Below are 70,013 nucleotides of genomic sequence, written 5' to 3' on the forward strand. Positions count from 1 at the left end.
TACAAGACTTGGGCCCTTGGTCTGGGCTTGCCATTTTAATAAGTGGCCGACACCTTGCATGCAGACTTCTTGCTTTCTTGAAACAAAAACACTCTTGCCTGTTGTATATGTGAGTGTTGGTCTCAGTGCAGCGACTTTGGGCCTCACACAGTGATTCTAGCATTTTTATCTGAGAGTTGTTAACACTTTGGAGGATGCAGGGCCTGATTATGATAAGCAGTACAAACAATACCAGAGGGCCAATTGAGAAAATGCCTCCATACACTCCAGCTGTAAAGCATTCTCTTAAATGCTGATTGATGGGGGAGAAACCAGCCATTTGTGGGTGAGGCCATCCCTGGGCTGGTGGTCCTTGGCTCTATAAGACACTAGGTTGAATAAGACATGGGGCACTAGGGGGTGGGGCAGTGGGACAAGAAACTAGGGACACCTCTTCATTGCCTCTGCATCAGCTCCTGCTTCCAGGTCCCTGCCCTGTTTGGGTTCCTGTGCTGACTTCCTTTTGGTGATCAACAGCAATGTGGAAGTGTAAATAAAATACAACCTTTCCTCCCAGACCTCAATGTTATTTATCTCAATGTTTCTAATGTAAACCAGCATCAAGCAAGGCTTCACTTTTGGGTTTCAGATCCAGGACAAGCAGCTGAGGTGCCTATTTAACATATCAGAACAGACATGGCCTCCATGTTCTTCCAGCCCTGCTCAGTCCCTAGGCCTTGCAAGGTGTGGCTAGCATGCCCCCACTGCACGACTGCCCTGAACTTTGCAGCCCAGAGACTGAGCTTCCCCTCCCCCAGAGTCTCTTTTTATAATCTAGGCATTTTGTGATCTCTCTCTCTCCATCTTCCTCTCCCTCTCTTCTCTGCCTCTCCATCTCCCTCTCCCTCTGTCTGCTAATCTCTCTTCCTGTATTTGCGCCCCACCCCAGCCCTTTCAGCCCCCACCCCACCCCAGCCTGTCTCCCCAGTGATTTCCCTCCCTCGCCTCAATCCTTAGGACAGGTGAACCTGCCTGAGAATTGCCCCCAAATAAACCTGCTATTTTATTTCTTTTAATTTGGCTTGCATTGGTTTCTTTCACAGGCAGAGAAAACCTATTAGTCACCCACACAGTTTTAAACATCCCTCCAGAAACTGTAGTGAAGGTTTGAAATGACTGACATTTGTGACCATTTGGATTAACTGTCCCATAAGCTAACGTATTTAAATATTTCATATCAGATGGGTGGTACTACTCAGGGATGTTATGGAACCTGTAGGCTATTCAGCCTGGAAACTGAGAGGTGTTCATGAGAAGTTGCTTAAAGATTTTTGTGTTTGGACTGGAGAGATGGCTCAGTGGTTAAGAATACTGACTGCTCTTCTGAAGGTCCCGAGTTCAAATCCTAGCAACCACATGGTGGCTCACAACCATCTGTAATAAGATCTGATGCCCTCTTCTGGAGTGTCTGAAAACAGATACAGTGTACTTAAATATAATAAATAAATAAATAAATAAATAAATAAATAAATCTTTTTTTTAAAAAATCTTGTATTTTGTAAGATGCTTGCTAATAGTTTCCAGGGAATCAGCCAGACTTTTAGCCTCCTAAGAAACTGAAGCAAAGCCCATGGCGATATCAACTTCCTGAACTCACAGGCTGTAAAATCTCCTTTGTAGTGTGGTCAGTATTACAAAGCAGATTTGACAGAGTTCTGCCCAAAGCTTAAGAGGTGATTTATTTGACCACATTGTCAGATCAGGATTTTCAGAACTGATTGGCCCAGTTATAGGAAAATTAATTCTGGTAGATTATTACACATGTAGAAAGCATGGTCACAATGGCCTGGTCTGTCCACAACAGAAAAAATAAACTGGGGTTTCAGATAAAGAAGAAGGAGCAGGAGTAGAGGGAAAGTTATCAAAATGGAGAGTCAGAAATCACAAATTTGTCTAGGTGCAGTGACACAGGCCTTTAATCCCAGCACTCCAGAGGCACAGGCAGGTGTTAGGTCTCTGTAAATTCAAAGGTAGCCTGGTATACGGAATGAGTTCTAGGACAGTGAGACCCTGTCTCAAAGATATCAAAGAACAATAAGGAAAACATTTTGTTAAGTTTTATCTAAGCACTCTATAACAGCTACATTTTCAACCATTTTGTTGAATATTTGACCCCCACATGCTGGTAATTTCTACAGAAGAAACACTCTCTGCCTTTGCACCCTATTTGAGTCTGGGGTCTCCCTTCAGCGATCCTTAGACCCTAACATATATGGTGTGTCTGCTTGCTTAAGCTCACCTGCAATAAAACAGCTCTCTGAAACCCCTCCTTCTGCTCACTAAATGAGACAATGAACATAAAGTGAGAAATCGACCTGAGCAAACACGTAAACATGCCTGGGCTTATTTCTCTGTTTCTGTCCTTCCTTCCCTGGGATGTCAGACTACTAACTCTTAGGGGAGAGAGCACTGGCTAGCCTGGTCTATAGAGCGAGTTCCAAAATAGCCAGGACTACACTGAGAAACCCTGTCTTGAAAAAACAAGAGGTGGTGGGAGAGAGGTTAAATACACATAATAAGAAGCTCTGCTTCACCTGAAGAGACAGCTTTCCTAAAGTGGGCCTAAGCAAAGCCCTTACCCCTGCCCTCCTTCCTGTACTTGGTATTTTAAATTTTAAGGATGGGCAACTCCTAGCAGAAAGCAGCTATCATCTCTGCAGCCATCTCAGGTTATTTACTTACAGGTTGGTACTTTTCCACTGTGTCGAGAGACTTGCTTTCCTAGCATGGTGTTTTTGCAAGCAGCCCATCACAAGTGAACACACTCTGAAAACATCTTGTTTTTCTCCTATACATCCTGGACTTGTGGTTAAGTATCTCCAGATGCACTCCCCAGCGTGTGCATATATACCCATAGTTGCCTTCCAATAAACGAGACTTGAGACTTGATCAGATAGCCTGTCTCATCTCCATTCTTCATGTCTCTTGCCCCTCCATCCCCATTCTCTCCCTTGCAGACCCCATTGACTAACCTGCGGACCAGGTTAGTCTTTTTCCTTTTGGGAAATTAGGGTATTGCCAGGGAAACAGAAGGTGTGGTCCAGAATTGATCAAAAGAGTGGGGGTATCCCTAGAGGCTTCTTAGCCTGCTAATATCATTTCTAATATTTAAAGAGGGGAGGGGGGTTGACATAGCCAGAGGAACTGAGTAGAATCCTCTGTCAGGCAAGAGATTCCTTAATGCCAGCAGGCAGCACAGAACAAGTTACAAGTTTTGGTTTTCTAAGACAAAGTGCCTTTGTACTCTTAAGGGTTTTGTTTTGTTTTGGGGGTGGAGGGAATCCCAAGCCAAATGAAGGATGGTAGAGCATTGCCCATAAGTCAAGCAACTCTCAGAGAACACCACTCCAATGCCTCTCCATGTTTCTTTAGTGTCTCCTTTCTGCACCCCCCCCCCCACAGTGGAATATTCTAACGCTACCTTGCATGGTTCCTCCTCAGACCCGGGTCTCTCTTTTAACCAACCCTTACAGGAGATTCCCACTTATTGAGGGTCTTCATACCTCTATGCTGCTGTTATAATTATTCTTCAGGTACAATTGACCACCTTTGCTGGACTTGTACTACAAAATAGAAAGGTTTGGTGTTAGCAGTCAGGCATCTTCACCGCCTGCCCCAGGGATCCGCCAATCTCCCCAGTCAACCTCTCATGTGAGATCTGTCACATGCTGTGACTTTATGATATCCATATCTTAGATCAGAACATTTCAGACCTCCTAACAGAGGAACTGGAGGGGAGGGGAGAGGAGGGGAGGGACAGGATCAGATCTTGGGTCACCCTTGGGGAGGGATGTTGTTTTTATGTAATGAATCGGGATTGGTTGCTAGAGGCCAAATCTTTTAAGGTCAAACTCCATTTTAGAGAACCTGATCTAAGGTTGAGCTCAGGTAAACTAACAGGCTGGTACCTAGCATTAGTTTCCAAGTTGTCCACAACAAAGCTCAAGCCTAGCTCCAGTCTCTAGGCTAATCTCCAACAAAACCTGCTTTTCCAGGTTACACCCTTAACAAGGCAAGTTTCTCCAAGTTATTCCCCCAACTGACCTGCACCCCCAGGTTACAAGCCCACCCCCCACCTAATAACCACCAATGCAGAGGGGAGCAGAAACTGAGTTTATGATATGACCCCCAGCACCAGCCAGTTATGTTAAAGGCCACAGTAGCTTTCCAATTCGATGCTTGCACATGTACTCCCTGCTTACTTTATAAAGCCTTGCGCCATAGATATTTGGGGCTCTGCCACCACCAAAACCATCCTGCATGACAGTGGTGAGATGGGGGTGGCCTGGGCTAGCTCGGAGAGAATAAAGACTCTGTTGTGAGTTGCATCAGATCTGCTTCTGTCTGTTTTCTTGGGGGATCACTGACATTTCCCTGGTATGACAATTGAACAAAATATTAAGGCCCTTCACAAACTCTGCGGCAATTTGAGGTCCCAATATGTCTTCCAAGATCCTGCCTTCTGGTACTCCAAGCCCCTCATTGCCTGGCTCTTGCCCTTGATGGGAAACCATCGGAGCCCCCCTCCTTCTCGCCCTATGTATTATACAGTTTCTCAAAAAACAACGTGCATATAAGTCACAAAAAAAACACTTCCTGGTACAATGACAAGCTATTCCTAGAGACTAGGCTAACACTTATGACACAGCCCCACTCTTGTGTGTTCCCAAGACAGATGAGGGACAGTAGAGCATTGACTGTTGTGTTTAGAAAAGGAAAAGAAGCCCGGAATGTGTTTGGTGGAGGCAGCTATGATGAGGGGAAAGGGCGTGCCTCTGAGGCCCATGCTGAGGCATTCCTTTCCCCTGAGGTAACAGACATATGATGGGTATAGTATAAAATAGAGTTTACTTAGGGCATGGGGAGGGGATTTGAGGTCCTTAGTGGAGATAGAGAAAGGTGGTGGTGGAGGCGGGGGCGGGGAGATAGAGGCCATGTGGAGAGAGAGAGAAAAGAGAATGGGGAGAAAAAGAACAGGGGGGAAGAAAGGAAAAAAGCAAGAGAAGACAGTGAGGGCCCAAGCAGCCCATTTTACAGTGAGTCAGGCATCCTGGGATGTTGCTAGGTAACTACAGGGCAGAGCCTAGAAGAAATGCTAATACTGCCTATACCCCTGGACAGCTCTCCTAGAGCACTGCAGGAATGGGAATGTTCATGACCCAAATCAGGCTTGGGCCTACTCAACTCCACAGAGACAAAAGCCAAGTCATGATAAAGCCAGTTAGGTTTCTGTTTCCCCACCAGAGAACTGTCTCCTTAGACATCATGTGACTGGCAGTTTAACAATCTACCTGATACCCTTGGAATCCCCCTAACCCAATGCGGCACTTTCTAAATTACCCCTTTCCTCCCTGCCCCTGATTCAAGCTATATAATCTAGCCCCTTTTGTTTCAATAAAGGAGGTGACCTCCAACACAGTCTTCTGAATCATTTATGCCCACCATCCCTGCAACACCCTGCTCCCAGCTGCTCTGCATCCTGAGACCACAGCCCATGGGGGAGAGGCAAGTGGCATTGGGAGGAAGTGCACTTAATTAAAATGAAACCTTCGCTGTATGACTCTTGGTAGTGAGGACAAAAAATATGTGACCCTGGCTACTTAACACAGGTCATTCATTCTCTGAAGAGGGGCATGGACTTGGCTAAGGTTTGATCTATTGAGTGTGAGAGTAGTCAGGCTTCAAGATGAACTGGAAGGCAGGAGAGAGGGCTGGGTATGTTTTTGTCTTGCATAAAGACTTCTCTGCAGAGGGCCTGGCTTCTCTAGCACAAGCCTGGCAACATCTGGTATCTCTAACTCTAAGATTATTCAAGTACACTGTAGCCCTCTCCCAGAAGAGTTAACGTAAGTGGTCTGTCAGTAATTTGGGCAGGAGTCCACCACTAAGAGAAGCTAGCTCCCCATCAGTGGTGCTGGGTAGAAACTGGAGGACTCATCAGAACCCCTAGTTTAAGACTTTTAGAGAAACAGTGCACTGCACTGTGGTTATATGGCCTTTACCTCCAAAGAGAAGGTGATGACCCCATTGTCATCCTGGAGTGGGGGTAATGTTGGCCCAGGAGCCCTGGCAATGGAGTCAGAAGAGCAAAACAGCAACAGGTCTGTGATAATGGGCAGAACTCTCTATACTCAGAAGGGAGGACTGTCACCTGAGGTTCCAGCCACGACTCCCTCCTGTTCTCCTCCAAGCACAAATGGTCTCGGAAGATGCTAGAATATAGAGGATACAGAGGATTTACTGAAAGAGGGACTCCATGTACTGCTTTTATGATGGGGTGAGATTTGGTGGTGACTAAGCTGTTCAGAAATTATGCATATTCCTGTAAGTGACCTCACCCATCCTCTGGGGGAAAAAAAAGCCTCATCAAATCATTGGGTGGTGACATTGGGAGGGATTATCACTTGGATCTTTCCTTGCCGCTTTCTCTTTGTTTGCAGAGGCTGGCTGTTTCCTGCTCTTTCTTTCACATACACTTGTTCAAACATGAGCCAGTGCCTAGCACAGCAAGTGAAGGAATTACAGAGACGACTTTTCATGCTGGCTCTCTTCCTCCTACCACTGTGCTGGGTTACGCAGTGTTGGAGGCAAACTGTTTGCTTATATGATATATTATAGGGTAAGAAGGAAGGGGTTTTTAGTGGTGCTCTGGCAGAGGCCGTGGAGTGGAAGCAGCCTTCCCTGCTTAAGTGGGTGCGTTCGGCTTCACTGATGCTGTGGTCCATTTGGGGACTCAGTTGTCCTGTGAGCATAGCTGTTCATTTGCTGTGGTATCATCTCAGGATGATTTCCAGCTCAGGTCTCTATCTCTGTCCAGCACCCACAGCCCCATACATCCCCCTAACACATCAGACACTGCTTGGTAACTTCCATCCCAGTTACCAGTTAGTTCTTGCCTCAGGACTCTCACTTTGTGGATGCAAGAGCCTACTGGGGGCTTGCTCACCAGAGCCAGTCTTTAGGTATTTGTCAATTGTTTGCCTGCTTATAGGAAGTAGGGCCATTGGCTCTGAGCCACTGCAAACCATACCTTCTATTTAGAAACAGGAAAAAGCCAGGTAGTGGAGGCAGAAGTATCAGTGGCTGTTGTGCAACCCTTTGATAGCTGTGTGTTGGAGCCAGCCTGGTCTACTGAGCAAGTCCTAGGACAGCCAAAGCTACACAGAGAAACTTTGTCTCAAAAAACAAAAACAAAAGACAAAAAACAAAACAAACAAACAAAAACACGAAGCTAAACAAAACAAAAACTAGGAAAGGGTAGAGCAACTTGACTTCTTCCCTTGCTTTCTAATTAGCAAGCACAAGTCAACTGTGGCCTCTGCCCTCTCAGTTCTCCTGCACCATGGTCCCTCCCCAACTGAGTGGTCCTCACTCACCAACTGATCAATCTGGCTTGATCAGGTTACAAACAAACCTTGCTACCTCTTAACCAATAAACATGATGGCCTGGAGAAGGTTAAGTATTGAAACCCCTCCCTCTTCAGGATGCCAGCTGGGAGGAGCTGACGGAAATTAAAGTACTCCAGTCCACATCTAACAGAACTTTCCACTGTGCCTGCAGCCTGGACAGAGAGGAAGTAAGGACTGGTGTCAGGAGGGAGCTGTGAGGTGACAAAGGGAAGAGCCCTCAGGATAGGGCTGGGGTTGGGAGTGTGGGATTAGGAAGGAAACACTGGGTGGGTGGTGGATGAGAGAAGTAGGCAGACATGTATTCCTTGGGGAAAGCTGGGGGGCGTGGGGGTTGGAAGGAGGGAAGATTGGATGGCTGAGCTGTGTGAGAGCCCAGAGATGTGATTGGGGGTCTATTAACTGGCTCCAACTTCCAAGGTTTTATCTGTGCAGCCCTTCTCTGAGGATGGACACTTCTCACACTACAAAGTCCTGTGTGCTGATTCTTCTTGTGGCCCTACTGTGTGCAGAAAGAGGTGAGGTAGAAAATGAGAGAGGGGCAGGAGGGTACAATGGGTATGGAAATGGGCCTCAGGGTTGTGGGTACACCTGCACCTCCATTGTGTGCCTGGTGACTGAGGTGTGCTGGTGTCATGGGGTTGGGAATTGGTTTGTGGTGGGTGAAGCCTCCTGTGCTGGGGTGCTTTACTGGGTCTGTAATCCTGCTAGTGTCTGCCTTGCAACCATCACCACATACCAGAAGGACGCTTGGAGCTCAGTATCTCTGCCACAGACCCTGGCCAGCCTGTCCTTAGACTCTACCCTTCTGCCCTGGCCTCCCAATCAGGACACTGGCCTGTGTGCACACAAACTGGTAGAGCCTTCTTTTTCTCCCCAGATGCCAAGTCAATGGATTTGGGATCCTTATTGCCTGGACTTTGACTTTTCCTTATGTCCCAGCCCATGCCACATAAGACCCAAATGCTATGCCTTCTGTACTCTGAGCTCTAAGATACACTTATACTTGCAGTTACATGTGTATTGCAGGAAGCCTCATGGTGAGCCTCAGCTTTAAGCTGACTCTGGGAAGTTCAGTGCTCTGTCATGTTCCAATACCCAGGGGCCAGCTCTGCAGGTGTAGGGTGGGACAGATCAGAAGAGCCCTCTCTATTTGGTGGCCCCAGCATCTTACACACCCACTCACTGCTTCAGCGGACATTTGGTATCTATATCTTTCCAATATGGTGACTATCTCTTTAATATCTCTTGGGGTGCACGTGTCTCCTGTGGGGCTGTGTAGCTGAGACAGCAGCGCCGAGCATCTTTGAACAACCGTGATTCTTGGTTCCCTCTTGGTTTTGGTGGAGGTGACTGAACAGTAATGTCCTTGCTCTGACCTAGCAGCCAGCAGCTGTGTGGAAGACATTGGAGAGGAGGGGTCTGGGCTAGGAGTTGCATGTCCTAGCCCTCATGTATTGATTGGCTTGTCTCTCAGCTCAGGGACTACAGTGCTACGAGTGCTATGGAGTCCCATCTGAGACTTCTTGCCCATCAATTACCTGCACCTACTCTGATGGATTCTGTGTTACTCAGGAGGCAGCAGTTATTGTGGGTAAGATCTTTGTGGTCTATATAAAGATGGCTGAGGGTGGCTTTGGAGAAAATGTCGAGTCTGGGCACTTGTTGTGGACCATGGTTCCCCTCCCTCCCAGTAAACTTTCCTTGTGTTGGAGGAGAACTCTTGCAAAGTGGGGGCTGTTGGGGTCCAGGGATGTGCTGGGATGTGGATCATCAAGCAGGGCTGCCCACTGGCATGCTCGGTGTTTATCATCCCATTTTGTTGCCAGTGTAGCCATGTGATGCTCCTGCCTGTACATTATGTCTAGGGTCTCACTGGCTCACTGACAGACCAGGAGAGCTGGAAGCCTCTATTGAGTCTTTGCATATAATGAAGGAATCTGGAGTTTAGGCTAAAGGAATAACTTATGAATGTTGATAAAAAGAGATATTAGTACATATCAGATCCTCCAAGGTTTCTTCAGTTTCTAGGCATATCCTCAGATATACAAGGCAGGAGCAGTCCCGCCCCGCTATCCAGTTTCCCGTTCCTGACCATATTCTGCCTATCTCCTGTCTCCTAGGAAATAATTGCCTGGAGAACTGAAAGAGTCTGAGATGCTGGTTGCCCTTTCTGCTGTGCCACTGGGCGATCTTACACTGGGCTGTGTCTTTGTGGTGTGTGCATGTGTATGTGTGTCCATAAATGTGGGTACACATGTATGAACGTATGTGATGTAATGTATACAAAAGTCAGAGGACATCCTTAACTATTGATCCTCAGGCATTGTTTGCTGTTTTGTGCAAACGAGTCTTGGATCTCCAGAAACTGGAATTAGGAATGGTTGTAAACCAGGATGTGTGTCTCAGAACCAAACCCTGGGCTTCTGTAAGAGCAACAAGTACTGTTAACTGCTGAGTCATGTCTCCACCTCGTTTACTGAGACAAGATCTTTCACCAGGACCTAGGATTTGCCAACTATGCTGGGTGGGCCAGAGTTTGGGAAGCTCTGTTGTCCCTGCATAAGAAGTGAGTCACTCCCTGATTTCTTGCAGATTCTCAAACAAGGAAAGTAAAGAACAGTCTTTGCTTACCCATCTGCCCTCCTAATATTGAAAGTATGGAGATCCTGGGTTCTAAGGTCAAGGTGAAGACTTCCTGTTGTAAGGAAGACCTCTGCAATGCAGCAATTCCCACTGGAGGCAGCACCTGGACCATGGCAGGGGTGCTTCTGTTCAGCCTGAGCTCAGTCCTCCTGCAGACCTTGCTCTGATGGTCCTTCCAACGACCCCCACCCTTTTCCTTTTATCCACATGTGCCACAACTTTCCTGGAGCTCTCTAGTGATGAATTATGAGTTATAGAAGCTCCATGGTGGGAGTAGTGTGTGAAATACCATGTTTTGCCTTTATGGCCCTTGTTGGGTAGGTAGGTGCCCTATTCCTCTCTAGGGCTTTCAAATCTGTACTTCCTAGAATGTCATTTTGTTGTGGATTGCTGCTCATGACCCTGAAGGCACATGGCCAGCACAGGGAAGAGGCAGAAGTCCAAGGTATTATGCTATCACCATCCACACATAAGTATCTGGGGTCTTGCAATATCCCCACATGTATCCCGAATGTCTCCCTGTTGAGTCCAATAAACCCTTTGTTCTCCCAGCCAAGTTCTCCATTTTTCTTTTGTCACACTGAGTCCGCCAAGTCCTGCCTGCCAGTTCACATCTCTGCCCTTTCAGCCACGCACACTACCTCTCCCATGTTAGCCAGCTCAGAGTGGTGGACTGTGGGGCAATGGACTATGTACAGACAGTCTGGTCTCCAGTTGAGTTGAGAAGTAGAACCCCGGTAGGGCCCGCTGGTGATAATTTTCACCTACAAGAGATGGAAGGCATTGCCTCATGTCTCCTGGACCCCGGCTCCTGTCGAAGTTACTGCCCCCACACCCCCCAAAAGAGAGGCTTGTAGCTTTTAGTCACTTACACAATGTCCCAAGCTGCTTGCCTTCAGCCTAGACTCCTCCCCAGTTACCTAGCAACAACAAGGTAACAGCCCACTATAAGAGGGGCTGCTTGGCCCCTCCTCACTCTCTTAAGCTTTTACTTTTCTTACTCTCCCTCTTACTCTAGCCTTTCTTCTCTCTCTCCTTTTCCCCCTCTCTTTCTACCATTTCTCTTTCCCCCCTGCCTTTCTACAATAAAGCTCTAAAACCATAGACTGTCTTCTGTTCATCAAGGCACACTGTGCTTGGATGATGGGATAGGCTTTCTCCTAATGAGCAGTGCCTAATCTCCCATCAGAAGATCTTACTGTGCTCCAGCCACAGACCAGACTTAAGACTCTCGCCTGCATGGGACCTCTCTCCCTCTGCCCTCCCTCCTGTATCTCTGGGACCAAGAGTGTTGCCATGGGGCTCCTATTATGGGGGCTGCCCCTTGTCCACTCCCCCCTCCGTGTGGGGTCAGTGACTTCAGAGCCAGATGCCCACCCTGAGCCAAGTCTAAAGCTTCAAGCAGTCATCCTGCATCAGCCTGCCCAGAGCACAGGAACTCTGTCTGGATGTGGGCTTTCTCCCTCCCCTCTCTTCCCCTACACTCACAGCCCAACAGTGGACCTCTTGGTTTGGGTGGGCTTCCGATAGGGCTGATACTGGGGAAAGAGAGAGGGAGATAAAGAGCACTGTGCTTCATCTGCAGAGGCAAGGTGTCTTGCTGAACGCACAGTTTGTGTTGTGGCTGGTTTAGACTTCTGTTCTCTGCCTGGTGAGCAATGGTTGCACTGTGCCTTCTTTATGTAACCATCTCCCTTCACATCCCCATTGGAGGAGATAGAATCCAGGGTCTCGTGCATGTGAAGAAGCATCATCAAGCCACACATCAGCACAGGGCACTTCCAAAGAGCACTTGCTTGTGGTGGGGAAGCCCAGGAGATGAGCAATCAATGGTGGGTAGGGGCTGCCCTGTCAGATTCTTTTAGTCCAGAGGTAGAAACCATTTCCTGTGAGGGGCTTTTGGCTTACCTCTCCTGGAATGCCAGGACTCCATGTAGTCCATGTAGATCACAACCTGATGATCTTTTCCTGTCTGATGAGCCAGGCTTGGCCTGCATCTTCAAGTATTTCTGTTTTACTTTTCCCAGGACATTAAACCTTAACCATTGCCTCTAGCCTATAAAATTCATCCTTGTGAGAGATATCATTTGTATTTTCCAACAGCCTAAGTGAGTATCTAATCTTTGGGCCAGGCCAACCCTGACACCTCAATCCACTCTCTTCCTAGATCTTTATCTTGTGCATTGTTGCTAAGTCAACAAGAAACCATCTTATGGATGAAGCTAAGATCTAAGATGAAGTAAAGATCTTCAATGGAAACATGTCTTAAGCTTTGCTGTACTCACAGGGCTGCGTTGATTGTTATCTGTATACTTCTTCCAAATGTGTGCTGTGCTTAATTAAATATGGATAAGATACAATGATCTGCGTCAGACTCTAGAAGTCTTAGCCCAGCACTGGTACTAAAATCAGGCTCATCGTAGTTTTATTCATACCTCCTCCTTATCATGATTTCCCCTGCCTATTCTAAAGTCTACGGAAACACATGCACACAAAGAGCGGGAGGAGATGCTTAATTTTCAGTCTTAGTACTTGTGTGTTTCAGATAACGCTCTTCTAAGGCAACCACATACAACCAGCCCAAATGACCTGTCTTCAGGCATCCAGACCATAACCTTGCTGGTTGTCATGCTACATTTGGCCTCTAGGGGCGCTCCCCTCTGCAGTTGAATTGAGACTGGGCCTCCTTCTGCCCTGACACAGAGCTCAGCTTCCAAAGTCTCTCCCTTATCCTCCAGCTTTGATTAGAAAGATGATCTTTGGGACTCTCTTTTCCTGGCATACGTAAGCAGTTTCTATGGTGCAAACCCACCGTATTCAGTTACAAAACAGGAAATTCAGTTGTTACAAAACAGGAAAACACCAAGGACCTAGATGTGGTGATGGTGTCTTACACCAGAATCCAAGCAATGACAGAGACCCCGGACTTAAGAAAAAAGCCTTAAGCTGGCTGTGGTTGTGCTGACCTGATCCCAGCACTGGGGACAGGCGAGCAGGAAGAACATGAGTGTGAGCCCAACCTGGGCTGGAGAAGTGGCTCCTGAAGAAGAGCACTTACTGTTCAAACAGGAGGACGCATGACCATAATCCCTGTGCCCAGGTAGCCTAGCACATTAGTAATGGCCTTAAGTAGTGGCAATCCAGATGTTTACCAGGAAATGGAGGTGGGGACTTCAAAGGAAAGTCGCAGCAAAGGAGCCTCACCTTGCACTGAATCATCTCCAAAGCTGGTAATAGAACAGAACGGCTGAGACTGTGCAGTGGTTACAATGTTGCAGGTTCAGGGTTATTGTAATTTATCTTAGGGTTTCTTTACCACCCTTAATGGTCGGCCATTCCTTGGCCACTTCTCTTCTGTGACTAACAGAATCTTTAGGAATGCATTTTAACACCCTAGCTTCCTCCTACTAGAAGCCCATGAGTCATCAGATGCCACCTGGAGCCTATAGCAGAGGTGTCCTGAATTCTCTGTAACCCCTTTACCTGATGTTTTCTCTAGTGTGCTTGAAAAGTACCTGGATTGAGGACTTTCTTTTTTGTTACTATAAAAACTTCATCTTATTGATACATGGAACTTGGGGTTGTTTGGATTTAGACACTGGGTACTATGGACTGAGGTGCATATTTTACATGACAAAGCAGATCTGGCCTCTAGGTTCTCCTAGCATCCCTCACTCCTTACCTAGCATACCCTGTCCCCCAACCCAGAACTTTCCAATCTAGAGGCTAGGCTGCCCTTCCCCAGAGGCTCTTCCCTATATATATAAAATCCCTACATTTTGGCCTCTCCTTCAGCCCCTGTTTATCTCTCTCCTCCTCCTCCTCCTCCTCCTCCTCCTCCTCCTCCTCCTCCTCCTTCTTCTTCTTCTTCTTCTTCTTCTTCTTCTTCTTCTTCTCTCTCTCTCCCTCTCTCTCTCTCTCTCTCTCTCCCTCTCTCTCTCTCTTTCTCTCTCTTTCTCTCCACTTATTTTGAATTTTCTTGCTCTCTCTCTCTCTCTCTCTCTCTCTCTCTCTCTCTCTCTCTATCCCTCCCCTCAGAAACTTCTCTTGCCTTGGTCCTTGGGGCCAGTGAACCTGCCTGAGAGAACCTTTCCAATAAACATGCATGTACATATTTCAAAATCTGGCTTGAATTGGCCTATTTCACTGGCAGAAAAATAACTTATCAGATTTAACCGAAGGCTTTCCTCCGGATCACCCTCATTTATATTTGGCTTCAGAATGAACTGTCTTTTATCCCCTTTGAGGTGAGAGCTGAATTTTTGTGTGAACAGGTCCAAAAATTTCATAGTCTTCAAGGCCACTGTAACAGAAATTGTTGGAAACTCACCAGAGATGGCCACCCACACATTCACACTGAGTGTAAAGCCAATTGAAAGTCTTTATTCCAGACATGTGGAACCACACTCAAGTGTTGGGTACTTAGCTGTGGCACTGAGTGTCTAGAAAATGGAGTTTTTAAAGGGTGAAACTACATCCTGGCATCTCAGGCACAGGGAGCTTTGAAGAAGTAAAGAGTTTGAAGCAAGAGATTTTATCAAATACAGAAGTGGATGCTCACAGTCAGCTATTGGATGGAACACAGGGCCCCCAATGGAGGAGCTAGAGAAAGTACCCAAGGAGTTGAAGGGGTCTGCAACCCTATAGATTGAACAACAATATGAACTAACCAGTACCCCCAGAGCTCGTGTCTCTAGCTGCATATGTATCAGAAGATGGCCTAGTTGGCCATCATTGGGAAGAGAGGTCCTTTGGTCTTGCAAACTTTATATGCCCCAGTACAGGGGAACGCCAGGGCCAAGAAGTGGGAGTGGGTGGGTAGGGGAGCAGGGCGGGGGGGAAGGTACAGGGAACTTTCGGGATATCATTTGAAATGTAAATAAAAAAAATATCTAATAAAAGAGAGAGGGGGAGAGAGAGAGAGAGAGAGAGAGAGATTTTATCAGAAGCTACCAAGATCCATTAGTCAGTGGGGAGGTGGGGTTGGGAGGGAGAGGAAGGGGGGGGTTGTTTCACACAAACCAGCTGTTTTACTAAAGGCTAGGACAAGCTGACTTTTGATTTCTAGAATTAAATCAAGGTAGCTTTCAATGGATTCTCCATGAAGGAGATCAGATTTTAGTTAAACCTGGAAATGGCCTTACCAATTGTACAAGATGGGGGGACCTCAGCACTGTCTTGCCTGATCACACAGATGGATAGAGATACAGAGCAAGGGTTTTCAGAACTAAAATGGACTGACATTTGTTTTTTTTTGTTGTTGTTGTTAAGATTTGTTTATTTATTTATTTATTTATTTATTTATTTATTTATTATATGTAAATACACTGTAGCTGTCTTCAGACACACCAGAAGAGGGAGTCAGATCTTGTTACGGATGGTTGTGAGCCACCAGTGGTTGCTGGGATTTGAACTAAGGACCTTTGGAAGAGCAGTCGGGTGCTCTTACCTGCTGAGCCATCTCACCAGCCCCTGGACTGACATTTGTAATGCTCTAACTCACATAAATAACAAGATAAAGAGTATATGAGAATGGCCATGAGGCTGTGGAGGGAAGGATCTAGTGCTTGTGACTGGCCAGGACCCACACCAAGCACCAGCACATTATTCACATAAAAGGCTCCCGCAAAGATGCTTCCCCATGGCTGCTGAACCTCAGACTGATACACACTGTCAGGGAACTTGGGAGAGGAAGTTCACTACCACAATTTGGAGCCAAATTTGAAACAAGCTTGATTTTTCTTGGGTGCATATGAGAACTGGGTAGTGACTCTTATGTTTTATAAAAAGAAAGAAAAACCCAGGCATATGTTTGATAGAGGCTCTGTATGGTTGGGGGGAAAGATGTGTCTCTGCAAGCCCATGATGAGGCATCCTTTCCCCTGAGGTACCAATCACAGGACTGTATAGCACAGAATAAAGTTTATTTAGCATGGGGAGGGAAATTGGGAGAGTAGAGACATAGAAAGGCAGAGAGAAACAGAAGGAGTAGGGGGAAAGAGAGGAGTGTAGGCCAGCTGTGAGCACATAGAGGGGGGGAGGAATGGGGAAAGAAGGGACAGTGAGGAAGAGAGGAAGAGAAGAGAATGAGAAGGGGATAAAGCAGCCCCTTTTATAGTGAGTCAGGCAACCCTGGCTATAGCCAGATAACTGTGGGGCAGAGCTTAGAGAAGAAATGCTAATACTGCCCATACCCCTGAACAGCTCTCCTAGAGCACTGCAGGAGTGGGGATGTTCAGGACCCAAATCAGGCTTGGGCCTACTCAACTCCACAGAGACAAAAGCCAAGTCATGATAAAGCCAGTTAGGTTTCTGTTTCCCCACCAGAGAACTGTCTCCTTAGACATCATGTGACTGGCAGTCTAACAATCTACCTGATAACACTTGGAAGACCCCTGACCCAATGCAGGACATCCTAAAATGTCCCTTACATCCCCTACCCCTGACTCAAGCAAAATAATCTAGCCCCTCTATTTCAATAAAGGAGCTGTCCTTTTAAAAAGTCTTGTGAATCATTCATACACTGCCCTGGACCACCCTGCTCCTCAGCTCCTCTGCTCTGAGACCAGAGCCCAAGGGAGCTGTGGGAAACTGACATTTGGAGGAAGTACACTCAGTTAACATGAAACCTGTGCTGTATTACTCAAGGGGATGTTGAGGCATATGTGGCCTTGGTTGCTTCACAGAGGTCGTTTATTCTCTGAGGAGAGGAATGGGCTTGACTAAGGTTTGACCTATTCAGCATGACAGTCAGTAGTCAGGCTTTTGGCTGAGTAGGAAGGCAGGAGAGAGGGCTCAGTGTGTTTTTGTCATGCATGTAGCCCTCTCTGCAGAGGGCCTGGCTTCTCTAACAGAAGCCTAGCAACCTCTGGTACCTCTAACTCTAAGATTATTCAAATACACTGTAGCCGTACCCCTTAAGGGTTAGTGTAGACACTGGCTCTGGGGACAGAAGGTTAACTCTTGCCAAGTCTCCCGCCTCTGAGGCTCCCTGGCCTTGGGCTTCCTCCCTGAAGCATGAGCCTTTCCTCCAGCAGCCGTCAATGCTGCGCGGGTCTCAGACAGTGTGCGCCGGAGCTCCAGGTGCGCGCCCTTGATCAAGATCCCTTGCGCCCGGAGCCCGGAAGCTTGCGGCGGGCGACCTGTGGGTGACTGTGTCTGCGAGAGACTTTGCCACACCATTCTGCCGGAATTTGGAGAAAAACAACCAGCCGCTTCCAGTCCCCTCCCCCTCCGCCACCTTTTCGGACACTCTGCACACTCTCCTTTTGGGGTACACTGTGACTTCCAGGCAGCACGCGAGGTCCACTGGCCCCAGCTCGGGCGACCACCTGTCTCCGACATGTTGACTCATCTCCCATGACCCTGCGGTGCCTGGAGCCCTCCCTGAATAGAGCGGACAGGACGCAGAGCCAGTGGGGGACCGAGGGGTCGCTTGAGGAACTCTCCCCCCCCCCCCCCCCAGGCTGCGCATCTGGTGAAGGCCCTGCGCAAGCTCAGTCAAACAGCCAATATGTCTGTCATATTGCAAAAGTTCTTTTGGCTCATTAGAAGAAAACCTTAACAAAATTGAAAGAAAAGCTACAGAAAATCATTTGAAAAGAAAAAAAAAATTGGTTTACAGTTGTGCCTGGAATGAACTTAAGTTTTTATTAAATATTTACCCAGAGATTTATGGTAGGCCTTGGTAAACTTTAACTCACCAGCTTTAAAAAAAAAAAAGGTATTACAAGAGAAATTAGTTCAGCACCATGGTACAGGTTTATAAATTCCAGGACTTGGGAGGTGAAGAATGAAGAACAAGTAGTTCAAGGTTATCCTTGGCTACAAAGTAAAATTGAGAATTGAGGCCAGCCTGTGCTACAGGAGGCCCTGTCTCAAACAAAGCAAGACAACTAGAAAAAGGACTGCCAAGTACAGACCATACTCTAAAAATTCTTAATAATAACTATTTCGAATTTATGAAATTCTTGGGCAAATGGATATATCTGGAGGATATCATCCTTAATGAGGTAACCCAATCACAAAAGAAGTCATTAGATATGCACTCACTGATAAGTGGATATTAGTCCAGAAACATAGAATACCCAAGATACAATTAGCAAAACACAAGAAAATCAAGAAGAGGGAAGACCAATGGGTGGATACTTCATTCCTCCTTAGAATAGGGAACAAAATACCCATGAAAGGAGTTACAGAGACAAAGTTTGGAGCTAAGATGAAAGGATGGACTATCCGGAGACTGCCCCACCCGGGGATCCATCCCATAATCAGCCACCAAACCCAGACACTATTGCATATGCCAGAAAGATTTTGCTGAAGGGACCCTGGTATAGCTGTCTTATGTGAGGCTATGCCAGTGCCTGGAAAATACAGAAGTGGATGCTCACAGTCATCTATAGGATGGAACACAGGGCCCCCAAGGGAGAATCTAGAGAAAGCACCCAAGGAGTTGAAGGGGTCTGAAACCCTATAGGTGGAACAGCAATATGAACTAACCAGTACCCCCAGAGCTCATATCTCTAGCTGCATATGTAGCAGAAGATGGCCTAGTCGGCCATCACTGGGAAGAGTGACCCCTTGGTACTGAAAACTTTATATGCCCCAGTACAGGGGAATACCAGGGCCAAGAAGTGAGAGTGGGTGGGTAGGGGAGCAGGGCGGGGGGAGGGTATAGGAAACTTTCGGGATAGCATTTGAAATGTAAATAAAGAAAATATCTAAGAAAAAAAGAAAAAAATAATTATTTCACTTTCTTTTCTTTTTCTTTCTGAATGAAAAACCCCAGGATGGTACTGGGGAAGTATGACTGTTAATAAGGCCAAAGAGAAATTAAAAGAGTCTCCAGAGGAACTTTCTTGATTAGAGATAGTTCGAATTCAGACTACCTACTAACTATATCCGTTGAGACATCAGCTGGACCGAATAACCCGCGGATTGAGTACCAAGATGGGAAATTCAGGTTGGATTCTATCATATGTGTCAAGTCCAAGCTTAAACAGTTTGACAGTGTGGTTCATCTGATTGACTACTATGTACACCTGTGCAAGGAAAAACGGACAAGCCCAGAAGCCCCACGGCATGGGACCGTTCACCTGTACCTGACCAAACCTCTGTATACATCAGCACCCACTCTGCAGCATTTCTGTCGACTCGCCATTAACAAATGTACCAGTACCATCTGGGGACTGCCTTTACCAACAAGACTAAAAGATTACTTGGAAGAATATAAATTCCAGGTATAAGTATCTCTCTTAAAAAAAAAAACCACACACACACATGCCTCATATAAACTATCTCCGAATGCAGCTATGTGAAAGAGAACGTGGAGGTCCTCCTCTGGATAACTGCGCAGAATTCTCTCTTAAGGACAGTAGGGCTCAGTCTAACTTAAAGGTGTGAAGATGTAGCTAGGTATTTTAAAGTTCCCTTTAGGTAGTCTTAGCTGAATGATGCTTTCTTTCCTATGGCTGCTCAAGACCAAATGGCCCTTTTAAATGGAAAAAAAAATGTCCCAAGGAAAGGCAAGAGAAAATTGCTTTCAGAACGACTGTCCTTTGTTTTTCAGTTCCTATGCACTGGGTCAAAAGTCCAAGCACCATAGGAGAGAAAGGCTTCCATTTCCAGGAGGACAGCTGAAGGAGGAAAAGACCCTGGCTGACCCAGGCTTCAGCTCCACTTCTAGACACCCGGTGATCAGTCTGTGTTAGAACCTGTTATAGTTTGCATCCTGATGTATCTAGTAGGAGTTCCGTTAAGCTGACCATGCTTGTATTTATCCCTGATTTTATGCAACTAATCAAATAAACCAAAAAGAGAGAAGAGAAAAGAAAAGAAAAGAAAAGAAAGGAAAAGAAAAGAAAGGAAAAGAAAGGAAAAGAAGAGAAAAGAGAACCGTCACCATGAGATCCTGTATTTGTCTTCTTTACCACATGTATGACCTCCCCTGTGAGTGAGGACTGTAGTACTCCGTCTCAAGGCAGCCTTACTTCAGAAACATTTCAAACAGGGTGCAAACAGAAAAGACTTCTCTCTCTTCCTTGGAGGGTAAAGACAAGAATGTCACGCTACACACGTGCAACTCAATCCTTGAAAACAGAAACCAATGCAGAGACATTTTAACCCTTGATGTAGCTGTGAGTCCCAACCTAGTGCCATTGTTATATACTTTATTTTATTTTATTTTATTTTATTTGGAAATGGCTTTAGAACTTTCCAAGTTATCCTTGAATTGTCTGACCACAGACATCAACAGCTGCCTCCCTTCTACCATGTACAATACTATGACTTAACTTTTCTTCTAGATATAGGGGGTACCTGCCTGTTTTTCAAAGCATTTATTTGCTGCTGTTACTATTTGATTAGAATGTATTAAATTAAAAAACATACTTTTACAAAAAAAAAAAAAGAGTTAATGTAAGTGGTCTGTCAGTAATTTGGTCAGGAGTCTACCACTAAGGGAAGCTAGCTCCCCAACAGTGGTGCTGGGTGGAAACTGGAGGACTCATGAGAACCCCTAGTTTAAGACTTTTAGAGAAACAGTGCTCTGCACTGTGGCCTTTTCCTCCTAAGAGAAGGTGATGGCCCCGTTGTCATCCTGGAATAGGGATAATGTTGGCCCAGGAGCCCTGGCAATGGAGTCAGAAGAGCAAAACAGCAACAGGTCTGTGATAATGGGCAGAACTCTCTATACTCAGAAGGGAGGACTGTCACCTGGGGCTCCAACCATTAACCCTCCTGCTCTTCTCCAACCACAAGTGGTCTCACAAGATGCTAGAATATAGAGGAAACAGACGATTAACTAAAGGAGGGACTTGACACTGATTCCATGATGGGGTGAGACTTGGTGGTGACTTAGCTGCTCAGAAATGATGCATGTTCCTGTAAGTGACCTCGCCCATCCTCTGTAAAAAAGTCCCATACACTCTGTGGAAGGTGACATTGGGAAGGATTGTCACTTAATTCTTTCTTTGATGCCCTATGTTTCTTTGCAGAGGCTTGCTGTCTGCTGTTCTTTACTTCACATACACTTGTTCATGCATGAGCCAATACCTACTTACAGCATGTGAAGGAATTACAGAGACAACATTTATTGCTTGCTCTCTTCCTCCTACCACTGTGCTGGGTTATGCGGTGTTGGTAGTGAACATGGTCTCCTTCCATGATAGATTATAGGGTAACAAGGTAAGGATTTTTTTTTAATATTTTTTATTAGGTATTTTCCTCAATTACATTTCCAATGCTATCCCAAAAGTCCCCCATACCCTCCCCCCCACTTCCCTACCCATCCATTCCCATTTTTTTGACCCTGGCATTCCCCTGTATTGGGGCATATAAAGTTTGCATGTCCAATGGGCCTCTCTTTCCAGTGATGGCCGACTAGGCCATCTTTTGATACATATGCAGCTAGAGTCAAGAGCTCTGGGGTACTGGTTAATTCATAATGTTGTTGCACTTACAGGGTTGCAGATCTCTTTAGCTCCTTGGATACTTTCTCTAGCTCCTCCATTGGGGCCCTGTGATCCATCCAATAGCTGACTGTGAGCATCCACTTCTGTGTTTGCTAGGCCCCGGCATAGTCTCACAAGAGAGAGCTATATCAGGGTCCTTTCAGCAAACACTTGCTAGTGTATGCAATGGTGTCCCTGGATATGGCAGTCTCTAGATGGTCCATCCTTTTGTCTCAGCTCCAAACTTTGTCTCTGTAACTCCTTACATGGGTGATTGTTTCCAATTCTAAGAAGGGGCAAAGTGTCCACACTTTGGTCTTCGTTCTTCTTCAGTTTCATGTGTTTTGCAAATTGTACCTTATATCTCAGGTATACTAAGTTTCTGGGCTAATATCCACTTATCAGTGAGTACATATCATTTGAGTTCTTTTGTGATTGGGTTACCTCACTCAGGATGATGCCCTCCAGGTCCAACCATTTGCCTAGGAATTTCATAAATTCGTTCTTTTTAATAGCTGAGTAGTACTCCATTTTGTAAATGCACCACATTTTCTGTATCCATTCCTCTGTTGAGGGGCATCTGGGTTCTTTCCAGCTTCTGGCTATTAAGGCAGGGATTTTTAATGGTGCTAGGGTAAAGGTCCGGGAATGTAACAGAATTTAAACAGAACCATTGTGTCTTGCATGAATCCCGGAGGGTTGGCAACAAGCACTTGATCAGTCTTTGGGTTTGGTTTTCAGTCCTGGAAAGGCTGATTCCCCACTGCTCCTTGAGAATCCTGATTTGAGCCTACACTGTGTCTCTTTCTTCAATCCATCATCCTGCATAACCCAGAACATTGACACCGGAGTTGGATGTACATGCGGATCCAACCAGAGATGACACAAAGACCGAGACTCTATGTTCAGCCCTGTGACTTCCATCAGGAGAATCTGACTAACGGTCTCTGAGCCTCTGGCTTCCTTCCCTTTGCAACCTTGCCTGCTTAAGTGGATGCGCTCAGCTTCACTGATGCTGTGGTCCATTTGGGGACTCAGTTGTCCTGTGAGCATAGCTGTTCATTTGCTGTGGTATCATCTCAGGTTGATTTCCAGCTCAGGTCTCTATCTCTGCCACCCACAGCCCCATACATCACCTAACACAGCAGACACTGCTTAGTAACTTCCATCCCAGTTGTCAGTCAGTTCTTGGCTCAGGATTCTCACTTTGTGGATGCAAGAGCCTTTTGGGGGCTTCCTCACCAGAGCCAGTCTTTAAGTATTTGTCAGTTGTTTGCCTGCTTATAGGAAGGAGGGCCATTGGCTCTGAGCCACTGCAACCCATACCTTCTATTTAGAAACAAGAAAAAGCCAAGTGGAGGTCACAGAAGCAGCAGCTGCAGCACACACCTTTGATGGCTATGTGTTGGAGCCTGCCTCATCTACAGAGCAAGTCCCATGACAACCAAAGCTACACAGAGAAACTGTCTCAAAATGACGACAACAACAACAAACTTGAACCAAACCAAAACAAAACAAAAAACATGAAAAGGCTGAGCAAGCTATCTCCTTCCCTGGCTTTCTGAATGATAAGCACAAGTCACCCATGGTCCCTGCCCCTCTGCCCTCTTAGTCCTCCAGTACCATGGTCGCTTCCCAACTGTAGGGTCCTTCTTCTCCAACTGCTATACAAATCTGGCTAAGTCTTACACAATAAACATGTTGGCCTGAAGGAAGTAAGAACCAAAAATCCCCGTTTTCAAGATGCCAGCTGGGAGGAGCTGAGAGAAAGTAAAGTATTTATTTCAGTCCACTTCTGACAGACCTTGCCACTGTGCCTGCAGCCTGGTCAGAGCAGAAGTAAGGATTGGTGTCAGGAGGGAGCTGCTAGGTGACAAAGGGAAGAGCCCTCAGGATAGGGCTGGGGTTGGGAGTGTGGGATTAGGAAGGAAACGCTGGGTGGGGGGGAGGGGGGGAGGAGAGAAGTAGGCAGACATGAATTCCTTGGGGAAAACTGGTTGGAGGGTTGGAGGGAGGGAAGATTGGATGCCTGAGCGGTGTGAGAGCCCAGGGATGTGATTGGTGGTTTATTAACTGGCTTCAACTTCCAAGGTTTTATCTTGCGCAGCCCTTCTCCAAGGATGGACCCTTCTCACGCTATAAAATCCTGTGTGCTGATCCTTCTTGTGACCCTACTGTGTGCAGAAAGAGGTAAGATGGGAAATGAGAGAGGGGCAGGAGGGTACAATGGGTATGGAAAAGGGCCTCAGGGTTGTGGGTACACCTGCATCTCCATTGTGTGCATGGTGACTGAGGTGTGATGGTGTCATGGGGTTGGGAATTGGCTTGTGGTGGGTGAAGCCTCCTGTGCTGGGTGCTTTACTGGGTCTGTAATCCTGCCAGTGCCTGCCTTGCAACCATCACCACATGCCAAAAGAACACTTGGAGCTCAGTATCTCTGCCACAGACCCTGGCCACCAGAGCAGCCTGTCCTTAGACTCTATACTGCTGCCCTTGTCTCCCAGACATGACACTGGCCTGTGTGCACACAAAGTGGCAGAGGCTTATTTTCCTGATCCAGCTGCCAAGTCAAGGGGTTTGCAATCCTTAATTCTTGGCATTTGACTTTTTCTTATGCCCAGCCCATGCCACATGAGGCCCCAGTGCTAGAACTTCCCTATTCAAAGAGGTCTGAGCTCTCAGATACCCCTATACTTCTAGTTACATCTGTGTTGTGGGAAACCACATGGAGAGCTTCAGCTTTGAGCTGGACTCTGAGAAGTTCATTGCTCTGTCATGTATCATTTCCCAGGGGTCAGCTCTGCAGGTTTGGGGTGGGACAGGTCAGAACAGTCCTCCCCATCTCGTAACCCCAGTACCTACTTACACACCCACTCATCGCTTCAGCAGACATTTGGTATCTATGTCTTCTCTATATGGTGACTGCCTCTCTAATACATCTTGGGTGCAGGTCTCTCCTGTGGGGCTGGCTAGTTGAGACAGCAGTAGCAAGCATATTCAAACAATGGTGGCTCTTGGTTCACTTTTGCTTTTGGTTGAAGTGACTGCTTTTGGTCAATAATGTCCTTGCTCTGACATAGCAGCCAGCGGCTGTGTGGAAGTAAAGACATTGGAGAGGAGGGGTCTGGGCTAGGAATTGCATGTACTAGCCCTCAAGTATTGGCTTGTCTCTCAGCTCAGGGACTGGAGTGTTACCAGTGCTATGGAGTCCCAATTGAGACTTCTTGCCCTTCATTTACCTGCCCCTACCCTGATGGATTCTGCGTTGCAAAGGAGGAAGAATTTATTGAGAGTAAGTTCCCTGTGACCTATATAAAGATGGCTGAGGGTGACTTTGGACAAAATGTCATATCTGGGTATTTGTTATTGATCATGGTTGACCTCCCTCCAAATAGAGCTTTCCTGGGGTTGGAGTGGGACTTCTGCAATGTGGGGAATGTTGAAGTCCAGGGATGGGCTGGGATGTGGATCATAAAGCAAGGTTACCATTGGCATGCATGGTGTTCACCATCCCCCTCTGCTGCCACTGCAGTCACGTGATGCTCCTCCCTGTACTTTATATCTAGGGTCTCACTGGCTCATAGGCACCAGGAGAGCTGGAAGCCTGTAGTGAGTCTTTGCATATAATGAAGGAATCTGGAGTTTCAGCTAAAGGAATGACTTAAGAATGTTGATTGTAAGAGACCTTAAGACATATCAGATCTGCCAAAATGTTAGACTCCAGGTATATGCTCAGATAGACAAGGCAGGAGCAGTCCTGCTGTGCTGTCCAATTTCCTGTTCTGACTACAGCCTGCCTGTCTCCTGGATTAGGTCTCCTAGATATAACTGCCTGGGGAACTGCAAGAGTCTGAGAAGCTGATTGCCCTTTCTGCTGTGCCACTGGGCAATCTTACACTGTGCTGTCTCTCTCTCTCTCTCTCTCTCTCTCTCTCTCTCTCTCTCTCTCTCTCTCTCTCTCTCTCTCTGTGTGTGTGTGTGTGTGTGTGTGTGTGTGTGTTTCTATAAATGTGGGTGCTCATGTATGAATTACTTATTGTAATATAGAGCTCAGAGGACATTCTAAAGTACCATTCTTCAGGCAATGTCTACTTATTTTATACAAATTAGTCTTGAGTCTCCTGGAACTGGAATTTTGTATGGTTGTAATTAAACCATCCTGTGCAGTATGGAGGCCAAAGCCTGGGCTTCTGTAAGAGCAACAAGTGCTGTTAACTGCTGAGCCATGTCTCCAGTCCCAACCACCTTGTTTATTGAGACAAGATCTTTCACTGGGACCTAGGATTTGCCAAGTATGCTGGGCACCAGTGGAGAGGAGGGAGGTAGCAGAGAGTTCCCAGGACTTCCTGATTCCCCACCCCTCCAGCACAGAGATCATAACCAGCACTCCCATGCTTGTTTGGCTCTGTACATGGTTGCTGGGGATTGAACTTGGGTCCTTAGGCTTCCATGTGGCAAGCACTTCACTGACTGAGCTGCTTCCCCAGCACATTGTGTGTTAGGGCACCTGTGTACACATGTGTGGATGCATGTACAGGGGAGGTACAAGTGTATGGGACCCAGAAGTTGACGGGTATCTTCTGTGACAACTATTTTATTTACTGGGGAAGAGGCTCACACTGAACACCAGGGTTGCAGGTTGAGCTGCTCTAGCCTGTGAGCTTACCTCAGGGATCTCCATCTATGTCCTGAGCACAGTGATACAAGTAGGCCACCATACCTGGCCATGTTTTGATGCACTCTACTGATGGGAACTGGGGGCTCATGCTTGTGCACACAAGCACTTTATCCATCAAGCCTCCTTACCAGCCCACCATTTTGATTTTTGGTTCATTTGTTATTTGAGACGGGTTCTTACTCTAGCCCCAGGATAGCTTAGAAGCCCCGATGAAGTCCAGTTGGGGATTGAACTCATAAAAATGTTCCTGCCTCAGTCTGCCAAACTCTGGGATTACAAATCTGAGCTACCATGTCTGGCTTCAACATGCCTTAGAGACAAGTCTGCCCATCCAGACCTGGTGGCATGTGGCCCAGAGTTTGGGAAGTTGTATTGTTCCTGCATAAGAAGTGAGTCACTCCCTGATATCTTGCAGACTCTCACAGAAAGAAAGTAAAGATCCGTTCTTGCCATGCTTTCTGCCCTGATGAAATTGAAAAGAAGTTCATCCTGTATCCTAACACCAAAATGAATATTTCCTGTTGCAAGGAAGACCTCTGCAATGAAGCAGTTCCCACTGGAGGCAGCTCCTGGACCATGGCAGGGGTGCTTCTGTTCAGCCTGGGCTCAGTCCTCCTGCAGACCCTGATGTGATGGTCACCACAATTTTCCTTTTATCCTCATGTGCAACCACTCTTTCCTGGAGTCCTCTAGTGATGAATTATGTCTTATAGAAGGTCCAAGGTGGGGGTAGTGTGTGGAACACCCTGTTTTACCTTTGTAGCCCCTGGTGGGTAGGTAGGTGCCCTATTCCTCTCTAGTGTTTTCAGATCTGTACTTCCTGGAATGCCATTTTGTTGTGGCTTGCTATTCTTGGTCCTGGAGGCATGTGGCCAGCACAGGGAAGAGGCAGAATTCCAAGGTATTATGCCATCACCATCCACACATAAGTATCTGGGGTCCTGCAGGGTTCCCATGTGTTCCTCTCAATGTCCCTCTGCTGAGTCCAATAAACCCTTTGTTCTCCCAGCCAAAATCTCTGTTTTTCTTATGCTACCCTGAGTCTGCCGAGTCCTGCCTTGCTAGTTCACATCTCTGCCCTTTCAACAACCCACAGTAGCTCTCCCATGTTAGCCAGGTCAGAGTGGGGGACCACTTGGATTGGGAAGGCTTCCATTAGGAATGATGCTGCAGGAAGAGAGAGGGAGATAAAGAGCACTGTGCTTCATCTGCAGAGGCAAAGGCTCTTGCTGAACTCAGAGCTTGTGTTGTGTTCTCTGTTCTCTGCCTGGTGAGCATGGGTTGGTTGCACTGTGCCTTCTTTATGTAACCATCTCCTCAGCCACCTTCCTCCCCCTTCTCACCCCCATTGGTGGATAGGAATCCAGGGCCTCATGCATGTGAAGAAGCATCATCAAGCCACACATCAGCACAGGGCACTTCCAAGGAGCACTTGCTTGTGGTGGGGAAGCCCAGGAGATGAGCAATCAATGGTGGGTAGGGGCTGTCCTGCCCTTCTTTTAGTCCAGAAGTGGAAGCCATTTCCTCTAGTGGGTTTTGGCTTACTTCTGCTGGAATGCCAGGACTGGATATAGTTCGTGTAGATCACAACCTGGTGATCATTTCCTGTCTGATAAGCCAGGCTTGGACTGCATCTTCAAAAACATATCTTTAGTCTTCTAGGAATATCCACTGGTGTACAACCAGATCCTTGGTCTTGATGCAGAAAGGAATCTGTGAATGAGCCTTAAATTAAAAGCAGATAGAAAGGTGCTCAGGGAAGGAATAAGGGATGCAAGAGAAATGGGTGGGGGTGTCACAAGGATGACATGGTGCATTAGTACCATGTTCCATCATAAGAAGGAACCAAATTGAAGCCATTTTGAGTGGAGGTCAAATAATGTTTAACTTCCTAAGACTTCCCTGTCAAACTGACATCCTGCCTGGCAGAAGAGACATGCACATGGTTAACTGATATCCTGATTGACAAGTTGAGACATGAATGCTAGACAACATACCCTGCCACAGTAAATAAACCATGCTGATAAAGCCTAGGTACAATGTAAGGCCAAGTAACTATTACCTACGTAGCCTGGCATTGAGGGCCATTACGGATGGCATAAGGAAATTTTCTTATTTGCTGTTACTAGGAAACTTTCTCATGCTCTGTTTGAATACAGATTCGGTTATGTTCTGTGTTTCGATGTTACTGGAAACCAGTCACAGCAGAAGTCAGTTAGAATTGCTTTATTTAGTTAGCCACAATAAGATTGGACCTGAACCAAACCACCCTGCAGCACTTCCTGCATCTATGTGAAATAATCTTTTATGTTTTTGTCCCTGGGATGGACCCCAAAATAAGAGAGTCACCTGCCCAATATAAGAAGCTCTTTGGTGAGCAAGCCAGCTCAGTCAGTCAGCAGGGTCTCAAGAGAGGGAGTGAGGACTGGAAAGAAAAAGACAATTAGATGACACTATAACATGACTCCAGCCAATTCTGAGGCTGATGCCAGTTTTTTTCCAATCTACTTCTATATCATTCTAGGTACAAGCAAAGAACGTGGCCAGTGCTAGGGCATAAACAAAGTATGTAAGGTTCAAACAAGCATAAACAAAGATAGTCAAGGAACAAACATAACAATAAACAAAGTCAGGTGTTATTCAGGGACTTCTCAAAATGATCAAGATCTTGAGCCTACTTTCTTGAGTCCTAGCCCAGTGTCAAATTCTTGCCAATATCCTTGAAGTAGCACTAAGAGCTCTCCAGAATTTGGAATAAGACTTCCATTTTGAGTAGGGGTCAAATGAAGTTTAAGTTCCCAAGACCTCCCTGGAAATTGGCATCCTCCTTGGCTGAAAGAGACGTGTATGTGGGTAACTGGCATCCTGGCTGGCAAGTTATGACATGAATGACAGGCAGTGCAAGTCTCCTGCTCTAGTTGAGTACCCCATCCAATGGGAGCAGGATAAGTGTACAACAAAACCATGTTCCAAAGGATGTCCCCTATTCCTAAATCCTGATTGTTGGAATAACTTGATACATATGTTTGTGGATTTTAGGCTTAAAGGCCCTATAGAATCTTAACTCAATGTCACAGCCAGCACCTGAGTCTGGTCTCTGGCCCCGATCAATCAATCTTGGGATGTAGTGTTCAATAAGCAATCCCTACTTTGATGAAGATCAGTGTCTAAGTGGTTGCTGTGATGACTCTTAGACACCAACCCAACCAATCAGAACAGAATAAATGTACCACATAAGGAAATGTTCATAGGAAAGTCTCCCTTCCCTGAATCCTGATTGGTGGGAAAATGTCACTATAACTGGGTGTAGCAGTAGTGGTTCACGAAGCTCTAATAGCCCCAAGTTCCTCACTACCCACCTCTATATTCTGGATTTCTGAATGAAGGGCACACACATGCAGCCTTATATTTATTATTATTTTTACTTTTTTTTGGCTTTTTTGAGACAGGGTTTCTCTGTACAACCCTGCTGTCCTGTTAGGCTGGCCTCTAACTCAGAAATCCACCTGCTTCTGCCTCCCAAGTGCTGGGATTAAAGGCATGTGCCACCACTGCCTGGCCAGCCTGATATTTAAATATGCCTTAATCAACTCAATGACTGGGCCACTTCAATCCTCCACATGGCTAGCACACTCTCCCCTCTGATATTTCTTAATTATTACTTACTAAAACCTATACTCCATCCTGGCCACCCCAGACCCAGGCCTGCCACCCTCCTGGGCCATGATCCCTGACTCTTACATGTTGGCAGTCTCTCTGCTCTATACTTCTCATGCCTGGACCTTCTCCTAACCCAGCATGTTGGTTGTTTTCCATTCTCCATCCTCTGTCCTTTCCTGGGAACCCTCTGTCTCCCTGCACAGCCATTGGCCACGGACAGCTTTACCAATCAAAGCCAACAGGAGGCAGGAACCCTCAATGCAGATTCATGTGTAATTTTGGGAACCCAAATAGCATAATGCAAACATTAAACCAAATCCACAACAATCAGGTACTGATGTTTGTGGGTTTTAGGCTTAAAATTTCTGTAATTCTGCTTCAGCGGGGAGGAGGGAGGGGTCGGCATATCATACTCTAGCTCCCAAGTCTATTCAAACAGTAGTGGCTTGGTTACAATAAGTTTGTGTTTTCTGTATTGACTTGGTGTTTGGGTTGTGTTGGATCTAAGCAGACCCTGTAAGATCATCTTGGTGGCTCTCAAGTTACATAGCAAAGTTTTGCTAAGAAACCTTTTCTTTCTCTCTCTCTCTCTCTCTCTCTCTCTCTCTCTCTCTCTCTCTCTCTCTCTCTCTCCCTCTCTCCCTCTCTCCCTCTCTCTCTTTAAATTAAAAGGGTTTTGTTTGTTTTAAATATTTGTTTATTTTTATGTATCTGAGTACACTGTAGCTGTACAGATAGTTGTGAGCCATCATGTAGTTGTTGGGAATTGAACTCAGGACCTCTGCTTAGCCCCGCTTGCTCTAACCCAAAGACACACCAGAAGAGGGTGTCGGATCTCATTATGGATGGTTGTGCGCCACCATGTGGTTGCTGGGATTTAACCTCAGAACCTCCAGAAGACAGAAGAACAGTCAGTGCTCTTAACGGCCGAGCCATCTCTTCGGCCCAACCTTTTCTTTCTTATGTTGTGCCAGGAAGCACTCGTGAACCCCAAAAGACCTCCAAGGAGCTGTTTCCAATGTAGTCACACTAGGGTCTCTTTATTTCAAACTTGAGTTTGGGCTTACTCACCGCCAGCCCCACTGGACAGCTTGGTGAAGCAGCCCTGAGCTCTCATCGGGACAAGGTTTAATAGGAAATGGAAGTAAGTGAGGAGGGTCCAACCGGGCAAGCATCTAACTGAATGTCTACTGTAAGCTGACAGGAGGATGCTCTGAAGCAAGACTGTATACAATAACGAATGTCTAAAAGTACATCTGAAACAATCAGTCTAATCTTTAATTAACTGTTGTTTGGGAGTAGCTAGGGAATAACTCTGGCCAAGGACAAGCCGTGGGGTTTTTCCTGGTACTTAAGAGCAGCTTGGGTGCAGCTTCTGGCCAAGTTCTTGGGCTTCCCCTAACCTCCTTTTTTTCTTTTAAGATAGAGGCTGATTCCAAGGTGAAATAGTTTTGGCCTCTCACTTTGACCTTTTTGAGACATAAGAATAGAAGATAACTCTGGGTGGGATTATACCTTTGTAAGATAAAACTAGGAGCCACTTGCGTTACACACAGGGGTCTTTTATACAAATGAAATTTCTGGCAAGAGTCCTGGACAACCGCAGGTTTTCAGTAGGAAAGGAAGAATGGGCATAAACTAATGTCTACTGTGTTGGAATATTTTAAAGAAAGGCTTACTTTGATTTCGTGTGTATGAATGTTTGTCTGCTTGTATGCATATGTACCATGAGCATGTGTGCCTGAGGAGGCCAGAACTGGAACTGGAGTTACAGATAATTATTTGTAAACTGCCGTGTGTGTGCTGGGAGCTGAACCCAGGTCCTCTGCAAGAGCAGCCAGCGCCTTTAACCCCTGAGAGGCTTCAGCCATACTCCTGAGTTAGGGGTTCCTTTCTCTCCTCAGGTCCCCATAATTGACTTTATCTTTTTAATCCTGCCTCATCTGGAGTAAGTTAGTACTGTCATGACTCAAGGCAACAAGCTAGTCCGCATATTATGACTTCAGATCTCACATTCACCCTTGTCCTCATTTGGGAGTAGGTTCTGATCTTTGTCATAAAGATATTGATGGACTAGTGCTGTTGTCCCTCAAATCCAAGGTCTAGTTTCTGGACTAGGATAGATAAACTTGGTTGTCAACTTGACTACATCTGTAATCAACTAAAACCCAAACAGCTAGGGATGCCTCTGAGGGATTTTCTCAATTGGATCATTTGAGGTGTGTCAGGAGTCATCACAGGACAAGCTAATAACTAGCAGGTGATCTTCCTGAAATGACTTTGCTTTAAATTATATCTACAACAAATCTCCGACACGCAAAGAAAGCCCAGGAGAAAATCATTTTAGGAAAGATTCCTATTAATATGCTTTTCTTGTTATTATTAAACATATATAACAGTCACTAGGTATTAGCCCACCCCTTTTGAGCAGATCTCTGTAGATCTACAAAGATATACTGTCTTGTAGTGATGCCTATGGACAAATAGATGACTTCTTAATTCTAAATGATGATCTTATAAGAATTCCTAAAATTATATTGGTGATTATTAAGCTCTTTTATAGTGGGACTGCTATTAGATCCTTTTCTGATATGTCAAAACTGCAATGAGAACTCTGTCAGTCTCCCATGTGTTACCAGTTAATTACCTCTTAAGTAGTGACCAAAGTTTCCACTATTCAGAGCACATTCCAAGAGGCTGTAAAACAATTAACCGAAGGTTATAAAAAAGGAACTAACATCGACAGAAGATAAATATTGACTGGGGGGAAGGGGCTGGAGAGATGGCTCAGTGTTTAAGAGCACTGATTGCTCTTCCAGAGGTCCTGAGTTCAATTCCCAGCAACCACATGGTAATCGGATCTGATGCCCTCTTCTGGTGTGTCTGAAGACAGCAACAGTGTAATCATATAAATAAAATAAATAAATCTTTTAAAAATATATTGACTGGGCTTATCTATATAAACTTCACTAGTAACTTTGTTGTGGTTTTTAACTTTCAGTGAACCTGGGGAGCTGCGATAGGTGATAGATGTTTCCTCCTAATGGATAGGCATGCAAACATTCTCTGTTGTAAACTTCTTTTTCGATTTATGATTTGATTTTGTGTAAACTTTTGATGAACTTTTTGCCACGTGGTCATGTATTCTGAAAGATGTTTGAAGTGCTGAGGGCAAGGAGAAGAGAAGAACTGAGCTGAAGAGAACTTTTTTAGGACAGAACACTTCTTAGACAACAAGGAGAAGCAGGAAGAATTTTTCCCTTGCCCTGCTTAGGATCTTGCCGGGTTTTCCCCTTTTCTTAGATAGCCTTTATAGGAAACTCTTAACAACTTAGTAACAAATGCTACAAAGTGTTCCTTTTCCTTCCTGCAACTTCTGACTAGCAGACGGAAAGTTAGAGCCATTCAGTTCCTGAGGGGATAGAACAAAAGCCACATTACTTAAACACACACGCGCGCACGAGCACACACACACACACACACACTGTCAGTCTACAGGTGTCAATTACCTAAGTCAGCAGCTTTTTTTTAACCCTCAGAAAAGAGCAAGAAAATTTTAGAACTTTCAGAAGTTATCGAATTTCAGTATAGTTAGAGAGTTAGAACGGCCAGAGACCCTCAGACTTTAAAGCCACACCAGAGTCCTACTCTGTGCCCCATCTCTTCACTCTCCAGGCCGGGAAGCTCCAGGCAGAGCTAGGAAGATCCACTCTAAATCTGGGCCACACCTCCTGGTGGCAGCCTATAGGACACGGAAGACGGAAGCTCTTTCTTTTTGCCTGTTTACCCTCACTCTCGATGGCACATTCATCTACCCGATTGCTGATGCACTAATTTGCTGGTGTTACAACCTACTTCTTGGATCACTCCTTCGCCGTTGTTCTGAGCCTGCAGAGGAGTCGCCATGAGCAAAGCCCACCCTCCCAAACTGAAGAAGCTTATGGACAAGAAGTTATCATTGAAGTTAAACGGTGGCAGGCATGTCCAAGGAATACTGCGGGGCTTTGATCCCTTTATGAACCTTGTGATTGATGAGTGTGTGGAGATGGCAACCAGTGGGCAGCAGAACAACATTGGCATGGTGGTCATCCGAGGAAACAGCATCATCATGTTAGAAGCCTTGGAAAGAGTCTGACCTGTGCTCAGCAAGCAGTGTCCACATTCCTCCCCAAAGACCTGTTTGATTGTGTTGTAGAATTAGGTCGTGTACATTTTCATATGGAACTTTTTACTAAATAAACTTTTGTGATACTCAAAAAAAAAAAAAAAAGAAAAAAGAAAAAAAGAACCTACTTCTTTAGGATTCCAAAGTACACAGGAGACCAACTGAGACATCTAGTCTCATGAAAAGCTACCCAATTGTTGGCCTTTCCACTGGGAAACAACCATTACTGGGCTAGCCAAAGCATAGCCTGCAGGCCACTCTAATAAATTCCATATGTGTGTTCATCCTATCAGTTCTGTTCCTCTGGGGAAGTCCGACAAACAAATACACTGCATCTTGGAGCAGGGCCAGAGACAGTTGATGTTGTAGGGTACTCACCAGAGAAGACAACTCAGCCATTGGTTTAAGCAAATAGAAAGTCTTTATTAGCCAGCTGGTAGCTACACGGGGTGTTCAGGACAGCAGTGTAGAGCTCAACCTTTCTCAGGGTAAGCTTTTAAGCATTAAAAACCATGGTCTGGATCAACACCCTTCAGTTAACAAGAACAATTAGCCAGAAGCAGAACTACAGAAAATGAAAATCAAGTTAGGACGCTTAGAGACTTTCTCTGAACTATTATGGACTTTGATAGATTAGGTCTTTGTTTTAGTTTTGGCGAATGCTACTGTCTATATGCTGAGTTTTATAGCCTGAACAGTACTTAATCATGGGGGTCAGTCATGATATGGTCTGGGGCCTACTAAGGTCTGGTGCCCTGTCACAGTTAACCTGAGCAAGTCCTGCTGTCATCTGTCTCAGGGCATTCTGATACCACTGTAAAAAAGTTCACTCTTTGTGGAGAGCAATTGCCATTATAAGATGGCGCTGGCCTCCGCTGTGCCTGACTAGTAAACAAGCCTTGTACGCAGGTGCGAGAGTGAACTCACGCCTAGTCATGGCCCATCTCGGGGTGTAGTAATGGGGTGATGGGCGAGCAACGAATCAGGAGCTGACACGCCATGGCTGAGGGCTATATAAGCAACGCCATTTTCCGGGGTCGGGGTCTTCCCTCCTGAAGAAGCAATAAAGCTTTTGCTGCAGAAGATTCCGGTTGTCTGAGTGTGTTCTTGCCGGTGAGAACGATAGCTCGGGACAACTCTTAGTAACTCAGACTCTCAGAAGTGTGACTCCCTAGTGAGCTATGCCTGCCTTGCTCAGATAGCCAATCCTGAGAGGAAACAGTCCTCACCCCTTAGCAAGATCAGGAGGTGTCTACCCAGATCCTAGCTCCACATGTGTCTATCCCTAGAAGATCGATACAACCAAGGCACTGAGACATTCAAATACCACCCAATTGCTTGGATGGAGCCCTGTACCTAGCAAAATCAGCACCATGGAATGCCCCTGCACTGTGTCTCTTCACCATTCAGCATATGGAAGCTGTGTCAGTGTCTCTAATACAACCTTTAACTTCCACCTTTTTGTCTTGGTGAATTCTTTCTGGGACAGTGCGTCACCAGCCTGTCAGTTCCATTCCTGTCATATCGGAGAAAAGCATACATCTCTGTTCCCTGCCCATCTCATCCAAGGTTCTCAAGTAGAAGGCACTGCTTGGAGAGCTGCTATGTATTCTCCTCCTAATCCTGGAATGCCCAGTTCTCATGACCACAAAGCAGGAACTCACTCCCCAGGCCAGAGCCTGTATCCAGCAGGACTTGAAGTATAGCTTCAGGGCTCTATCCTCTTGCCACAAGTGCTTCCCATCTGCCCAGCAACTTGGACCAAGCTTGTCCCTGAAGGACAGGTACAAGAGTGGGCTAGAAGGACACAGGCTGAGCACGGACACTGGTCAATGAGACAGGAGTAGCCAGGACCAAAGAGGGCCTAGGAATCCTCTACCCCAACTCCTCCCAGATCCTCCCCACCTCCTGTTATACCCGAGTCCTGTGGGAAACCCAGGAGAGCTCAAGAAGTGCAGAGTCTGCTACAAGTGGGCATGAAAGTCTTTTTATTGAAAATGAGTCAGACTCAGATCGCAAGCCTACCCACGGTGCAGGTTGAAGTGCGACCCTGAATCCAGAAAGCATTGTGTTTATATACAGCACAGTTAGGAATTCTTTGAATACTAGGTGGACACAGCAAGCCATAATTTTAACACGATACCACTTGCTCAGGCGGAATTTCGTGGCTGAGAGGGGGATTCTCCTGACCTTAAGGGTTATCTTAACAGCGCTATCAGAGGCCAGTTTTGTGAGTATCTATGACCCCTGATCACCTCTTTTCTATGATTCAAACATGGGACCTTTATCTTCTTTGAGTTTGTTATTTCTTTCTCAAGGTCCCCAGGACAGGCGGCGGCCACACCTGGAGAGTTCAGCCATTTATCAGAGAAAGTGCTAGTTTTGGGCGACACAGAGTAGAGGAAGGCTGTCTCAAGCTAGCATTTGTGGCTTCTCAGGGTATTTTCGTTAGGGGGGCTTTATGGGCAGTGCCATTCTAACACCAGACTGGGGTCCCTGAGAGTGGTCAGGAAGGAGGAGGGAGCCCTGTGTTTGCCACAGCAGCGCAGAAGCCAGCTGCCTGCATAACTGTGCTTGCCACTGACAAGAGGAAGAATGGGAGCTTCTGCACACAACACTGCAGTCTCTTTGGTCAGGCTCCCAAGAAACAAAACAATTAACCTCAGAGAGTTAGCATCAGTAATTCAGGGGCTACAACACTCCCTAAACACCCAACTATATGTTCCCTCTCTCCCTCCCCCTCCCTCCCCCTCCCCCTCTCCCTCTCCTTTTTTTCGAGACAGGGTTTCTCTGTATAGCCCTGGCTGTTCTGGAACTCACTCTGTAGACCAGGCTGGTCTCAAACTCGGAAATCTGCCTGCCTCTGCCTCCCAAGTGCTGGGCTTAAAGGTGTGTGCCACCACTGCCTGGCTTCTTTCTCTCTCTTAAATGAGCAAAACAATAACAAAACTGACACACAAATACCCCCATGAAAACACACACACACAAAAAAAGAGAAATCAAAATAAACAAGCAAAAGACCAATATGAAAACTACGAGCCAACAAAGTGGAATGAGATGACAAGCCACAAGAACGCCACCAAGTTTGGTGTCGGCTAACTATTCCTGGGCACAGGACCTACCCTGATGTGTAGCTGACAAACCCAGTGAGATTCCATTGGAGAAAACATGTCCCCTTTTCCATCTGTTATCAATAGCAGATAGTTTCTTGGCTAGGGGTGGGAGCCCATGTCTACTTTCCTTCCTCAGTGCTGGGGCCTCATCTGATCAATACCTTATGTATGCTGTGACAGTCTCTATGAGTTCATGTGTATCAGTTCTTCCTTGGATTCATCCATCCCCTCTGGCTCCTACAATCTTTCCACATACATATCTAAGTCTTGGAGGCAGGGGTAGGGTGGGGTGGGGTGGCTTTGATGGAGACATCCCATTTATGACTGAGTGCTCCAAAGTCTCTCACTCTCCGCACACTGCCCAGTTGTGGATATCCCTGTGTTAGTTCCCATCTACTGCAAGAAAAAGTTTCCCTGATGAGAGCTGAGTCAGACACTAATCCATGGATATAGCAGTAAGACATTAGGGATCATTTTATTGCTAAATTCCTTCAGCAGAAGAATAGTATGGGTTTCCTAAGGAGGCAGGTAAAAGTTAGAATTTACTGGGTTTTCACCCAGTGGTGGAGTTCAGCATCCATCAGGAGGACAGGGCATCATCAATGGCCTCTATGACTGTGTGTCTCTGTGGTACCACCTTCCTCATCAGATCCAGGGTTGGGGTGAGGCTGACAACAGGAGGATGCAGCAGGGCACTAGTCTTTACATGGTGGCACACGCCTTTAATCCCAGCACTCGGGAGGCAGAGGCAGGCGGATTTCTGAGTTCGAGACCAGCCTGGTCTACAAAGTGAGTTCCAGGACAGCCAGAGCTATACAGAGAAACCCTGTCTCGAAACCCCCCCCCCAAAAAAAAGAAGTTTAAAAAAAAATAAAAAATAAAAAGAACAGAAGAGATCTGACCACCAACAGCTTATCCCTCTCCGTGTCTCCGTGTCTCACCCCAATTTCTATCATCAGTCCTTCAAAAAGCCCTCAGACCAGCAGCCCAGTGGTAGCCCCATTCCTGGGAGCACCTTTTGCTTTTTGGAGCTCTGCCCTCAGTCTCATAAGCTCTCGCTTATGAATTTACAATAATCATGTCCCTAAAACTCTGCTGCCTGTGAATTTCCCTATTTAACTTCAGAGTTGAGAACTTGAATGCTACTGGCTTTGATGGCCTCTGAGTTCCCTAGGATCCTAGCTGAGAGAAAAAGTGTTGGCTCCGGACCACCAAGACCAAGTTCTCAGCACAAAGAAGTTGTATTTGCCCCAGAAGGAGAGAAGGCAGGGATAAGAGACAAAGGCAGGAGACAAGGGATGAAGGGGAAGGGGCAAGGAGGAGGGATAAGGGGCAAGGGAGACGGGTAAGAGGCATTTGTCTTGGGGGACGAAGGTGTGTGTCTGGATAGAGAGAAGACAGGTGAGGCCCATGGGCAGATGGGAAACCTTATATTAGCATGAGCTGTTTAATTTTAATTGGCTAATTAGGTGAGCCAAAGGGGTCTTTTGATTGCTGGACCTTGGTAGTCAGCCTCAGGAGGAGGAAGTGGCCAAATAAGGGAATAGACCTTGGTAGCTAGCTTTAGGAATGAAATCTAACAGATTTTAGCAAGGCAAAGGGAATTGGGGAGAAGCATAAGGCCTGCCAGAGCCATGTCTGCCATGCTCGAGCTAGCCAGAATCCCTTCACTAGCCTCTGAAGCTAAGTTCACCAAGAGCTGACAAAAAAAAGCTCTGTCAAAATCAAAGACACCCCAAATTTTCCTCTATCACCCCATCCTATCAGTTCTGATCAAGAAGTAGGGTTGCCCTGGAGGAGGGCTCCAAGATGAAGTTTCTGACAGCTTTATTTTACCAAAGTCCAGTCTCCCAACCCAACCTCCACCCCAGAGAACAGCGTATTAAAGAAGGGACTTCCTTGACATTCCTTGGCACTTCTGAAGGACTGCCCCTCTCGTGAACCCTGTCCTCTAACCCCAAGTCTCTGAAGACTGTTGACCAGGCCCTAATGGACAAGGGTACCAATGAAAAGGGAACGCTGTTGTGCGGATAGATGTGGTGTAGGAAAACAGCTATGGAGATTCCAACTCCTGGACAGGTTTGCCCAGATGTCTAAGTAGGGAGGACAGAGGCTCCAGTGGGGGCCAGGAGTTCCAGCCAGAACTCAGCACCTGACTGTGAGGTGGGGCCTGACCCCTCTATATGGACCAGGAGTTTTCCCTGGGATACCTTCCAACCTCCCAGCTGTGCGATTTCCAGCCCCCAGCCTCCACCCTCAGAGGGGAGTGGTCTGGGAATGTCATAGAGATGCCATATACACTTCATCCCAGGCCTGGACAGAGGCCAGAGAGCCCTAAGTGGCTCTATTACAGCCCCTGCTCCTTTCACTTCCTCTCCCTCTGAAGGTCCCCATAGTCCCCCTCCCTCCTCTAAACTTCAGGAAATCGAAACTCAAATTCTTCGCCTCTCCTCCTCTTCCCAAAAGTCAGGAAACCGAAAGCTAGCTCCAGACCACCTCTACCAATTTACTTTCTCTTCTCTCTCCCAGGTATCTTACAGCCTGTCTGAAGCCTGTGGTGCCCTGCCCATGGTGAGTCCTAAGTAGGACCCAGAATCTGAGTAGGAAAGTGGAGTGGGAGTTCTGCCGAGTGAAAGCTCCCTTTGTAGTAGCTCCGGCTCACCAAATACTCAAGTCAGACTAAATTTTCCCTGGAGCGCTCAATGCCCATATTACCCCAAGCGCCCCTGGAAACTCCTATGGGTTGGACGGGAAGGGTCGGGTATCCTCCTCTCGCCCCCAGGGAGGGACAGTGTTGTTAGTGAGTAATAGCTCTCAGTGTGTGCTTGCAATATGGGGAGAAAGTCTGATTTCATTGACTTGAAAGCTGAAATGCGCTCGGACTGCTATGACAGCTTCTGCCACTAGGGGCTCGTGCCAAGCCTGGAGTTTGAAAGCACAACCCTCCTGGGATAGGGTTAGTCGGCTTCTTTAGCTTCTTTGGCTTCTTTAGCTTCTTCGTGCAAGCTGTGCCTGCTGGTGAATTAAAGGGACAAGGGTGGCCTCAGCTGATTAGAGAAGAGAGTATGGGTGGCATATCCAGCTCCCGTGCTAACCATCAGCTTAAAGTCATTAGATGAAAATGAGAATACAGCCACAGACCAAAACTGAGTGTCCCCTGCCCTAGAGCAGACTCCCTTCAGCCCTCACCCATAGGGCCTTTCCACCTGCTGGGCAGATGACTAAGGATCTTGGTGTAATAATTCCATCTTCCATTGATGAGTCTGCGGTTCCATCTTTTTTTTTTTTTTTTTTTTGGTTTTTCGAGACAGGGTTTCTCTGTATAGCTCTGGCTGTCCTGGAACTCACTTTGTAGACCAGGCTGGCCTCGAACTCTGCCTCCTGAGTGCTGGGATTAAAGGCGTGCGCCACCACGCCCGGCTCTGCGGTTCCATCTTATGGCTTGGGTGTTGGAACATCTCTCGTGGAGGAGAAATACATGGGCGTTAGGCTACGTTCCTTCCTCACAGTTGCCATCCAGGGCGTCGGGGTACCGGGCTCCTGGGACACCAACACATCACTCAGGGGAGGTGAAACCTAGTCTAAGATAGGGGTCTCAACCAATGTTTCTCCAGGTGAGAAATGGCAGGGGCTAGGACAGTGGCTGTGGTTCTCAAACTCCTGGGCACCCTGACGCCGCCGAGAACTACGACATTTTGAATGGGTTTCCCATACTTCTGTGTATCCCAAGGCCGCTGAGGACTGCAAGGAGTTGGGGGAACAAGGGCCGAGGGCCTGTGATGAGGGGGTGTGGGGGCTTCGACTTAGCTCAGGGTAAGTGCCAGGAGTTTGCAGGGGCCTTCTGCCAGAGACTTAGGTGCAGCTCTGTATGACAAAGGCCTCACCCCATGGCGGTCCTTGATGAAGGAGATAGCCCTTGCTTGTCCAAACTGTTTATTCATGGCACATGAAGACGCATGTGATTTAATCAGGGTGAACCAGAGATTAAATACCTTCTGCAGGAAGGGATGCTTAGGAAGAAATGCTCATTAGCTAAACACTCCGAGCCCCTAGATATCACATTAGCATAGAGACCTCTAGGCTCTATGCTATGTGACCAGTTGTCATGGTCCTCTTAGTGGGGTGTCATGGTCCTGTACTCTAGGACAGGAATCTGGTCGGAAGCTAGTCTGAACTGCGGCTGTTCTCAATTATGAGTTTTATCAGGGTTCTAAACTTTGCTACAACCTTGTCAGATCTTCTGTCTGGTAGCCCTATACCAACCCTAGGGGTTGCTGGAATAGTACCACACCCTGATTGGTGGTGCACCCAGAATTCTACATGAGGTGGATGTACTCTTTAATCTGATTTAAAATGGCAGGAACAGAGCCCTACAAATTTTAGGAAAAGAACCTGACATTCTTGTCACCCCTTCTCCCTCTCCGATATTCAATGGCTAATCAAACATCACTCCTGCCATGCTATCAGCTTAATAAGAGACCCAGGACAAATTGATAACCATTACCTCAATGAAAAATGGGTCTCTGTCTTCCCTCTGTTGTGATGGCTGTCCCCCCAAAGCCTGTAGTTGGAACCCCTCAATATTTACCTATGGAGGAAAGAGGGGAACTGCAGCAATAATATACTACTTCCCCCAAGGATGAACCCCCTCTTCTCCAATTCAGAGAGCTGCCCCACAACTCCCCCCAATATAGAGGGTTATATGCTATCTTTCTAGCCCTAAAGGGACCCCTTAACCACTTCTCAGACAGTGTATACGCTGTCAATTTGCTCCCTGGATGTCAAGATCCTTTGTCAAACTAGACACCAAACCACACCCCTACTCATATAGGTCTCCACCCTCCTACAGGAAAGAGCCTCCCCAATCTACATCCAACATGTAAGATCTCACAGTTACCTGAGGGAAATGAACTCACTGACCAAACCGCCTCAACAGAAACACTCATACTGGAAGCAGACCAATTAAAGTCGTACATACGCACAAAGATAGATAGGTTTCATGCCCGCTTCCCCCACATCCCTCTTGCTTAACTTCAAAGGATAATAAAAGCATATTCCTTTTGTGCATCCCTCATCACCACCACAGCTGTACAAACAATGGGCACCAATCCCTAAGGCCTCAGGTACAATGGCTTATGGCAAATCAATGTCACCCATATTCCCCAATTCGGTAAACAAAAATTGTTTTTGTCACTGTAGATACATTCTCGAATTTTATATGGGCTACAGCCCAAACAAGTGAAAACTCAAAAATGTTCATTCACCATATGCTGTTAACCTTTGCCATCATGGGCATTCCTCAACAGATAAAAAAACTAATAATGGCCCTGTCTTCACTGGTTCTCAGTTCAAATCTTTCTGCGTACAATGGGAAACTGCCCACAATATGGGGATTCCCCACAACCCTCAGGGCCAAGGGATAGTAGAAAGAATACATCAAATCCTAAAAGCTCAACTTCTAAAACAAAAGCCAACCACCTACCCCCATGTACAATTAACAATAGTTATGGGGCTGGTGAGATGGCTCAGTGGGTAAGAGCACCCGACTGCTCTTCCGGAGGTCCGAAGTTCAAATCCCAGCAACCACATGGTGGCTCACAACCACCCGTAATGAGATCTGATGCCCTCTTCTGGTACAATAAATAAATAAATAAATCTTTAAAAAAAAAAAACAATAGTTATGACTACACCAAACATATTTAACATCTACAAACACTCTAAACATTCTCCTATTTCCCTCCATTGGCACACACCAAACTTAACCACCCCCACCCCCACCCCCATCTTAGTACGATGTCATGATCATTTGGATGGGATTTGGAAAGGACCAGACTCTCTCCATACAACTGGGAAGGATTCCATTTGTGTTTTCCCACAGTATCAGCCTATGCCTATCTGGGTTCCTGCCAGAAATGTCCAACACCAACCAAGAAGATAGCCTGCCTCTTACTGGCAGATCAAGGACAGAGGAGGTGGAGGAGGAGGCAGAGGAGATGCCATGCCCAAAAGAACAAGATCTCCTGGAAAGACATTCATGACCTGGTGACTGCTGCCCAGGCCATGTGCCTTACACAACCTCCCTTCTCTGTAGCTATCCTTCAGCCATGGAGAACTGGGTCTACTTGAAAAGGAGGCTAGAAATGAAAAAGGATAGGGTGCAAGAGAAGGATGAAGCCAAGACAAAGTTTCTGATCAAGGCTCAAAATTTAATATTCAACTCTGCGTTTATATAGGGAAAATCCACAGACCCCATCCTTTGTTTCAGTTGGATTAAGTTGCAGAGCAAGCTCAGCGGGCAATCTGTTCCTGTAAGAAATTGCAAATGGGCTAGATGGAAGATTCCACCTGGGTCTTTAAGGTCCAACTGTGGCAAGCACTTAAGGTCTATTTAGCCTACTCAAGGCTAGGGGAAGGGGACACCTCTCCTTTGTCATTCTTTATACTAACTCCGCTAATGTCCAGCCTCTCTCTAGCCTTCCCAACACTTACCATCAAGAGATTCTTCTCTAGGGAGACCTACAACAGACACACACTCAAAAATCATAGGAACCCAGAATGCCCACTTGAAGCATGTTGGACCAGGACTGAGATCTCCCTACACCCAGATGGCATCTCCACTCTACACAGCCCTTTCCTCTGCTTTCCTTACTGAAACACAGATGAACGTCTCCAGGAGGTATTGGAGCTGCAGAGTGGAAACCAACCAGCCACAGTGGCACCATGCTCACCAACCTAAAACTCATTTTCAGCTTTCCATCAGCCATCTGTGGGATGAATGTTGTCGAACAGGAGTCATGGGTAAACTCTACCATAATGGCTATGCCAAATACCCCATAGCCAACTTACATGTCTCTCGTGAACTCCCCCCTCCCACCTCCAAATCAATCTTTATGCATGTTAATATTCTTCAACGGAAAAATCAGTCTCAGAAGGAACTCCAAGCTACCCATTCCTGGCTAAGTAAATCCAATATACAGCTGACCTCCTTCCTTTAACGACCCACCCCAACTCCTCCCCAAAACTCCTCTTTTTTCTGTGCTTCTCTCTCCTGACCGCTATTAGCAGCTGTTCCCATAAAACCCATAGACCCTTACCCACAAGGAAAGCACAGGACATTCCTGTCTTCAACCTAAAGGTGGGGCATTTCTTCCCCCTTTTGCTTTGTAGGACCCTCCTCAAAAACCCCATCTTATATGTGCCTGTTACAACACCATCACCAAATCAACATGCATCAACCCCCTGCACTTCTCTGGTGCAAGGGCACTACAGGCTCCTGCATTAAAGCTGCCCCCTACCCCGCCCCTTTTCAAGGCTCCTGCAACTCCTATAATAATTGTTTCCCTGATTTATCTCTATGAACCTGAAGAACTTGCCTTGCAGATGGGAGGAAGTCAGAGACAGACAGACAGACAGACAGACACACACACACACACACACACACACACACACACAGAGAGAGAGAGAGAGAGAGAGAGAGAGAGAGAGAGAGAGAGAGAGAGAGAGAGAGAGAGAGATCTTCATCCCTCTGCTTGCTGCACTGGGTTTCCTTGTCTCATTAGGCATGACAGGAGCTGGTAGAGCAGCCCTGGTCCAAACACAGCATCTGGCCATCGACTTCCAGACCAAACTTGAACAGGCAATGACCTCCACTGCAGACACGCTTGAGTCCCTTCAATGCCAGATAACCTCCTTGGCAGGAGTTGGTCTCCAAAACTGGAGGGCATTGGGCTTACTACCTGCTGAACTGGGGGGAACTTGTGTTTTGCTAGAAGAGGAATGTTGCTTCTATGTCAGTGAATCTGGGCTGGTAGAACAAGATCTGCAAATGCCCAAAGAGCTCCAGGGGGATCTCTGGGCATGCTATGCTCCCAACACCCCTGCCCCATGGCTCTCTAACCCCTTGGTAGCTTGGCTTCTGCTCCTCCTTGGCCCTGTATGAGCTTGGAGCCTTGCTTCTCTTGGCACCCTGTCTCATCCAATTTCTAAAACAGCAGATTAGTAGCATTGCAAAAATAACTACCAATCAGGTTTTGGTTCAATACCAAACTGTCCCCAACACAGGAGACAGTCACTCCAATGACACCTCTCCTTTATAAAAAGGAAAAGGAGGAGTTGTGGGGGCAGTGGGCCATGCCACCGGATAGAAGAGCTGGTAAGGTTGTAGCAAGTTCAGAACTTCCATAAAACTCATCATTGAGAATGGCAGGAGTTCAAACTAGCTCCCAACCAGATTCCTGTCCTGGAGCACGTGACCGAGACACCCCACTAGGAGGACCATGACAATCAGTCATATACAGACAACACCTGAAGTCCTTCCCCATGCAGATAGAGCATCCCAAACCGAGCCAATAGGAAGCACCTACCCACCCCATCCCAAAATGTTTATAAGGTCCTAGTCCACAAGGAATAAAGTGCCTGGGTGATTTTCACCAAAGATTGTGGGAGGATGCCTGCTTTATTGAGCTGTAACACGTCATGGAAGAGATTTTCCTCCTGAAGCTTTCTTTGCTGGACCTAGATCCCCAGATCCCCAACAAGTGGTGTGCGGTGTGCGTGCACATGACCACAGCCACTTCCTACTCAGTGGCCCCGACTTGCGCTCCTAGCTGCTCTCTGCTTCTCGCCACTGCCACCACCTCAGGGGCAGCCTGTCTTACTCTGGCTTCCCCTTGGAGAGCTGTAGCACTTTGGTCATTCTGGTTATGCCCTGTGAGACCATTCACTCCTGCCGGCTGGGCTAAGGATTCCCCCTAGCTATGCCCCGGTACACAGACCAGCATTCCATCTTCTAAATTTCTCCAGAGGTCTGGGCTGTAGCCGTGGTCCTCAGAGTTCTGAGTATGTCCAGAGGTCCACCAGCAATCAGGCAGCCTTTCCTAATGGGACTGTGTGCCAGTCAGCCAGCCACCTGAGGCCTAAAAGCTGCCTGGGGTGCTCCAGTTGACATGAAACATGTTGAAGGAAAGGGCTTGTCAGAATGGGAAGAGAGAGAGAGAGGGTCCTAGGGCCTCTGGAAGCTGAGGTGCTGTGGCCATGAGGCCTGATGAAGCAGGCTAAGGACCCTGAGAGTTCATTGCTGGGGCAGATGTGTATAGGGGGTGGACCAGACTGAGAAGGAAAGCAAGAAGATCGAAAGGACAACTTAATTTAATTAAAGATCGAAAGGAAGACTTGACTGGACTGGCAAATCAGTCCTTTGGAACCTGCCTACCTGGGAGACATTTATCTGTGTTCCTCTCTTGGGCTAGCAGATTACTGAAATAAAGGATCTCCAGAAACTGGAATTTCCTCAGATACTTCCTGCTGGAAGAGCCAAAGGCTGGGGACACAGGGAGAAGAACATGTCCCCTGGAGAAAGATTTATAACTTGTGAAACACTGTAGACTTGAGAACTGAGACTGTGGTGGTGGTGGTGGGGCACACCTTAGTTGGACTGCCTCACTCTTGCCATCGGTCTCCTGTTTAAACCTTACCCCCAATGTTAAGGCCCTAAGGATGGGTTTTATGAGGTCTAGTCACTGGATCTTAGTCTCTCTTGCCAATGTGGTTGCATTGGCTCTTTTCTGCAGCTGGGTTGCCAAACTCGGCTTGTCCAGGCACTTGCTGCAATCTTTTTGTTTTTTTGGTTTTTTGTTTTTCGAGACAGGGTTTCTCCATATAGCCCTGACTGTCCTGGAACTCACTTTGTAGACCAGGCTGGCCTCTAACTCAGAAATCCACCTGCCTCTGCCTCCCAAGTGCTGGGATTAAAGGCATGCCCCACCACGCCAGGCACTGCAATCTTAACATCTTTAAAGTTAGGCATAGTGGTCAGAGAAACAGCCACAGCGTCAGGGAAAGCAAGCTTGAGCACCCACAGGTCTCCAAAATAAGAGATCATCGGAAAGGGAAGAAAGGAGTTAAAGAAAAGTGGGTCAGGGTGTGTGCTGGATAGTCTTACGTCAACGTGACACATGCTAAGTCATCCATGAAGAGGAAACCTCAATTAAGAAAATGCCTTCCTACGTTCACGCTGTAGGCAAGCCCCGAAGAGCATTTTCTTGCTGATTGACGGGGGAAGGCCCAGGCTATTGCAGGTGGGGCCATCCCTGGGCAGGCGGTAGGTCGTGGGTGCTTTAAGAAAGCAGGCTGAGCCAGGCAGTGGTGGTGCACGCCTTTAATCCCAGCACTTGGGAGGCAGAGGCAGGTGAATTTCTGAGTTCGAGGCCAGCATGGTCTACCGAGTGACTTCCAGGACAGCCAGGGCTATACAGAGAAACCCTGTCTCAAAAAAAAGAAGGAGGAGGAGGAGGAGGAGGAGAGAGAGAGAGAGAGAGAGAGAGAGAGAGAGGGAGAGGGAGAGGGAGAGGGAGAGGGAGAGGGAGAGGGAGAGAGAGAGAGAGAGAGAGAGAGAGAGAGAGAGAGAGAGAGAGAGAGAAAGCAAGCAAACAAGCAAGCAGGCTGAACAAGCCATGAGGGGCAAGCCAGTAAGCAGCACTCCTCCATGGCCTCTGCATCAGCTCCTGCCTCCAGGTTCCTGCCTCACCTGACTTCCTTCAGTGATGCACTATGATGTGGAAGTATAAGTCAATTAAGCCCTCTCTTCCCCATCTTGCTTTTGGTGATGGTCTTTCATCACAGCAACGGTAACCCTAACCAAAACAATGCATAGAATGTTTGGTACTGGAAGTGTAAATGTAATACAGAGCTTCACGGCTTCCATTTCAAATGCCAGTTCTAACTGTATGTAAGTTCATTACGTCGTCTAGACTTTGGGTCTGGTTAATGTTTGGTGTATCGTGGTTTTGTTTGAAAGCTTTAAAAAAAGATTTTAATTTTATGTGTCTAAGTGGTTTGCCTGTCTGTCTGTCTGTCTGTCTGTCTGTCTGTCTGTCTGTCTATCACATGCATGCAGTGCCCCTAGAGGACAGAAGAGGATGGGAATCCCTATAAACTGGCATTACAGACAGTTGTGAGCCACCATGTGGGTGCAGGACATGGAACCTGGGTCCTCTGGGAGAGCAGCCAGTGCTCTTAACTGCTGAGCCATCTTTCCAGCCCCTGATCTGCAAGCTTCTTTAAATAATAAAGTTTATTAAAATAAAAATAAGATTTAATTTTTTAAAGTAGTAAAGAAACAAACAAACAAAAAAAAAAAAAACCCCACCTCTTGCATTAGTAGACTCTAGACTCCTATGTCTCAGAACAAAAGATTGGAACCAGATGGTTAGAATTAAAGATAGAGAGTGGGCTACTGAGCTGAGGACAGAGCCCCCAAAGCATCCACCATGAAGTATAGACCCCTTTACGAGACCTTTACATCGCCCCTGCTTTTTGTACTTTGGTACACAGTGGGCTTTTCCTGCATATGCTCTGTTTATTAGAGGGAGCCCTAGTAGGGAAGTTTCTCTCATCTTTTGCTTTGATCTTGCCTGAGGATACTCAGTTGGTTGGATGATGCTCAGGTGGAGAGGGGTCCACCTGAGGTTGCAGTCCTTAATCACTAGTCTGTCACTGGAGCCCTCGGGACAGAAGGGAGGTAGCTAAGCACTTGCTGGTTGGGGCAGGCTAGCAGGATCAGACTGGGGAAGCCCTGGTCACTGATCACTAACTAGCAGCAATCATAGGAAAGCTGGCCAGGGTCTGGAGGTAGAATGGGCCCAGAACAAATCAGAGACATATTGGATCATGTGGGATTGGATCTAGCATTCGAATCTAGCATGGGTGAGGCTGGTGGCTCCAAATCTGGACAGCCTTCTTAGAGGTGCAGTGTGCACCCTTCCCTCCCCATTCACCCCTCCTCCCTCTTTCCACACCCTTTCTGCCTCCAAGCTTCATGAAATTGAAACTTAACTCTGGGATACTTTCGATTCTGCTTTTCGGGAAGTGAAACTTAGTCCCTGGCCCCTCCCTCCCCTGCTTCCAGTTCTCCCTCCTCTTTCCAATCCTCACCCTCACTTCTCCTAAGGTCATTCCTGGAACTCAAACCCCTTCTGCCCATTCTTCTCCTGGGAGGAATCAGAGCAGACCACTCACTGTCCCAGTTTTTAGCCTTGAAACGATCACGCCCTCCAGACTAGAGCAGAGGGTCCCAGATTATGTGTGGCCTCAACTCTTGAGCCTGTGACACCACCCCATCACAAGACAGAAGCTAAATCAAGATAGGGAGAAAACCAGAGCTTGTGACGTGTCCCTGTCACTGCTGGTGCCCTTCTGGTTCGCATGTCCCGGGAGTCTAACCCAGGTGTCTTCCCTCACACTGCTTTTGGTGGTTAGACCTGCTGGAACCACAAACAAGCCAGTCTCTAGACACCTTACTTAGATCTGTCCTGAACATCCCAGTGGATACTGTCTACACTGAGGCAGACCAAGCTCCTTGCAGATTTGACTCCCACTTTTCTCCATGCCCCTTTCAATCGTCTAGGAACAAAGCATCCTTCCTGAGTCTCAGGTGCTTTCCCGGTGACATTTCCCCCAAAGTTTGTCCTTTTCAGGTAGCTGAGCTACCTGGTATGAGGCTAATTCCTTCCTGTACCCTCAGGCTAGAAGTCATGGGAACCCTGGTCTTGAGAATCATGGCACAAAGCCAATGCCTACATAGATTTTAGAAATTCACCCTGAGGCCCTGTGTTGTCCCTGTGTCTGACCCCCACTGGGCAGTATTCCTCAGACACGGATATCACCACAGCCAGGATCTGTGTGGATCTTATCCCATTATGGTTATCGCCCGACAGCCCAGAAGCTTGGGAACAGCTTAGAAATAGCTTCCTTAGGCACCCAGACTCAAGAGCTTCTCTATCAGTCAGTGTCCACAATACTCACAGCACTGAACCCCAGGAAGCCAGGGGTAGTAGCATCTGCCTGTAACGCTAGTAACTAAGGTTCAACTGGTGGTGCATGCCTTTAATTCCAGCACTCAGGAGGATTGCTCTGGGTTTGGGGCAGCTAGTCTTAAAATAGTGAGACTGTCTTAAAATACCAGAAAGCAAAGCCAAGCCAGTTATAGGGTGGACAAGTATCACTTGCCTGGGCCAGACTCCCATGGCTTAGACTACAGGGTAGTTTATGAAGGACAAATGGCAACAGCAGGCCTCTGAAGTCTCTGGTGCAGACAAAGTTTGGGAATGTGTGACCAGCCTGATGGGCCTGCCTTTATGGGTAGCTGTACTTCTCAGCTTTCAGCCTGAGACAACACACTTTCAGGCTCTCTCTGCCTTTGCTCTGTCTCTTTTCTCTCAGGCCTGTCTCACTAAATGGGCCTAGATTCCTGGGATTTGCTATGCACCAGGCTGGCCTTCCAGAGACCTCTGCTTCTGCTATGATGGCATCATAGGAATGTATCACTGTATCGGGGTTGGTCTTTCAGGATCGCTTAAGCAGAGCTGTGGGCCTGCAGGATCCCCAGGTCCCTTTGGACCGGAGGGGGAAGACAGGTTAAGGACAACCAGGACATAGCAGGAAAAGGTGTGAACAGTTTATTTGAGGCACTAGAATAGCAGCAGGAAGCCAGTGTGGGCAGAGGGCAGGATGGGACTCAACTGCATTGGGTGGTGAGAGCCTTCATCTGGAGGGGTGGCAGCCCTCCATGGGCAGCCTCCTGAACAGAGTACAAGGTGGGTACAGTGATACCAGGGGGAGGGGTTTTGGTGGCGACACAGGCCTTCTTCTGTAGAATCTTTTCAGGTCTTCTTTGCCCACCCCAGAATCCAAGTGGCTTCATTTACACAGGGATACACTGAGCACACAGATGTACATCTATTTGGGTTAGACATCCTTGTCAGTGTGTCCACAAGATTCGGCGCTGACTCTGGTACTCTTGAGACTCCAAGGAGATCTTCACCCCTTCGCTGGTTCCCCAAGGGAGGTTATAGGATTGGCTCTGGAAGCAAGGGTAGCTAGTACCATTTCAACAGAGCAGGTATGGGTGAGTTTGGTACTTAGCCCTGACGTTGAGAGAGTGTGGAGGGGGAACTAGACACACCCAGGAGGAGCTGAAGGTTCCTAGGGTCCCCTGGGACCTAAAAGGAGCTGGGCTTTTCCTGAGCCGGGGGGATATGGAGAACACATGGGGGAAGGTCAGGGGCTCAGCTGCAGCAGAGCCAGCAAGCTAAGCAGGAGTCCAAGGCCCAGTAGTGGGATACTGGCACGAAGTCCGAGGCCAGCTGCGCTGAAATTGCAGAAGGAGCTTTGGCAGCAGTAGCTGTTCACGGACGCCACACCAAGATTGACATTGATATTTTCACGGGGGCAGGTCGGGGAGCAGCCCTTGTTCAGGGTATAGCCAAGGTTGACATTCCCTGCATGGAAAGTGAGGATGAGGGGACAGACAGACAGGGTAGCAGGAAATGGGGAAAGCCCTGCAGGTCCCTGGCCCTGGCTAGGGAAACAGCCAGCTACTCACCAAAGCCCGCAGAGGCAGATAACGTGATACAGTAATGGTCTGTGTCCTGGCATGAAACTGGCCACAGGCAGTTTATATTGTTCTTCTGATCAGTGCATGAGAAGCACATCAGGGAATGAACTGCAAAAGGGACAATGCTGTAGGTGACACCTGCCTATTGCCTGGGGAAGCCTTCCAGGGTAAGGTGACTTTCCAGTGGGCCCTTGATCCCCAACCCGCTGACAAGAAGCAACGGCATGCTCAGCCCTGGGTCAGGGATAAAAGCCAGCCAACGACAACTGACTTCAGACTTTGGTACTGGAGTGGCTGAAGTCAACACAAGGTGACAAAGGTGTAGCTGGGCCAGCACAGCAGCAGGGGAACTAGGTCACTTGGCTAGAGAGTAGGAGGCGGGAAGGCCAGACGTTCCTAGGAGGGCTGGCTCAGGAGGAGCCCTGGGCATCTCCTCAGGAGAAAGAATGATAGATCAGGAGGAGGACCGGGCTGCAGGGTTTTCTCCGAGCTCCATACCTTGCTCCACGCCCAGAAGGGCTGCCAACAGCACAGGCAGGAAGACTCTCATGTTGGAAGTGGCAGACATCTGCTGAAGGTTCACAAGCCAAAAAGAAGCCTACTGTGAGAAAGGCAGTTGGTTAAAAGATAGGCTACGCCACCACCACTCGGGATCCTGGCATAGATACCAGCAGACCCTGGGCCTGGTCCACTCTACACCTCCCCAGTATGCCTTATGTCCCCTTTGTAGATGGTTCCAGCATTCAGGCCCCAGACAGGAGAGCAGTATTGACTCCCTGCTGCCCTGGGGGTAGCCATTAAGACAACTTAAGTTAAGGCCCAATTGCTTATCTAGTGTCTACCTGGCCCCTGCACCAATCAGACGGACAATTTGTACAGCCTTAAGCTAGTCTCGTGCTACACTAACACTTACCTCACAGTCCAAGCCATTCATCTGAGAGCCTCTCCCCACTTTCTGAAACCTGTAGGAGTTGGAATTCTCCTTTGCTCCACGTGCTGTTAATCAAATCTCTACCTCAGAATTCCTGGCCTCCTCCTGCTGCTATTGTAGCCAATTATTAAAAGAACTTTTACCTGAAATCTCCCGTGGCACCTACAAATCTTTCTCCAAGTTCATCTAATGGTACCTTTCAGTTAATACCCCTTCCCAAACTCGGGGGCTCCATAGACCAAGTAAAGGGGAACCAAGAACTCTCAGATATGGAAGTAGACGGTTAAGTGGTTGTCCTGGGGTTCAGACAGTGGTCAAATAAATGAGCATGCATGAACCGGAAACCTTCCCTGAGCCCTGGGAACCAAATACAGCCCCACCCCTACCCCCTCTCTCTTGTGGCAGAGACATGGGCTGGAGGCCTCTGGGCTTCACTAGTTCCTTTCTGTACAAAGTAGAGGCTCGGGACCCATTTCCAAAAGAAGACACCTCCACTACACTGCCTGCTCGCTGGGGACATTGACACCTGTAGCAGTCAGCACACTAGCCAGCCAGGTGGCTATGGGACTTTTCTGGGCCCTTTGGGCAGAAGTCTTTGGCATAAGGTAGAGGAGATGACCAGCTTGCTTGGTTTCAATATCCTATTTTGAATACCACTGGCCTCTTGGGGAGGAAGATGACTGGTGCCATCTGTTGAGTGGGAGAGGGGCGTCCCAGAGACAAAGGTGGCTTACAGTTCTCCTAGAGGAACGGGGGTATAGGGGAGGTGAAGTTTTGGTATCTTCCAGGACTGGTCTTAGGTCTCTTCTATCCTGAGACTTGCTGACATCTTGTAGTGGGTAGCCAAAGCTCCAGGTGGCCAAGTTCAGTGCCAAGCCCAGCTGGGCCTGTCCTCATTTCTGTTTTTTTTTTGTTTTTTGTTTTTTGTTTTTGTTTTGTTTTTTTTCGTTACACAGTGGGATTTAGGAACGATGGAGCCCTGAGCTGTCTGCTAGGAAGCTCTGGCATGCACGGCCACAAACAAGTCATTGAGACATCCCATCGTCCACCGGAGAGCTAGCGAAGGAACTGGTGAAGTGGTTGGAAACGAGTCCAATGTTTTGTCTGTCCACACAGCAATCATCTGCAGGCAACGGGGCTAGGGCCCTGGGGACCTGGGGACCACCTCCACAAACTCAAAGGGCTCATCCGCGGAAGCCAGGTGTCTATTGGCAAGCGGCCAGCAGAGGAAGGTTGTTCAGGTTACCCCCGCTAGCCAGGGACCCTACTTAATCACCAGAACCTCAGCATTGATATGCAAAATCCTGGTTAAGACAAAGAGCTCCCCGCTCCTCACTCTGGGGAGGGTCCAGCCTCCGTGCAACCAATATAACTGGTCAGACCCTACCCCTACCCCCACACCCCAGCCTCCTGCTCTAGTTTACGAGGGTGTATCCCCTTCTGGAGATCCCAAGCAGACAAGTGGAGTCGAGACAGGGGTACCCAGTGAAGGCTCAGCAGGGCCCTTTGCCTCTCCAAAAACGTGCAGGAAGGACTGGGGTGGGGGTAGGGAGATGGCAGGAACAGAGCACGCTGCAGAGGGCCTCGCATGCTCCAACCACTCTGCACCCGGGAGCAGAGCACCAGGACCCCAGATCCTACACGCAGCGGTCAAGGCCGCCCGCTCTCTCCCAGTGCTTCCCCGCCGTGGCCAGGCCCTCGCGTGACGAGTGAACACCTGAGGTCGGGCTCAGCAGACTCACCTCCCGGTGAAGCGGCCCCGAAGATAATACCGAAACCTTAGGTCCTGGAGGATCACCAAAGGCTGAATGCACCCAAGCAGGCGGAGCGGAGCGCAGATGGCGGAGGCGGGCTGCAGGCGGGGCGTTTCATGGGCTGTGGGCGGGTCTCTGGCTGGTGGGGAGGACGACCCTGGCTGCTGGCCTCTGGCAACTCCGGCTGTGCCCTTGGTTTCGCTGCACAACTGCTCCTCTGAGACTCCGACCGGGGTCCCAAGCTATGCGCCCACGGCGGCGGTCCCCGGTGGTACCCAGAAGCCTGGCTGAGACCGCCCTAAGTGCCCACCGCACACAATGTGGCATCAGAGCGCTGGCGTGGCTTCTGGTGTAGCATGTCTACCTTACCTTTCAGGACAGACCTAGGGAGGGTGGAAAGGCCAGGGCTTCTGGCAATCCACGACACTAAGACCTGTGCGCAGGCTTAGCTTGCTTCCGGGAGGAGTGAGGGGACAGACTGCATCCTGAAACGCTCATGGGAATCTCTGCTGCTGTAAGGCTGAGGAAGTCCTGGACCAAGGATGCCTAATCACCGGCCCTTCAGGTTGTCAGGTCCCTCTGGGCTGAGCCCGTCTGGGCCATCCCTCTTTTGGGATGAGGCGGCAGGACAGAAATTCCTGGAAGGAGGTCATTGCAGCACTGGTTTGAACAGATCTGTTTCTCACTTCCCACTTCCTCTAGGTGCCGGGCTGCCTCCTACACTCCGCTTCGTGAGTATGAACAGAGGATCCAGCCCAGTCATCCCGTTTTGGTTCTCATCTTAAGTGCTGAAGCCCCAGTTTTTACAAGGAAATCTCCGACCCTTCTGCTTTTACCTAATCGTCCTCCAGTATTCTATTCCTACCGCTCAGGAAGTGCTTCCACACCTAACAAATATTAACGACTACCTGCTGAGTGTTATCCCTGTAGCAGAACCATGGGACCCACGTCCTGCTTCTGGATGATTCTTCCGGGGGAGATCAGGGCAGCAGGCTCCCTTTGCCTGGCAGTCCTGTTTGTTCCCTCTTCTTCCCTTCCCTCCTCACCCCCATCATCCTCCAGCACAGCCCTACTCAGGGGATTGTGGGCTGCTGAGTCTCCTCCACCTGCTTTTCTGAGAGTCACACTTCCATTCTTGGTCTCACATGTGGAAATAGGAGCTTTGCACCTGATCTTCCTCACAGTCTAAGGAGTTGATGGTGGTGACAGAGGCTGGTCCTAGGATGGAGTTTCATAGGATTGGGGGTAGGGAGGAGACAGAAAAGGTTGTGAAGCTGCCAAGTGGGTTGGCCAGGGTGGGGCCGAGGCCAAGTTGCCCTGTAGCTGGAAGCTAGCCGTTGGCAGAGGGGAACTAGGAGCATATTTCGTGTTTGCTGCTAGTAATGTGAAGAAACAGCTTGTTGTGTGTTTTCAGAGTTCTCCTCCGCTCCAGCCATGCCCAGGATCATCCCATACAGATGAGGGTTGGAGACACACATGCTTTTGGTGCTCATTCCTCAAGAGCTGACAGCAAGACTCAGTGTGGGTCCTCGGGTGTCCAGGGTACAGCTTGGTTGTTAGCGGTTTTTTGTCTAGGCTCCACCCCACAGTTACCTGGCAACAGCCAGGTATGCCTGACTCACTATAAAAGGGGCTTCTTACCATCACATCTGCTCTCTCTAGCCCTCTTGCTAACCCTCTGTCCTCTCATCCATTCCCCCTCTCTTCCCATTCCCTTCCCCCTCTCCACGTACTTATGGCTGGCCTCCCCTCCACTCCCCTCCCCCCTCCTCTCTCCCCCCCCACCTTTCTCTGTCTACTACCCTCTTAACTCCCCTCCCCAAGCTCTGAATAAACTCTATTCTATACTATACTATACTATACTATACCATTTATGGCTGGTCCCTCATGGGGAAGAGATGGCTCAGCATGGGCCCTCAGAGGCACCATCTTCCACCCACACCTGACTGCACTTCCACCAAACATCATATTCTCTGTGTGTGTGTATCTCTGTCTCTCTGTCTCTGTCTCTGTCTGTCTGTCTGTCTGTCTCTCTCTCTCTCTCTCTCTCTCTCTCTCTCAACACAACAATGCAACAATGGTAACATTTGGTGGTCTGGGAATCCACAGTTTGGGGTGTTCCCAGGACAGAAACCATCCAGCAGGCAATGGCCAGGTTGTTGCTCAGTGTCTGAGGCCTTGGCTTTCTCTTTCCTCCCTGGTCTCAACTGGGGGCAGGACCAGTAGCCAAGGATGGAGATGTCTTCCTTGTAGTTAGAATATCTTTTTCATAGTTGCTCTTGGGCTGCTCCAATGATCTGAATTCCTGTCAAGCTGTCACTATGGAGGGCCTGAGGGCAGAGGACTTCATCTCATGTCTAGCACCATGTGTGGCTCATGGCACGGTCTCAGTGAGTGAGGAGCCATTATTCATGAGGACAGGCCCCTCCTTTGGACCTGGAAGACAAGTTACATCAGAAGAGACCTTAATTGATTATGGATGTATATAGCTCTCAAGTGTCCTAAGGTCTCTGTCATTACTCAGGCACAAAGCCTAGACTCCTTTGAAACATTGTGTGGAGGAGTCTGGCTGGCTCCCTTAATGCTGTGTGGCTAAGAGGAATCTGGGAGTGAGTGATAAGCTTCTAGGAGTTACGGCTGACATTGGAATCCACATCCCCAAGGAGGGCCCTCCTAAAGGCAGTGATCTCAGGACCCAGGCAGTGATGCCAGGAGTTTCTACACAGGTTGATCTCATGTCCTGAACTCTTGGTCTATCCTTCGATTCCCTACTTTAGTCAGTCTACTTGTGACACCACATGAGAGGGACAGGTGCTGTCTCTCTTCACAAATCTGTGATCCCACTCCACTGGTGGCTCAGCTCTTCCTGTTCACTCATTCATTCCTAGGCCATCCAAGTCACGTGGGAGAATCTTCCTATTGTCACTCTATAGCCTCTGTAACAAAGGACTCAGATCTAACTTGTGTGGCCAGAGACCTCTGCCTCAGTCCAGACCTCACAGACCTTGTGACCTGACTAGATGTTCAGATCCTAGTGCCGCTTGAACAGGTACACCACAGGCCCCTGCGGAACTCCCCACCCCCACTGTTTTCTATTTCTGAATAGGTTTCTATAACCACCCTTCGGATGCTGTTGGGAAAACAGTTCAGAATCCATCCACCGGCATCTGTCTTCTTGGGTTTGAAACATCTACCCTTCCAGAGCAATGGTAACAAGAAATTCAAACAAACAAACAAACCAGGGTCTGATGGAGCCCAGGGTGGTCTAGAACTTACTGAGTAGCTAAGGATGAACTTCTAATCCTCCTACCTCCTGCCTCTGCTTCCGAGTACAGATTGGTGCTGTGCACTACCGTACCAGGGCTATGCGTACTAAGGATCAAACCTACGGCTTCGTACGTGCTAAGAACCACATCTCCAACTCAATTGTGCTACTCTCTCTGGTCCCTTGTCATGGGCTGACAGTGACATCCATGGTGTGACATAGGCTTGTGCCAATGGCATTATTATGGGCTGGAGCTCTGTGACTACTGAGCCTGTCCCACCTTGGTGGGATTCTAGACATGTGTTCAGTGAGGGTGAGGTTTGCTGAGGTTGTCTTATATAGAACTTTCTGTCCTCTCTTCATGTATAGAAACACCTACTTCAGCTGCTCTTCCTCCCCAGGGAGTTACAGGGACCAGGGCAGTATGTCTTCAGGGACAGGATGATCTGCCTTACCCATTGGGGTGTGTGATAGTTTGAATAAGAAAGTTCCCATAGGCTCGTATATTTGAATGCTTAGTTATCAGGGAGTGGTGCTCCTTGAGAGGGACTAAGAGGTGTGACCTTGTTAGAGTAGACATAGCCTTGTTCAAAGAAGTGTGTCACTGAGGGGTGAGCTTTGAGGCATCAAAGGTCCAAGCGAGACCCAGTGTCACTCTCTTCCTGCTTGCCTGTGGGTCCAGATGCAGAACTCTCCGATACTTCCCCAGCATTCTGTCTGCTTGCTTGTTGCCATGCTCCTCGCAATGGTGATAATGGACAACACCCCTGACTCTGTAAGCAAGCTCCAGTTAAGTGCTTTCTTTTGTAAAGAGTGGGCATGGTCATGGTGTCTATTCACAGCAATAGAACATTGACTGAGACAGGATACAACCTGTACTACTTCTTGCTCACAAATCCCTTGACCTTCCCAGACAAAATGTTATCTCATGAGGATGACTGAAAGTTGGCCAACCACCCATCTGTGGATCCTAGCAGGCCCTGGTCCTAGCCATGAGGAGTTGCTCAACTCAGCCTTAGTCATTCCTGTACCTGCTTTTTTCAGTTTGGTCCACTGTGCCTTGCCGAGTTCACAAACTAGGACAAGATTAGTGCAGTCAGAAAGTCCTTAAGTCCCTCCCACAGTCAGAGGGTGTCTCTAGGGTGGAGGAACCCTTATCTGCAGTCTGCTAAGCTCGCTCCTAGGGCGTTCCCAGGCCGGACTGTCTCTTCTTTCTCACTGGATGAGCCACTTCACTCACAAAGCTCTTCCAAGCAGGCCCCTGTCCTGAGGAAGACCCAGGTGAAATGAGAGAGCCAGTAGTGTTCCCCAGGCAGAGCAGAGCTTTACCCCAGTTGGTCTCCTCCCTCCCGTAGATCTTCTTTAGTCTTCTCTTATGAACCCAGGGTCTGTAGTGGGCAGCCAAGTGGGTATGGGCAGCCCTGGAGTAACCCCTTCTGCCTCTCAGTCCGTGCTTTGCCCTTTCTCTCCACACTGGATCCCTTCCTCTTTGGCGCACTGCCACAGACCCTTTTTGGTCCCTGTCTGTGTAGAACAGGTCTCTGGTTGCAGATGGACAAGGAGTAGGCAAATGAATGACAGACAGAAGCAACACAAGAGATTGTGTAGAATCTGAATGTAATGTCACAAAGTGTACACTAGTCTTATATAATACAGAAAACAAAGGGGTAGGATGTCATGGCAGGCAAAGTACATTGAAGTTACCTGACACAAAACAAAGGAATGACTTTAAAAGGACTTACAGGAACCAGGTAATATTTATAGTAAAGATAAAACAGCTCTGCTTAGGGTCAGCTAATGAGGAGTAAGGATTTCACACCCTAGTCACACTTTGTGCTACTCCTTTGAGCCTTGTGAAAGCTAGCACGGGGGGGGGGGGGGGGGGGGGGCTCTGCTCTAGCTGACCTTCTCATGAATAATGCAATACCACAACCCCCCTATTTCCTAGGCCTTGTTAAATTCTTGCATATGAAGGTAACTTGGCTGCATTTTTAAGTATCTGTGGAGAATCTCCATTTGTCAGAAAAATTCACCAACTTGCTTTTAATATGCAATGTAGCCTGCTATACCTGGCTGTAGAGAAGATCCCTGTCTCAGTGGGATTCCCTAACTCTTACATGGTAAACCCACCTATTAGCTAGGCCATTGTGTATTCCCTTGTTTGGGTGAGACTGGCTACTGTCCTAAGTAATCACTCTGCAGACCAGCCCTGAGCTGGTCTGTTCTTTGTAATGCCTAATTAGTTTCACTGTCTCTACTAGAAGTAAATTTGAATGTTACTGAATAGGTAACCTCACTGGATTTCTACTGAATTCCAAGCTCTTCAGCTTCAAGGTGTTTCTAGGACATTGGAACACTGGTGGAGGCTTAGCTATGTCAGAATTCAATCTTTAAAGGCACTTATAATAAATAATACTAAAAGAGAACACGTAGATCCATACACCAGACTAACTCGGGGACAGGGTATGAGTATATGGGTTATGAGAATGCCTGTTTCCAAGAGGTTGAGTTTCCTTGAAACTCCCTGACTCGTGCTTCCAGGCCTCTCGGCCTGCCAAACAAACTTCACTGGAGTGTGCATAGCATCGCCCCTTGGCAATAGTTAAACCCCTTCTGGAGCTGTCCTAGCAAGGTTTTATCTAATTTGGAGTCCCCCTCCATTCTTGTGGTATGTAGTGTATTCTCAAAGTGGATGAATGAGCAAACGGATGAATGAATGAATGAATGAATGAATGAATGAATGAATGAACTCTGTTTTGATGCCAGCACAGGGAGAAATACATCTTCTGCACACATGTCTTGTCCATCCTGGTCCCAGCTGAGATGTCAGATGTGCAGTCTTGGTAACCTTAAGGGACTCGGTATAAACCTTCATGCTGCCCCAAGTCTAACTCAGAGGATACTGAAATTTAAACTGGGGGCTTGCAATTGGCAGCACATATAGGGCTGGACAGTCCCAGTCTTGAGCATGCTTAGTGAGTCCTAACTTTGGTAAATGGCTAGACATTAGCAGATCTGGAGGGCAATGAGGCTCATCTCTCACTCATGGTCAGTAGCCTGAATCATGAAGGACCTAAATCATTTTCCCAGTTGTGGGAAGACAACTGATCTCATAGGCCAGTCTCATCGCCTGAGTTTCCTAAAAGGTTATTAATGAATAGCCACATAACCAGGCTTTATAAAAACATTACATCACTGTGCAGAAACCAGCATCTTCCAACCATAAGGCTATTATCAGACATCTGAGGCCTATAGCAGAGGTTTCCCGCTCTGCTATGACCTGCCAACCTGATGTTTCCACGAGTGTATTTGAAAAAGTGCTTTATTACTTTGATGGGTACTATAAAAAGCTCCTCAAACTGTTGCCACATCGGAACATGGAATTTGGGGTAACCTAAATCTGTGATCCTGGGCCATTTTTGTATGGTTCCAGAATAAACTATCTTCCTCTGTAAAGAACTGCACTTGAGTGAAAGAGATCATGAGTAGAAAGATTGAAGAAGTCTATTGAGAGCCTGGAGATGCAGCTCCTTTGCTGGAGTACTTGCCTAGCAAGCAAGATGCCCTGGGTTCATCCCTAGCTCCACGTAAACCAGGAGTGGTAGTGGGTGCCTGTCATCTAAGCATTTGGGAGGTGGAGCCAGGAGGTCAGGAATTCAAGGTCATCTTCAGTGTCCAGGTCAAGCTAGGATGAAAAGAGACCTTGTATATGAAAAAGGGGAAGGGCTGTTCAGAGACTAAGCAGCTTGTGAGAAGACACAGGACCAAATCTGACACTGTCCCCTATGCCCCGTTTTGAAACAGCTGGTCTGCTCTTAATAGGAAGTAATTAGAAGTCTTTGTTCTAACGGGCAGTAGTGATGCATGCCTTTAATCCCAGCACTTGGGAGGCAGAGGTAGGCGGATTTCTGAGTTCGAGGCCAGCTTGGTCTACAGAGTGAGTTCCAGGACATCCAGGGCTACACAGAGAAACCCTGTCTTGAAAAAAAAAGTCTTTGTTCCAGTTTTAGTTTTATTGCCTCATTTTGCTTCCACAATGCTTTATTTGAATGACTTTTGTTATTGTTTTGCTTTTTTTCTTTTTCCTTTTGTTTAAGACAGGATGTATCCCATTGCTTTTCTGTTGCAGTTATAAAACACCAGGATGGAAAACAGCATTATGGAAGAGTGTATTTGAGGGTCAGGGCTCCTGGTAGGATAAGAGTCCCTTATGGTGAAGAAGGTATTTAGCAGCAGCAACAGATATCTGAGAGACCACATGTTCAAATGCTAACAAATGCAGAGAGAGATTGAGTGGAAAGTGGAGTGAAACTACGAACTCTTAAAGTCCTCCCCCCCACCACTCACACAGCAATGTACTTCCTCAAGCAAGGTTCTTCTCTTACATAATTTCCTCAAGTGTCACCATCAACCCATGTTCAAACGCGGGAGCCTATGAGGGACATTTCTCTTTCAAACTACCACACGAGAACTATATTCCAGCCTTGCTTCCTAAGTACTGGCATTACAGACTTGAGCCACCACCTCACCAGCTAGTGATGTGAACAACATAAACTATTGTTGTGCTTGATAAGTTCTAAAATAAGTTTTTCGTTTTTGTTTTTTGTTTGTTTGTTTGTTTGTTTTGGTTTTTGGTTTTTTTTAGTTGAAACTTAGCTGGAGTTTACAGAGAGGCCCCTGATGAATGTTTTCTCTGGGCCTGATTTAACGGTGAGCATCAGGAAAACGAGTAGCTACCTTCACGTGGTGACCTTCAGGAGGTTGTAGTTGCTGTCATGGCAACAAAGCAAACTCTATAGCAAATAGCTAGGTCACGGTAATTAAACTGTTAATATTCTTTCTTGGAGAGGGGAGGGGGATCACTGGACCTTCCTAGAGCCCTCTCTTGAGGTTCTAATCACTATGTCCTCCTGCCAAAGCTTCACAAAACCCCAAGCATGTTCAAGTGTGTAGAAAATAGGAAACCAGCTGGGCTTTGTCCGAAGAAACTCTAACATTCACCAAACTGAACCTGAAGCATCTTTCTCTCACTCACCAGTCCCTCCCCATTTTTGGTGAACACACATATTTCTTTTACATCAGCCCAGGAAAATTATAAGACATGAGACTTTAGCTTGTGTCAACTTGACATACAAACATGTTACTCTTAAGCCATAAGCTTTCTTTCTTGTTTCCCAAGTTCTGGTGCTAATATCACAGTATAGAACATAGTACATAGTACATTTAACAATCCCACAGTCTTTAAAAATGGCAATACTTTCAAAAGACCAAGGTCTCTTTCAGAGTTACTATAGGTTCCTTTATAGACAAAATAAGTTAAACAGTTTCTTACTCCAAGAGGGAAAAACCAGGGCATCTTCACAATCAAGCAAAGCCACACCAAATTCCCAACCTTGTAAGTAACTCAAGTGGCAAATGTCTGGGGCTTACTCATGATCTGAGCTGCAAGGGAGAGACCTGGGCAGGGCCATTTCTCTTGCTCTTTCTATTCGCCATGTAGTCATGGCCCATCTCTCATTGTGGCTTCCTCCACCTCCATGTCCTTTCTTGTCTCTCCTGAGACCCATCACTCAATCAAGTCCCACCTTTCTCTCTCTACTGCCCAATCATAGGCTCTAGCCCTTTACTGACCAGTTAAATTAGGGAGCAAGGTTTACACAGCATCATTTGGTGTACATGAATATCTGTTCATTGTGAGCAGGGCAACCAGATCTTGGGAGCCAGCATTTAGCATTTAAATACAAGCATCTACAGACCAAATCCCTACATTTTGCCACTACCTCCTGTTATTGATGGTTATCTCCAGTAAGCTAGGGCTTTCATCACAGTTGGCTGGGCCCTTCCACATCAAATATTAACCAAGAAAATGCCCTATAAACTTGTCTACAATCTGATGGAGGCATTTCTCAATCGAAGTCCCCTCCTCCTAGCATGTGTCAACTTGACAAAACAATTAACCAACACTCTTTTGAAGTCCAAAGGAGAGGCTTTTTTTTCTTTTGTTGTTGTTTTTTAGATCTCTATTATATTGATGCATTATTATTATTTTTGGACAAGGTATGTAGCCCTAGCTGGGCTGGAACTCATTACGTTGACCAGGCTGACCTCAAGCTTACAGAGATCTGCCAGCCTCTGTCTCTCAAATACTGACAAGCCTAGAAAAGGCTTTATTAATATGTGTTCCAGAGTTGTAGGAGAGTCTCAGGAATTGAATATGTTTTGGTTATAATACTAATGTAAAAATATGTGTACCTTTGAAGGGATGGCCACAGGAGATTTACCTATGGCTGTTCTGAGTCTTTTGCTGTCTAGTTTTTGTTGTTGTGAAGAAGTATTAAAAAAGTATAGCAAAGTAAAAACAAAATTCAAGGCTTTTGGGCCCAGGCTTGGGAGTGTAGCCTTTGTGGCTTAGTGCTCCAGGTACTGGTCATAAAACAGATAGCGACATTCCTCCACCTACCAGCTTCCTGGGTTCAATTCAAAGAATGGCACCCTGACCATTACTGGAACCTGCAATGCAAATGTGCTATCTTTAGGGGCTCTTAGATTGTTAGGGGCTCTTAGAAACTGTCTTGAGAGATAACCTGACACTTGTGACTTTATACTTCCTTGTGACTCTTAACTGGTATTTTTGGTATTTTCCAACAACACCCTCCCCACCTCCATGAATTGTGGTTTCTTCCTTTAAATACCCCCTTACTCAGCTACTCGGGGCGCCATGGTCCTCTACCCCTGCGTGGTGTATGACCATGGGCCCGAGAACGCTCTCGAATAAAAATCCTCTTGCAGTTTCAGCAAGACCGCTTCTTGTGTGATTTGGGGTGTCGCCTCTCCTGAGTCAGAACGTGAGGGAGTCCTCACGTTGTGGGTCTTTCAGTTGTTGTTGTTTTGGTTTTGTTTTTTATGTTTTGTTTTTTCCTTTAAGTCAGTTCTGGTAAAGTGAAACTAAAAACTGATTTTGATGGTTTGGTAAAAAAATTAGTATCACTTTATAAAAATTATATTTTATGGTTCAAAGCTATTAGGTTGGGGTGTTTTGCTCTTATCGGTATTCCCACACACCGGAGCACTGATCCTGAGTCTTGATATGATGCCAGTTGTTTGTCTGTCTGTAAAGCTTATGGAACAGAACTTAATATTCATCTGTAGATTCTTACAACAGGGGGCTCCAGGGAACAAAGGAAAATGGAAAAACAAACAAACAAACAAACAAACAAACAGACGTTAGGGTTAAACAGTGAGGCAAGATACACCAAAGAAGTTAAATAAAGCCAGGTATGAGATAGCCAAACTCGACAAAGGATGGGGCTATTGACTGTCTGGGCTTGCTCCTATGGGCGGTAACAGAAAGGGTGTGCTTATCTACATTATTCACTGCTAGGGCTTAAGGGCGTGGATGTGCTAACACTCACCTCACAAATATTCATGGAACTCCTTTAAAATCCTCAGCAGAGACCCCCCTCGGCTTGCTCCCCACCTTCAACAGCCCCCTCCAATCTCGTTGCTATCTTTAGCTTTCCGAAATAAACCACTTCTTTGCTAGATAAATGTAAACAGTCTATGCTGCCTCTTGACTGCATGCGTTCCTTCAGGAAGGTAAGAACCAAAGCCTCCCTTCCTGTAGCATCCGCCTCAAAGGACCGTGTGACCTCCTGTGGGATGAGGCCTGCCTCAAAGCTCCCCCAGGGACTGCCAAGCAACCCCTGTGCCACACATCTGTGCAAACTCCAGGGCTCTTCCCTAGGGATGGCCATCTGCTCCGAGGAATGGCACCAGACACCCAAATGATGCCCCCAGCCATCCACGGTTGACAGAGTCCCAAGGCCCCTAGAGCTCCTCAGTTAACTTCATTTCGCTTAGAGGTGTTTTTTGGTTTGTTTCATTTTTTAAAATTACGGACTTGCTGTGGAGTCCAGAGTGAGCTTGCGTTGATCCTCTTTCCTGGGCCTCCCAACTTCTGGTATTATAGGCATTTGCACTATATTGCTTTACAGTGTTAAAGGCCTTTATGAAGAAGTTTCCAGAAATTGTCTGAAATATTGCCTTGGTTCAAACACCCTCTCAGTCACCACTTCTATCCTCCCCCCCTTTTTTTTATACTGAGATTTGAATCCAGGATTGTGTGCATGTTAGGCAAGCCCTCTGCCAGGTTTACGTGTATGACTTTAGTCAACTACAAACATTGCTGACGTCACAACCCCACGCTGATTCAGGATTCCCAGGTGGTTGCTTGCTTCCCGGACTCCTACCCACTCTACCCACTGTGAGACAAGTCCCTATCCGGTAACCAACCATCCTGTGTTAAGTCCAGGGCGAGAGGAGTTAAGAACTGGCACCACAGTTGGCCTTCCTGCCAGCCACTGGGAACTTGATTGTAGAAAGCCTTCTGGGGTGCCTCTTGGCTGGAATCAGGGAAATGGGTTTCAGACCAGAATCTGACATTGGCCATGATAAGGAAGTAAGTTCAGGTAGGAATTTGACATTGAAGCATGACAAAGAAGTAACTTCAGAGCCGGGCGTGGTGGCTCATGCCTTTAATCTCAGCACTGGGAAGGCAGAGGCAGGCGGATTTCTGCGTTTCAGGAAGCCTGGTCTACAAAGTGAGTTCCAGGAAAGCCAGGGCTACACAGAGAAACCCTGTCTCAAAAAACCAAAAAAAAAAAAAAAAAAGAAAGCGAATTGGGAAATTAAATTTGCCTTCAGTCTCAGACTTGACTGGGCTCATACTGCAGCGTTGTTCTATTGTCTCTTTCTTTTCAATCCTCACTCCCGCGCTGGAGAACCCGTTGAATGACTAGGAGGGCTTGGTCACTTGATGACAAGGTTGTTACAGACAACCCAAATCCAAGCCATGGACACTCAGACACTGAAAAATATTCTAAGGAGATGGTCAGATCAAAGCCCAGCCCCATCTTTATACAATGCATGGCACTATCTGTGGATACCCAAATAGTAAGTGGGGGAGGGCTACTGACTGGCGAGGCAAAGCAAGCAGGATCGGGAGTGTTGGAGTCGCAGTTTCACAAATCGGATTGACAGGGTATGGCAGTTCACCTTGAAGGCTCCTCCGCTGGGACCTCAGCTGGCAGACTTAAGGTGAGAGTGGTGTATCCAGATCCCATCCACCTAACAGCCATAGGTGTGGTCAGGATCACAGTGTGAGGCCCTTTCCTGCCAGGTTCCAGAGTCTTGTGGTTGTGTCTCTGAATCCAGACAGATTCTGGATTCACCTGGTTCAAAGCAGTGGGGGTTAGGGAGAGGAACAGACTCATAAACCTGGCACATGGCAGGCCAGAGTTGCTTCTGGACCCTATGGAGGGCTTCCAAGGATTTAAAAAACTTACGTTGGTCATATTCTGCTAAGATATCAGACTGGAGGTTAGGCAGCAGGGGAGGGGGGTTCCCATATAGGACCTAAAAAAAGAAGGGGACCTAAAATATAGGGGATGTTCCTAGCTCTATATAAGACAAGGAGAGACACTCAGTCAGCGCCAGTTTCAGGGGTTAATTTGGTCAAGGTCTCCTTCAGGGTCTGATTCATCCTCTTTACTTGCCCGGAATGCTGGAGTCTGTATGCACAATGTAATTTTCAACTGGTCCCCAGAACCTGTGCTAGAGATTGTCAGACCCAAGCTGAGTAGGCAGGCAATACATACCTGGTTCTGAGGCCCCCCAGAAGCGGCTTTGCCAGGACATTGGGAGTCTCCTTCTTTGTAGGGTAGACGTCTACCCATCCTGAAACGGTATCTATAAAAATAGCAAGCCGGGCGGTGGTGGCGGCACACGCCTTTAATCCCAGCCCTTGGGAGGCAGAGGCAGGCGGATTTCTGAGTTCGAGGCCAGCCTGGTCTACAAAGTGAGTTCCAGGACAGCCAGGGCTATACTGGGGGTGAGCACCCCCTTTTGCTATCCCCTTTCTCTGACCCTCATACAGGTGGAAAGGTTTGGTGAATGTCTGGGAGGGTGTTGGATTTCCAGAGGCCCAGGTGTAGAGAACTCGACCCCCAGAAACACCACTTGATGACAGATCACTGTAATGACAAGAGGTTTTATTACGACGAGCGTAGGGTTGCTCAGCCTCGCAGGGAGAGTCAACCCCGATTTGTAAAAAGTACACCTCTTTGAAACTCTTTTAAGGGGGGGGTCATATAGTTATTTTATTATTGCTTAGCAAAGCAGCAGCACATTTTTAATTTGGCAGAAAACTCTGTCAGCAAGATCAAAGCAGTTTGTGGTTTTCAGACTGAGGCGGGTAGGGGGTTTTTCTCAAGGACTGTTATTTCTGGCAGCTGTAGTCATCATGACCGTTAGTCAGTCCCTGTAGATAGGGAAGGGGTCGGGTGGTCTTGAATTTGTTTACACTGGCAGGGAAAGGGAAAATTCTTTCTTTTTTTTTTTTTTTTGGTTGTTCGAGACAGGGTTTCTCTGTGTAGCCCTGGCTGTCCTGGAACTCACTCTGTAGACCAGGCTGGCCTCGAACTCAGAAATCCGCCTACCTCTGCCTCCTGAGTGCTGGAATTAAAGGCATGTGCCACCATGCCTGGCAGGGAAAATGCTTTAAGCAGCAGGAGACAGCAGGAGATGGGGAAAAGCGCTGCAAACAGCTTGCAGCAGGAGACAAGGGGAAGCAAGCTCTGCAAATAGCTTTGGTGAAATAGCCAAGGTGAAAACTGTATTTCTTCAAGGGCTAAGGCTGACCACTCCAATAAGGCTCTTCTTAGGGTCCTAAAAGCTATGTCAAGCCGGGCAGTGGTGGCGCATGCCTTTAATCCCAACACTTAGGAGGCAGAGGCAGTCGAATTTCTGAGTTCGAGGCCAGCCTGGTCTACAGAGTGAGTTCCAGGACAGCCAGGGCTACACAGAGAAACCCTGTCTCGAAAAACCAAACCAAACCAAACCAAACAAAACAAAACAACAACAACAACAACAAAAAAAAAACATGTCCATCTCAGAGATCTATTTTATTTTTTCTTCTTGGCCCCTGGTGGCCTCATCTAGTGGTTTGGCTATCTCAGTGAACTCTGGTACCCAAAGACTACATACAGAACCTGGCAGATCTCAGAAATTCCCGTACTTGCCTTCAGGTTCATGGAACTGGGATGCTAAGGTTTGCTTCCAGGCTTCCAACAGCATGCATTGGCCAGCCCCGCCCCCTTGAGTATGTACCCCAGGTAGGTGACCTCAAGCTGACAAATCTGGGCCTTCTTAGCAGATACTCAGTAGCCAAGTTGACTCAGTTCTCATGTGGCCTTCCTGGAATGTCTCCAAGTTGGGGTTGGAGGCACAATACATACTGGAGTACAGTCCTTACGCAGTGCCTCAAAGTTGGCGGGTGAGTTTTTGAATCCTCGAGGCAGGCGTGTCAGTTGTCCCTTAAAACCTCTCTGCAAGTCTTGCCATTCAAACTGCAAATAGAAACTGGAGTGCCAGAGGCTGGCCCCAAAGTCATTCAGTGTGGCTGAAGCTGTCAGGGGCAGTTTGGTTAACAAAAGCCATGTTCAAAGCTGATTGGTGTTCTCTGGCTTCTGGGTCAAAAGCAGGGTAGGTCCTATAGGCTTCAAAAGGTCTTTCTAGATATTCTCTGAGGCTCTCATTCTTTCTCTGCATCACCTGGCTCACCTTAGATAAATTTGTGGGCCGCCCGCCAGAATCTGGCGGTAGACCCGGAGCTTCTCACCTCTCCTTACCTTCGGGAGCGTTAAAATCCCAGTCAAAGGAAAGGCTGCATCGATAGTATCAGTCTGAACAGAGTAGGCAGTCCATTTGCTCCCAGAACCAAATTTCTGGGCGGGGCCCCAGGATCCTCTCCCTCCCCCTCTGTTGTGAAGAGGACCTGGAGCAATTGCTGACAGTCATCCCGGGTAGGTAGGTCAGTCAGCATGATTGAAACTAGAAGACCCTTGAGAGCTGATGGTCTTTCTAAAAATGGGGGGTGGGGGGTTCTGTAACTTCTGGCTGTAAAGATCATTACTGGTAAATAACACATATGACATGAACTGTCTTCCCTGAGCATCTGGGGGTCCCATACTTACTGGAGAAATAAGGCCATGGTAGAGTCGGCTCTCTATCTAGTCAGTAGGGGCCAGAGTGAGAGGTGGACTCCAAGTGAAGTCAGAAGAGTCAGGGGCTGCTCCTCCCTCTTCTGCCTGTGCTGGCTGGGCAGAGGTAGCAGCAGCAGGGGCAGCAGAAGCAGGAACAGGGACTCTTTGGAAGCTGAAAGAGGAAGCAAGGCAGGGGGCCGAGGCTGACCATCCTTTAGAGGAAAAAGGGTGGGGAGCAGTGAGGCCCATAGCACTTGTTCTGGGTGCCCCAGGCCTCATAAACTAAACCCTCACCTTGTAAATGGCGGGGAGATGGAAAGTCCCCTCCTCAGGCCATCGGACTTTACAGGTGGGTCATTCACTCCTGCAAAAGATGGGTTAGTTTGCAGGGATGAACAACCAGACTGGTGTCTTCTGTGACTAGGCAAATGATTCAGGACCAACCCAGTGGGGTGCTTTGTGCCTGTCCCAT

General features: G+C 47.4%; 3 protein-coding genes and 2 pseudogenes across 6 annotated transcripts; 4 read left to right on the plus strand and 1 right to left on the minus strand.

Annotated features, from left to right (window-relative positions):
- The first annotated feature begins 7,350 nt into the window (after window positions 1-7,350).
- Window positions 7,351-10,643, plus strand: LOC110310613 (lymphocyte antigen 6A-2/6E-1). 3 transcript variants are annotated; one of them, XM_021183680.2, is made up of 4 exons: window positions 7,351-7,616; window positions 7,882-7,964; window positions 8,924-9,040; window positions 10,042-10,643. In XM_021183680.2, exons 2-4 carry the CDS (start codon window positions 7,895-7,897, stop codon window positions 10,257-10,259), a joined length of 405 nt encoding a protein of 134 aa, XP_021039339.1. In that variant the 5' UTR covers window positions 7,351-7,616; window positions 7,882-7,894; the 3' UTR covers window positions 10,260-10,643. The 3 variants fall into 3 exon arrangements, with proteins under 3 accessions (XP_021039339.1, XP_021039341.1, XP_021039340.1); XM_021183682.2 differs by having other exon boundaries at window positions 7,502-7,616; window positions 7,867-7,964; XM_021183681.2 differs by having other exon boundaries at window positions 7,599-7,647.
- Window positions 10,644-17,451: 6,808 nt separating this feature from the next.
- On the plus strand, window positions 17,452-19,337 carry LOC110311005 (suppressor of cytokine signaling 2-like; annotated as a pseudogene).
- Window positions 19,338-23,653: 4,316 nt separating this feature from the next.
- Window positions 23,654-26,877, plus strand: LOC110310908 (lymphocyte antigen 6I). The gene is given in 5 exon segments (XM_085831568.1): window positions 23,654-23,732; window positions 24,718-24,834; window positions 25,103-25,124; window positions 25,126-25,151; window positions 26,636-26,877. Coding segments are annotated over 5 exon segments (453 nt in total). The 5' UTR covers window positions 23,654-23,662; the 3' UTR covers window positions 26,854-26,877.
- Window positions 26,878-33,749: 6,872 nt separating this feature from the next.
- Window positions 33,750-34,129, plus strand: LOC110311000 (small nuclear ribonucleoprotein G pseudogene; annotated as a pseudogene).
- A 16,468-nt stretch (window positions 34,130-50,597) lies between these two features.
- On the minus strand, window positions 50,598-54,502 carry LOC110310327 (lymphocyte antigen 6E). 2 transcript variants are annotated; one of them, XM_021183172.3, is made up of 4 exons: window positions 54,224-54,502; window positions 52,049-52,148; window positions 51,539-51,658; window positions 50,598-51,434 (listed from the first exon to the last, which is right to left on the minus strand). In XM_021183172.3, the coding sequence occupies exons 2-4, from the start codon at window positions 52,116-52,118 to the stop codon at window positions 51,214-51,216; spliced, it is 411 nt and encodes a 136-aa protein (XP_021038831.1). In that variant the 5' UTR covers window positions 52,119-52,148; window positions 54,224-54,502; the 3' UTR covers window positions 50,598-51,213. The 2 variants fall into 2 exon arrangements, with proteins under 2 accessions (XP_021038831.1, XP_021038828.1); XM_021183169.3 differs by having other exon boundaries at window positions 52,049-52,151; window positions 54,224-54,369.
- Between the last annotated feature and the right edge of the window lie 15,511 nt (window positions 54,503-70,013).

This window comes from Mus caroli, unplaced genomic scaffold, assembly GCF_978045245.1.
Source record: "Mus caroli unplaced genomic scaffold, Mus_caroli_1 scaffold_16, whole genome shotgun sequence".
NCBI lineage: Eukaryota > Metazoa > Chordata > Mammalia > Rodentia > Muridae > Mus > Mus caroli.

Excerpts from the sequence above, each read along its gene's own strand:
- LOC110310613 (XM_021183680.2), top strand. The coding sequence starts at position 7,895 with ATGGACACTTCTCACACTACAAAGTCCTGTGTGCTGATTCTTCTTGTG. Across the intron at positions 7,965-8,923 it reads CCTACTGTGTGCAGAAAGAG|CTCAGGGACTACAGTGCTAC; the intron begins GTGAGGTAGAAA and ends CTTGTCTCTCAG. Across the intron at positions 9,041-10,041 it reads GGAGGCAGCAGTTATTGTGG|ATTCTCAAACAAGGAAAGTA; the intron begins GTAAGATCTTTG and ends GATTTCTTGCAG.
- LOC110310327 (XM_021183172.3), bottom strand. The coding sequence starts at position 52,118 with ATGTCTGCCACTTCCAACATGAGAGTCTTCCTGCCTGTGCTGTTGGCA. Across the intron at positions 51,659-52,048 it reads CCTTCTGGGCGTGGAGCAAG|TTCATTCCCTGATGTGCTTC; the intron begins GTATGGAGCTCG and ends TCCCTTTTGCAG. Across the intron at positions 51,435-51,538 it reads ATCTGCCTCTGCGGGCTTTG|GGAATGTCAACCTTGGCTAT; the intron begins GTGAGTAGCTGG and ends CTTTCCATGCAG.